We start from the raw sequence: 72089 nt of genomic DNA, 5'->3' as shown, positions 1-72089 counted from the left end.
GCAAAATAATTATTCCTGCACCTGACAGCAGGGACCCACCGGACGGGCAACTGTATTTCACAAAAAAAAAACGTTTCCCCTGACTGCTGGGACCTACCAGCTACATCTTCGCACGCAAGGAAGTGCGTCCTGGCAAAAAAAACCGATTCGCCCCCTGCTGGGACCCACCAGCTACATCTTCGCAGGCAAGGAAGTGCCTGACAGTCGGGACCCACCTGGTCAAAGCGTACGTAGCGTTGTCATTCTGGTCGCGAACGTGTACGTACATACTGGTCGATGTAGAGGCGCGCAGTGTCATAGTAGAGGCGTGCACGTAGCATGTACACGTACGTATAGCGGCCAGGGTGCAAGAAAGTAAATACGGCCACGTACGTACATACGGGCGGGGTCTCGAATGCCTACTCGCGCGTACGTACGGCCAGGGCTCGTGTACATGGCTGGGTCGGAACGGAGAAACTGCATCGTCTCGTGTTCTGGGGAGGCAACGGAATGCGTCGTGTTCATTGGGAGGCAATGGAACGCATGGGAGCCAACCGGCTTGGACAGAACAGCCGATGGAAACAAGGCCTGGCGTAGCGCAGACGGAGGAAACGACCCTGTGTTCGACCGGCCACGGTCAAACGGGATCCTGTTCATCGGGAGGGGTCTGGCGTACCGCAAAACAGAGGAAACGGACCTCCTACGGTTGAAATGGGGGTCCTGTTGATCGGGAGGGGTGTGGCGTACCACACAACGGAGGAAACAGACTTGTATTGGAGCGCTACAGTCGAAACGGGGGTCCTGTTCATCGGGAGGGGTGTGGCGTACCGCAAAACGGGACTCCACGGGATATTGTTCATCTCCACCGTCGACCCCCTCCAGCCTCCACGGGCTACTGTTCATCCACCGTCGACCTCCTCCAGCCTCCACCTGCGACTGTTCATCCATGGGCTCCTGTTCATCCAGCCTCCACCGCGCGCTACTCCACCGGCTGCTGTTCAACCAGCCCTCTCCACGGGCTACTGTTCAACTACCCCTCCACCGTCTACTGTTCGTCCAGCCCTCCACGGGGTGGTCCTGTTCATCCAGCCCTCCACGGGGTCCTGTTCATCAAGCCCCAACCGGCTCGATCGATCGGGGTCCTGTTCATCCAAAGGCAACACCACGGGGTCCTGTTCATCCACCCCCAGCGGGAACTGTTCATCCAACCCCCCAGCAACGCTCACTGTTCATTTAGAGGCAGCATCGATCGGCTTCAGTTAGCAGCAGTAGCGAAGGAATCGCTCGATCGGGTTCAGTTAACAACCATCGATCGCTCGGGTTCAGTAACGCGTAGCCTGTAGTGCAATCGCTCGGGTTCAGTAACGCGTAGCCTGCAGTGCAATCGCTCGGGTTCAGTTAGAGCCCAATGCCTCGCACCCACGCGCGTGCGTGTACGAGAGAAACGCGCATCGCTCGGCCCCGACTACGCACCGTAACCGGGAACACCTCGATATTTTCCTCGCCCTCGCTTCTACCACGGTTTTTTCCATCATGGACGGCCCAAAGAATGTCATGCAGCTGTGTCTCCGGCCCGCCCAGGACAAAAAGCCCATTTTCTGTCATGATTTTTTGTCATAGAAGTAGGAGCCCACCACATCTATGATAATACCGGGTTTTGTCACAATTATCATCATAGAAGTGTCATAAGTATGACAGAATTTTTTTTCGTTCGGCCCAAAATGTCACGGATGTGTCTTTTTTTTGTAGTGACGTGTATGAGTGTTAACTCTTTGAGAGTCTTGTTCAATTCTTTTTGGGTGTCCCTCGGGATAAAGTGGTTCCTGAGTCATTCTACCTCCTCTAGTCATTACTCTAACAACATGATCTTTTATATTATTGTTATTATTCATTTCATCTAGCAACTCTCTTTGAGAGTTAGCAACTTGTTCTAACTGGGTTTGAACCATAGAAGCCTGCTTCCCCACACCTCTAACATCATTTGAGATTCTAAATAAAAAGTCACTCAAGCGAGCAATCATATCAGAATTGTATTTCAATTGTGCATAACATTTGCATTGAAGTGATCTTGCTTTCTAATGTAATTTTCAAACTCATAAAGGCATTGGCTAGGGTGCATATTGTGAGGATTGTCCTTATCATTGAATTTCATTAGAGAATTTACCTCTACCACCTTAGGTGGTGGTGGCATGTCAAACCCATGTATTTCTTCAATGGGAGGTAAAAATTTGACATCCTTAGCTTTAATACCTCACTACTGCAAGATGCTGCTAACACGACACTACGATCAGAGACCCTTCGACGAAACTATGTGCGATGCAATAATCACAAATGTTGGTGTAAAAAACCATCAAAAAAGGTGCAAAACATTTGCGATGACGGATGCATCGAACACGGTTCAGATTTTAGTTGCGTGTCCGATGCAGGGCATACGGTCCAGTTCAATTAACTGTTTGCGATGAGGAGGAACAAAAGAAACGGGCAGCCAGATGAAGGTATGTGCGATATACATCATATAGTTCACTCAGATGAACTGTGTGTGATTATGCAACACAAAAGAAACGGTTAGCCAGATCAAGGTGTGTGTGTGATATACGGCATGCGGTTCACTCGGATGAACTGTTTGCGTTGAGACAAGAGAACATAAACGGTTCAACTTAACAAGATGTGTGTGATACACAGCAAACAGGTCTGTAATCGGAAATGTGCGCGAAGACCGATAACAACACAGACGATTGCTGCTAAGAAGCCGTGTGTGTTGTGAGCAAACGATTGCTGGTATACAATTATGAGTGACTGATGAAAACATAACCGATGGGTTCCATTGTTTAGTCTGTGTGCGATGTGATTTTCTTTGTCCGCACAACATCTACGCTCTCTCTACAGAGCATCAACATATATACTTAAAAAGATAGCATTGCATAACCAAATTAAGCATACAATTACACAAGTGACTACACACATAACATTTCCACACACCAAAGTAAGCACTCACATGCATACTAAACTAGGAGAAACGAGGATCTAATCATCTACTTATTGTTGCGACAATGCTTGCCATTGCTTTGCTTCCGACTGGATCCCTGGCCGTTTTGGGGAAGGAGGCACTTCCTCATGTCACCATCCGCCTGTACATGTCGTAGCTCGTGTATGCCTCCTTGGCCGGGTACACGACGTGAGCTTTATCGAGTTTCTCCATCCAGGCCGAGTGCCAGGCACGCTTATCCTTGTTGCTTGATTCCTTCATGTCTCTATAGTAGGGATCGATGATGGCCTCGGCGAGGTGAACCAGTGTGTCCTTCTCATGCTCCTTGCTGCCCCAGATCTTGTATTGGCCCTGGATGTCGACAAGATTCTGGCAGGCGATGCCTGAATTCTCGAGCGCCTTTTGAAAGTGCAACTAATCCTTGGCTGGTTTTGGTAATTCTTAACAACATATAGCTCATTGGACTAATATTCTTTCAAGATAATCATTTCAGAAAGTTCAATGATTGGCATGGCATGGACTAGAGATGTGGACCCCTCAAAATGCTAAGGATACATATTGGCTCAAGCTCAAGACTCTACATTTTCATTTTAGTGATCCAAGATCACATTGAGTCCATAGGAAAAGCCAATACTATTAAAAGGGGATGAGGTGTTGCTTAATGGCTTGCTTGCTCAAAATGCTTAGTGATATGCTCCAAAAACCCTCAACCACTTTCTCATATCCACATATGTCCCAAACCAAAAGTCAAACTCGGCCCCACCGATTTGATCTATCCGGCACCATCGAGTTCATTTGACATAGCCATAGCCAGAAACCCTAATCATTTGACATATCCGGCACCTCGGTCTCACTGAGATGGGATTGCAAACTCTCTGTTTCCCTTTGTAACGTTTGGTCTAACCGAGATGAGCGATCGGTCCCACCGAGTTCGCAATGCAAACTCTCTGTTTCCTTTTCGTAATGTTTCGGTCTCACCGAAATGAGCGATCGGTCCCACCGAGTTTGCCTGACCAACTCTTGGTTTGCCTATTACAGAAATCGGTCTCACCGAGATTACGTTATGTCCTAACCCTAATGAAATCGGTCCCACCGAGTTGACATGTCGGTCCCACCGAAAAGCCTAACGTTCACATTTTGAACTAAATCGGTCTGACCGAGTTTCAGTATTCGGTCCCACCGAGTTTGGTAAATTGTGTGTAACGGTTAGATTTTATGTGGAGGCTATATATACCCCTCCACCCTTCCTCCATTCGTGGAGAGAGCCATCAGAACGTGTCTACACTTCCAGCATTCATTTTCTGAGAGAGAACCACCTACTCATATGTTGAGACCAAGATATTCCAATCCAACCACAAGAATCTTGATCTCTAGCCTTCCCCAAGTTGCTTTCCACTCAAATCATCTTTCCACCAAATCCAAATCTGTGTGAGAGAGAGTTGAGTGTTGGGGAGACAATCATTTGAAGCACAAGAGCAAGGAGTTCATCATCAACACACCATCTATTAGCTTTTGGAGAGTGGTGTCTCCTAGATTGGTTAGGTGTTACTTGGGAGCCTCCGTCCAGATTGTGGAGTTGAACCAAGGAGTTTGTAAGGGCAAGGAGATCGCCTACTCATGAAGATCTACCCAAGTGAGGCAAGTCCTTCATGGGCGATGGCCATGGTGGGATAGACAAGGTTGCTTCTTCGTGGACCTTTCATGGGTGGAGCCCTCCGTGGACTCGCGCAACCGTTACCCTTCGTGGGTTGAAGTCTCCATCAACTTGGATGTATGACAACACCACCTATCGGAACCACGCCAAAAATCTCCGTGTCTCCAATTGCGTTTGCACACTCCAATCCCATCCCTTTACTTTCTTGCAAGTTGCATGCTTTACTTTCCGCTGCTCATATACTCTTGCCATGCCTGCTTGAAATGTATTGTGAATGTTTAAACTTGTGCTAAAACTCCACCTTAACTTGTAGAACTTAAAAACTGCTACTTTTCTTTGTTGAGGGTCTAATCACCCCCCTCTAAACACCTCTTCTCGATCCTACAATTGGTATCCGAGTATTGGTCTCCATTGCTTTGGTTTAATCACCATTGGAGGAAGATGGATGAGTCTACGTTGGGGAGTCTTAGACGTAGAGTGCCTATAGTTGATGGAGAGTTCTTTCATGAATGGAAAAATGAGATGCTTGAGATTTTCAATGAATATCACTTGAACAAGTACATTACTAGCCCTTGTGCACCCCTTGTTGATCCTTTGCATCCTACCCTTGATGAGTCTATTGACATGATCCGCAACCTTAGAACTGTCAATCTTATTACTAGAGGTTTGCCTAGATATTTGTTTGGTTGCTAGCCTACTCTTGATTGTGCCTACACTATATGGAGATTTCTTGAGGAATGATTTCCAAACTATTCCTTGCATAACTTAGATGAGATTCTTCACAAGTCTATTGCTTTGAGTAAGATGAATTCCAATGATCCTAAGTTTGGTGGTTGTCAGTATGAGCTTAGTGACCTTATGCGTGCCAAAGGAGATGTTGGAATCATTAGCAATATCATCTCCGAAGCCATTAGAATTCACAAAGATGAAGATTGTGATGATCATTTATCTAATGAATAACTCTCTCTAGGAATTGATCAATCACAAGACAATGCTGAACATGTATACTATGATGAGGATGATGATAGTGACTTTGATCTCGATGAGTCTACGAGACACTTTGGTCTTGTGGCTAATCTTCGCAGCTACATGGCTGGAGGAAAGGAATGGGTTCTTGATAGTGGATGTACCGATCACATGACCGGAGACAAGCATATGTTTCGTGAGCTTGCTGAAAACAACGACCCTTGAAAGTATGTCACCTTTGGTGATTACTCAATGGGTAAGGTGGTTGGCCTTGGTAAGGTGGCCATCTCACATGATAGCTCCATACAAAATGTTATGCTCGTTGAATCTCTTGGCTATAATTTACTTTCCATATCTAGACTTGCTGACTTCGGTTTCAATGTCCTATTTACTGAAGTAGATTGCCAAGTGTTTCGTAGAGATAATCATAAAATGGTGTTTACCGGTATACGTAGAGGTGATCTATACATTGTTGATTTCACTAAAAAGGCTCAACCTAGAACTTGCTTAATTGCTAAATCTTCTAAAGGTTGGTTGTGGCATAGAAGGTTAGGCCATGTGGGCATGCGAAATCTTGATAAGCTTATTAAAGGTGATCATATCCTTGGAGTAAAAGATGTTATATTTGACAAGGATAGATTGTGTAGTGCTTGTCAAGCAGGAAAAAAGTTGGAGGAACTCACCCTGTGAAGAACATCATGACCACAAGGAGACCGCTCGAGCTACTTCATATAGATCTCTTTGGTCCCAACGCCTATAAAAGTCTCGGTGGAAACTCATTTGGTCTAGTCATAGTCGATGATTTTTCAAGGTTTACGTGGGTGTTCTTTCCTGATGATAATCCGCAGGTCCAAAAGATCTTCAAGAACTTCTCTAGGAAGGCCCAAAATCAATTTGAAGTGAAGATCAAGAAGGTTCGCAACGATAACAGAACGGATTATGGCTCAAGCTCTCACACATACCGTGTCTACAACAATTTTACCCGAAAGGTTGAAGAAACGGTAGATGTGAAGTTTGATGAATCTAACGGCTCGCAAGTAGAGCAATTGCCAAATGATGTAGGAGACAAAGACCCTTCGGAAGCAATCCAAGATGGCTAGCACAAACTGGGATACAGATCGAAAAAGGCGCAGGCCTCCTGCCTGGGATCCTCCTAAACTACTCCTGGTCGTCGTCAGCGGCCTGCACGTAGTAGTAGGCACCTCTGGTGTAGTAGGAGTCGTCGTTGACGGTGGCGTCTGGCTCCTGGGCTCCAGCATCTGGTTGCGACAACCAAGAGGAAAGGAACGGGGGAAAAGAGGGAGAAAAGAAATCGTGAGTACTCATCCAAAGTACTCGCAAGCAAGGATCTACACTACATATGCATGGGTATCTGTGTAAAGGGGAAATATCGGTGGACTGAACTGCAGAATGCCAGAATAAGAGGGGGATAGCTAGTCCTATCGAAGACTATGCTTCTGGCAGCCTCCATCTTGCAGCATGTAGAAGAGAGTAGATGGTAAGTTCACCAAGTAGCATCGCATAGCATAATCCTACCCGGCGATCCTCTCCTCGTCGCCCTGTGTGAGAGCGATCACCGGGTTATATCTCGCACTTGGAAGGGTGTGTTTTATTAAGTATCCAGTTCTAGTTGTCATAAGGTCAAGGTACAACTCCGGGTCGTCCTGTTACCGAGGATCACGGCTATTCGAATAGATAAACTTCCTTGCAGGGGTGCACCACATTACCCAACATGCTCGATCCCCTTTGGCCGGACACACTTTCCTGGGTCATGCCCGGCCTTGGAAGATCAACACGTCGCAGCCCTACCTAGGCACTACAGAGAGGTCAACACACCGGTCTAAATCCTATGCGTGCAGGGGTCTGGGCCCATCGCCCATTGCACACCTGCACATTGCGTACGCGGACGGAAGCAGACCTAGCCCCCTTAATACAAGCGCAGGCTTATGGCCCAATCCGGCGCGCGCCGCTCAGTCGCTGACGTCAAGAAGGCTTCGGCTATTACCACGACGTCGAGTGCCCATAACTGTTCCCGTGTAGTTGGTTAGTGCGTATAGGCCAGTGGCCAGACTCAGATCAAATACTAAGATCTCGTTAAACGTGTTAATTGATGTAACCGCGAACGCCGACAAGGGCCAGGCCCACCTCTCACCTAGGTGGTCTCAACCTGCCCTATCGCTCCGCCACAAAGATCCACCCAGAGGGCCGTCGGGAAAAAGGTCCTTTCAGCCACCAATCCGTGAATCACTCGCGGGTACTGTACGAGCCGACCCGACTTTAGTCACCACATGTATCATATATTATGTATATAAGTATATACCCGTGATCAGCTCCCGAGTGATCACGGCCCGATAGTATAGCATGGTAGACGGACAAGATTGTAGGGCCACTGATGGAATACTAGCATCCTATACTAAGCATTTAGGATTGCAGGTAAAGGTAACAACAGTAGTAGCAAAGACATGCTATGCAGCAGAATAGGATGAACCGAAAGCAGTAACATGCTACACTACTCTAATGCAAGCAGTAGAGAGAAGGAATAGGCGATATCTGGTGATCAAGGGGGGGGGGGCTTGCCTGGAAGCTCAGCCGAGAAGGAGGGGTCGTCAACACCGTAGTCGTACTAGGTAGCAGCGGCGTTGGTCTCGGTGCCTAACGAGAGAAGAGGGGGAAGAAACAATAAATATAATGCAAACGTAAGCATGACGATGCATGACATGGCAATGAGCGGTACTAGGTGTGCCCTAACGCAGTAGTAGGTGATACCGACGAAGGGGGGAAACATCCGGGAAAGTAATCCCGGTGTTTCGCGTTTTCGGACAGATGAACCGGAGGGGAAAAGTTGCGTGTTTGCTATGCTAGGGATGTGTGGCGGACGAACAGGCTGCGTATTCGGATTCGTCTCATCGTTCTGAGCAACTTTCATGTACAAAGTATTTTCATCCGAGTTACGAATTATTTTATATTAATTTTTAAAGTTTTAAATCATTTTCTAAAATATTATTAATAAATTAATTCAAAATTAGCATTACTGCATCAGCATGATGTCATCATGACATCATCAGTCAACAGAGGTGTTGACTGGGTCAAACTGACATGTGGGGTCCGCATGTCAATGACTGATGAGGCTAATCAAGGTTTAATTAAGTTAACTAGTGACTAGGTTAATCTAATAATGTTTAATTAAGTTAATTGATTCTTTAATTAATTATTAATATTTTAATTATTATTTTTAATTCTTTTTTTTATAAAAACGTTCTGGGGCGGGCCCCTCTTGTCATAGGCCCCGAGGGGCCTTAGCGGGTTTCGGGCGCCAACGGGTGCGCGGGCGTAGGGGCGCAACCCGCCCGGTGCGGGACGAGGTTGCTGGTGACGGGGAGCCCGCCCAGGGAGGGCGCAGCCGTGGTCGCGGGCGCCGGCCGTCGGGATGGCGCGGGGCCGTGGGACATTGGTACGGCCACCGCGGGGCGGAAGCGGGGCGACGTTGCGGGGAGCCGAGGCGGCAGCAGCGGGTGGAGCAAGTAGCTGCGGCGGCAACTGCAGTGGAGCAAGGAGCAGTGGGATGGTGCGCGGCGCGAGCGGGCCGCGAAGAAGAGGGAGGCGGAGAGCGGCGCCAGCAGCTGCAAGGGCGCAGCCGTAGTAGCTGCAGCGAGCCGAGGCGGAGAAGAGGATGGCTAGCACGCAGTGACAGGCCGATGCAGAGCAGCGGCAGGGGTGCGCCTGTGCGCAGATGCGGCCGTCGCGGGGCTCAAGGGGGCAGTGCGCGAGCGAGCAGGGCGACGTGCGGATAGCTCGAGCAGGAGGCAGGCGGGCGCTGTGGCGAGCGTGGCCGGGTGATGCAGCGTGTGGCCAATGTGGTCGTGGCGACCGGGGGCGGGCGCGGTGGCGCCGCGGCAAGGCCACGACGACGTGTGGTCAGCCCATGGCGGGTGCGCGCGAGGAGCGGAGAGGAAGAGAGGCCGGGCTCGCTGGGCCGTAGGGAATGGGCAGTGGGGCGCGGGGAGGAGGTCGGGGACGACGTGCGACGGGGAGGCAGTCCAGCGGGGAGGTCCGTTCCGACAAGGCGACTCTGACAGGGTCCGGGTGGCGGCGGCGTGGTTCGTTCCCCGATCCAAATCTAGATCCGGGAGGGAGAGAGAGCGACGTGGGGGGATGAGTGGGAGGAGAGAGTGGGGTGGGGTGTCGATTAGGGTTTCGGGGCAGGGGGGTTATGGGGAGTGTGGGGTGGCCGGCTGGGCTAGCTGGGCCGGATGGCCCAGTGGGGGGGGTTTGCTTTTCTTTTCTTTTTTATCTTTGTTAGTTTTCTTTTTCTTTTGTTATTCTTTTCCTTTTTTCTATTTTATTTATTTTTGAGCATCTTAGCATTTTCTAAACATGTGTTTTCTTCACTATAATTACCTATGTAATATTTGGCACCATCCGAACATTTTATTTTTAATTTTTGAAAACTTTTGTTGTTTGCCATATTTTGAATTTGATTTTTGGACCGGTTTTTGAACTAACGAGAGATTACCAACAGTAATGGAGGTGACGTGGCATCATTAGCAGAGTTTCACTCTTGCTTAATTATCCGGGCGTTACAATTCTGCTCCACCACAAGAAATCTTGTCCCGAGATTTAGGAGGTAGAAGGAAACAGTGCGAGGTATTCATCATGCAGGCGATCCTCACGTTCCCAAGTGGCTTCGTCTTCAGAGTGATGCGACCACTGGACCTTGAGGAACTTGATCGCCTTCTGACGTGTGCGGCGTTCAGCTTGGTCGAGAATGCGGACCGGATGCTCTTTATAGGAGAGGTCCTGTTGCAATTCGAGCACTTCATGATCCACTTCTCGGTTTGGGTCCTTGAAGGAGCGGCGGAGTTGTGACATGTGGAACACATCGTGAACCTGAGAAATGTTTGGCAGAAGCTCCAGTTGATATGCCACTTTTCCACGCCTTTCCAGAATAGTGAATGGACCAATATAGCGAGGAGCTAGCTTGCCCTTGATCCCGAAGCGATGAGCACCCTTTATTGGTGTGACTCGAAGATAAGCCTTTTCGCCAGGTTGATAGACCATGTCTTTATGATGACGGTCATACTGACTCTTCTGACGCGACTGAGCAGTCTTGAGATTCTCGCGAATAATGCAGACTTGTTCTTCGGCATGTTGGATAATATCTGGACCGAAGAGTGGACGTTCCCAAGTATCTGACCAGTTCAGAGGGGTTCGGCACTTTCGTCCATATAATACTTCGAATGGGGCCATCTTGAGACTAGCTTGATAGCTATTGTTATAGGAGAACTCAGCATACGGGAGAGATTCCTCCCATTTCTTGCCAAAGGAAATAACACAAGCTCGAAGCATGTCTTCAAGAACTTGGTTGAAACGTTCAACTTGCCCTTGCGACTGAGGATGAAATGCAGTACTGAATGACAGATGAGTTCCCATAGCTTCTTGGAAACTTGCCTAGAATCTTGAAGTGAATAAGCTGCCACGGTCTGAGCTGATAACCAATGGAATACCATGGAGTGAAACAATCCTGGACATATAGAGAGTTGCCAGCTAACTAGCAGTGATCGTTTCTTTGACGGCCAGAAAGTGTGCAACTTTAGAAAGCCGGTCAATGACAACAAGCATAGCATCATTACCTTTCTGTGATTTGGGAAATCCAGTGACGAAGTCCATTTCAACATGGTCCCATTTCCATTCAGGAATAGAGATAGGTTGCAGAGTTCCAGCGGGCCTTTGATGTTTTGCTTTGATACGACGGCAAACATCACATTCAGCAACATAGCGAGCAATGTCTTGCTTCTTATTTGACCACCAGAATCTTTGACGAATGTCTTGGTACGTCTTGGTGCTATGAATAGACAACAGAGTTTCATGAGCTTCTTCCATAACTTCCTTAGTCATATCCAGGTTTTTCTCCTTACACCACCACTAGGCGGCCTTTGAAGTACAAAGTGCCATCATCGGCAACAGTGAATAATGAGGGCTTTCCTTCTGTGAGGTAGCATTTAATCTTCTCAACGTGAGAGTCATATCCCTGAATTCTCTTGATGGAGTCCAAGAGATCTGGTTCGACAGCCAGGGTATTGAGGGAATCCTGGGAAACAACATGGAGGTTCATCTTGCGAAAATCCTTAGGAGGGGGAGCGAGTGCACCCGGAGGAACAATATGGAGGTTCAGCTTTCTGAATTCATGAACAAGCGAGGGATGAACTTTGCGAACCTCGAGATGGTTGCAGTAAGATTTGTGGCTCAAGGCATCAGCCATTACATTAGCCTTGCCTGGTGTATAGGAAATACCCAAGTCAAAGTCTGCAACAGTCTCCATCCATCTCTGCTGACGGAGGTTCAGGTCTGGCTGAGTAAACAAATACTTCAGACTTTGGTGGTCGGTGAAGATCTCGCAATGATTACCAAGAAGGTAATGTCGCCACTGCTTCAGTGCATGAATGACAGCAGCAAGCTCGAGGTCGTGAACTGGGTAGTTCTCTTCGTGAGGGCGCAATTGACGAGAGGCATAAGCAATCACTATGCGCTCTTGCATTAGGACACAACCTAATCCTTAACGAGAAGCATCGTAGTAAATGATGAAGTCCTTCTTAGTATCAGGTGGAGCAAGCACTGGGGCAGAAGTCAACTTGTCTTTGAGTGCCTGGAAACTTTCCTAACATTTTTCTGTCCATTGGAACTTGACGCCCTTATGCAAGAGGTTAGTCAGCGGCCTGGCAATCTTGGAGAAGTTCTCGACGAATCGACGGCAATAGCTAGCGAGACCGAGAAAACTTTTGACTTGCTTGACATTCTTCGGAGGAGTCCATTCGAGAATAGCCTGGACTCGTTCAGGGTTGACGGCAATACCGTCCTTAGAGATGACATGCCCAAGATAGGTTACTTCGGGTAGCCAGAATTCACATTTGGAGAACTTGGCATATAGTTGATGCTCTCGTAGCTTTTCCAGCAGAAGACGAAGATGTTCAACATGTTCTTCTTTGTTCTTGGAAAATACCAGGATATCATCCAGATAAACCACGACGAACTTGTCGAGGTAATCCATGAATATATAGTTCATCAGACGAGAGAAGGTGGCTGGAGCATTGGTTAAGCCGAAAGACATGACGGTGTACTCGTATGAACCATATCGAGTCACGAAGGCGGTCTTTGGGATATCCTCTTCATGAACACGGATCTGGTGGTAACCCAACCTCAAGTCGAGTTTAGAGAACACTGATGAACCAGCCAGTTGATCATACAGATCATTGATTCGAGGGAGAGGATATTTATTTTGAATGGTAGCTTGGTTTATAGGACGGTAGTCTTGGACTAATTGGTTTGTCCCATCCTTCTTCTTGACAAAGAGAGAAGGTGCTCCCCAAGGAGAGGAACTTGGGCGAATGAAACCTTTGCGAAGAGATTTGTCGATTTCCTCCTTAAGCTTAATGAGTTCATGCGGCGGCATCTTGTAGGGTCGTTTGGCTATAGGAGTGGTGCCTGGTTTCAAGTCGATGATGAATTCGATAGCTCTAGCAGGGGGAATCCCTGGAAGTTCTTCAGGAAAGACATCGAGGAATTCGTGCACGACGGGAAGGTTTTCAATGCCCTCGAGTGGTGCAGCGTTCAATGCATTCAACGCATAAAGTCATGCCTCGGCATTTTGCACCAGATGAGCACGGTAACTAACTATTTCATCAGAAGGGTGTAGCAGATGGACGGTCTTAGTGGCGCAAACTATAGAAGCAGTATGCGATTTCAACCAATCCATCCCCAAAATGAGGTTGATGTTAGACGACTTTAGGATAATGGGAGATGCATAGAATTCCAGCCCTTCAATTTCCACGGGGACGTCGATGCCAACCATGGAGGTTTGACATTGTCCCACGGGTTTTTTTACCACTACCGAAGTGTTCATCTCCTCACATTTAACGTCGTGCTTGTATGCAAAATCTTCTAACATGAATGAATGCGATGCTCCTGAATCGAATAAAACAGATGCAGGTACTGAATTAACAAGAAGGGTACCCATCACAGTAGCAGGCTGGTCTTGAGCTTCATTCAAATCAACGTGGTTGGCATGAACACGACCATAAGACTTGGTATTGTTGTTGCGGGGCTGTTTGTTTCCACGACCAGTTGCGGGAAAGGCCAGTTGATTCTGATTCTGATTGCAGTCCCTGGCACGGTGACCTGGTTGACCACACTTGTAGCACAGACCATTATTGGGAGTGGGAACAGGAGCTTGGGGTGGTGGAGCTGGAAGTCTTGGCTGCCTAGATGGTGGAGGAGGCAGACGCGGTGCAGCATAGGACTGCCTTGGGGCAGGTGCGGTTGGCTGGTACATGCTGTTGGGAATCCATATCTTACGCTTCTGTGAGGGTGGGCCCGAAGATGAGCCTGTGTCACGTCACCTCCGTTACTGTTGACGGGTGGTGTACAACTCGTGGCGAAGAGCTCGGTTAGCTCGATCTAGCCCATCAGCATGCAGAACCAGGTTCTGATGGTAGAAGGGCTCGCGAGTGACAGTGGACTAGGCAGCAGTGTAGTATCCCTCCGCACCAACATCGGATGCGATAGCAATGTGCCTGAAAGGGGAATTGTCCAACGCCCGACACTCTCCACGAAGACGTGTTAGAGCAGCATAAGCAGCATCGTGGACTGCCATATCGATGGTCACTCCAACACCATGAGCAGTGTGCAGCATAGTAGTGGAGTCATACTCCCGAGAGTAGAGGTGGACGATGGCACGATACTGGTCCTGGTTAAAGTCCTGGTACTCCTCGTAGACGGTGTACTCAGGGTGCCAGCGATAACCCAGATAGGTCATCATCTCAGCTAGCACAGCAGGTGATCCCGAGGCACCAATGGCCGTCGTGTGGCGCACGACCTGCCTCATGGGTTCCATCTGAAAGCAAAGATGTTTCAAAGGAGTCAAATGACAGTGTGGGTATTGTTCAAAATACTATTCTAAGGAATAACTATGGCTTATCCAACTTTGGGGTGAATGTGGTCATGAGATCCTAATGTTAGAGTTAGTAAATTTGTTCAACCCGAGTAGAAGAGAGTTCAGAGTCCAGGAGTAAAGGTCGAGGAGTAAAAGATCCTAATACTACCCAAATGGCGATGTGGGCCCGTAAGACACACAACCATGTTAGTAAAAGTTTTGTAATGTCTAGACTCGACTTCGGCCAAGGAGTGTGGAAGGGGGATTCCTACAGGCAGTCGGCTCTAATACCAACTTGTGACGCCCCCGATTCAATCGTACACTAATCATGCACGCAAACATGTACTATCAAGATCAGGGACTCACGGGAAGATATCACAACACAACTCTAAAAACACAAATAAGTCATACAAGCATCATAATACAAGCCAGGGGCCCCGAGGGCTCGAATACAAGTGCTTGATCATAGACGAGTCAGCAGAAGCAACCATATCTGAGTACAGACACAAGTTAAACAAGTTGCCATAAGATGGCTAGCACAAACTGGGATACAGATCAAAAGAGGCGCAAGCCTCCTGCCTGGGATCGTCCTAAACTACTCCTGGTCGTCGTCAGCGGCCTGCACGCAGTAGTAGGCACCTCCGGTGTAGTAGGAGTCGTCGTTGACGGTGGCGTCTGGCTCCTGGGCTCCAGCATCTGGTTGCGACAACCGAGAGGAAAGGAAAGGGAGAAAAGCAACCGTGAGTACTCATCCAAAGAACTCTCAAGTAAGGATCTACACTACATATGCATGGGTATCTGTGTAAAGGGACAATATCGGTGGACTGAACTACAGAATGCCAGAATAAGAGGGGGATAGCTAGTCCTGTCGAAGACTACGCTTCTGGCAGCCTCCATCTTGCATCATGTAGAAGAGAGTAGATGGTAAGTTCACCAAGTAGCATCGCATAGCATAATCCTACCCGGCGATCCTCTCCTCATCGCCCTGTGTGAGAGCGATCACCGGGTTATATCTAGCACTTGGAAGGGTGTGTTTTATTAAGTATCTGGTTCTAGTTGTCATAAGGTGAAGGTACAACTCCGGGTCGTCCTGTTACTGAGGATCACGGCTATTCGAATAGATAAACTTCCCTACAGGGGTGCACCACATTACCCAACACGCTCGATCCCCTTTGGCCGGACACACTTTCCTGGGACATGCCCGGCCTCGGAAGATCAACACGTCGCAGCCCTACCTAGGCACAACAGAGAGGTCAGCACGCCGGTCTAAATCCTATGTGCGCAGGGGTCTGGGACCATCGCCCATTGCACACCTGCATGTTGCGTACGCGGACAGAAGCAGACCTAGCCCCCTTAATACAAGCGCAGGCTTACGGTCCAATCCGGCGCGCGCCGCTAAGTCGCTGACCTCAAGAAGGCTTCGGCTGATACCACGACGTCGAGTGCCCATAACTGTTGCCGCATAGTTGGTTAGTGTGTATAGGCCAGTGGCCAGACTCAAATCAAATACCAAGATCTCGTTAAACGTGTTAATTGATGTAACCGCGAACGCCGACCAGGGCCAGGCCCACCTCTCACCTAGGTGGTCTCAACCTGCCCTATCGCTCCGCCACAAAGATCCACCCAGAGGGCCATCGGGACAAACGTCCTTTCAGCCCCCAATCCGTGAATCACTCGCGGGTACTCTACGAGCCGACCCGACTTTAGTCACCACATGTATCATATGTTATGTATATAAGTATATACCCGTGATCACCTCCCGAGTGATCACGCCCCGATAGTATAGCATGGCAGACGGACGAGAATGTAGGGCCACTGATGTAATACTAGCATCCTATACTAAGCATTTAGGATTGCAGGTAAAGGTAACAACAGTAGTAGCAAAGACAGGCTATGCAGCAGAATAGGATGAACCGAAAGCAGTAACATGCTACACTACTCTAATGCAAGCAGTAGAGAGAAGGAATAGGCGATATCTGGTGATCAAGGAGGGGGGGCTTGCATGGAAGCTCAGCCGAGAAGGAGGGGTCGTCAACACCGTAGTCGTACTGGGTAGCAGCGGCGTCGGTCTCGGTGTCTAACGAGAGAAGATGGGGAAGAAACAATAAATATAATGCAAACATAAGCATGATGATGCATGACATGGCAATGAGCGGTACTAGGTGTGCCCTAACGCAGTCGTAGGTGATACCGGCGAAGGGGGAAACATCCGGGAAAGTATTACCGGTGTTTCGCGTTTTCGGACAAATGAACCGGAGGGGAAAAGTTGCGTGTTCGCTATGCTAGGGATGTGTGGCGGATGAACGGGCTGCGTATTCGGATTCGTCTCGTCGTTTTGAGCAACTTTCATGTACAACGTATTTTCATCTGAGTTACAGATTATTTTATATTAATTTTTAAAGTTTTAAATCATTTTCTAAACTATTATTACTAAGTTTATTCGAAATTAGCATTACTGCATCAGCATGACGTCATCATGACATCAGCAGTCAATAGAGGTGTTGACTGGGTCAAACTGACATGTGGGGTCTGCATGTCAATGAGTGATCAGGCTAATCAAGGTTTAGTTAAGTTAACTAGTGACTAGGTTAATCTAATCATGATTAATTAATTTAATTATTGTTTTAATTATTATTTTTATAAAAATGTTCTGGGGCGGGGCCCTCTTGTCATGGGCCCCGAGGGGTCTTAGCGGGTTTCGGGTGCTAACGGGTGCGTGGGCGCAACCCGCCCAGCGCGGGGTGAGGTTGCCGGCGACGGGGAGCCCGCCCAGGGAGGGCGCAGCCGTGGTGGCGGGTGCCGACCGTCGGGATGGCGCGGGGCCGTGGGCAGTGGCAGGGCCACCGCGGGGCGGAAGTGGGGCGACGGCGCGGGGAGCCGAGGCGGCAGCAGCGGGTGGAGCAAGTAGCTGCGGCGGCAACTGCAGTGGAGCAAGGAGTAGTGGGATGGTGCGCGGCGCGAGTAGGCCGCGAAGCAGAGGGAGGCAGAGAGCGGCGCCAGTAGCGGCAAGGCCGCAACCACAGTAGCTGCAACGAGCCGAGGCGGAGAAGAGGATGGCTAGCAGGCGGTGACGGGCCGATGCAGAGTAGCGGCAGGGGCGCGCTTGTGCGCGGACGCGGCCGTCGCGGGGCTCAAGGGGGCAGTGCGCAAGCGAGTAGGGCGACGTGCGGTGAGGTCGAGCAGGAGGCAGGCGGGCGCTGTGGCGAGCGTGGTCGGGCGATGCAGCGCGTGGCCAATGTGGCCGTGCCGAGCGGGGGCGGGCGCGGTGGCGCCGCAGCAATGCCACAACGATGTGTGGTCGCAGCCCATGGCGGGTGCGCGCGAGGAGCAGAGACGAAGAGAGGCAGGGCTCACTCGGGCTGTAGGGAATGGGCAGTGGGGCACAGGGAGGAGGTCGGGGACGACGGGCGACGGGGAGGCAGTCCGGCGGGGAGGTCCGTTCCGAGGAGGCGGCTCTGACGGGGTCCGCGCGGCGGTGGCGTGGTTCGTTCCCCGATCCAGATCTGGATCGGGGAGGGAGAGAGAGCGACGTGGGGGGGGGGGATGAGTGGGAGGAGAGAGTGGGGTGGGGTATCGGTTAGGGTTTCGGGGCAGGGGGTTATGGGGAGTGTGGGGTGGCCGGCTGGGCCAGCGGGCTGGCCTGACTGCCAGCTGGGTCGGATGTCCCACTATGGGGGGGGGGGTTTGCTTTTCTTTTCTTTTTTTATCTTTGTTAGTTTTTTTTCTTTTGTTTTTATTCTTTTCCCTTTTTCTATTTTATTTATTTTTGAGCATCTTAGCATTTTCTAAACATGTGTTTTCTTCACTATAATTACCTATGTAATATTTGGCACCATCCGAACATTTTTGTTTTAATGTTTGAAAATTTTTATTGTTTGCCATATTTTGAATTTGACTTTTGGACCGGTTTTTGAACTAACGAGAGATTAGCAACAGTAACGGAGGTGACATGGCATCATTAGCAGAGTTTCACTGTAGCTTAATTATCCGAGCGTTACACTCACGACAAGGTGAACCAGGAGTTGACACGGAGGCATCCACAAGTGGGACACGCCAAGATGAAGAAATCGAGGAAGTACACCAAGATGAACCTCATCAATCTCCTTCTCCACCTCGACATGAGAACGACAACGTCAACAACGAAGAAGGCCAAGAGGAAGAACAATATGATGAAGAAGATATTCCACCTCGACCCAAACAAAAGCTCTCACGAGTTCGAGCAAGAGTTTCACGAGACCATCCCGTTGAACAAATCTTCAATGATATCCAAACCGGGAGAATCACTCGCTCTAAAACTCGTTTGGCTAATTTTTTTGAACACTATTCATTCATCTCTAGCATTGAACCTATGAAGGTTGAAGAAGCATTGGAAGATCCGGATTGGATAAATGCCATGCACGAAGATCTACACAACTTTGAGAGGAACCAAGTGTGGGCATTGGTCGAGAAGCCCGACAACAACCACAACATCATCGGTACCAATTGGGTGTTTCGCAACAAGCAAGACGAAGATGGACAAGTCATTTGCAACAAAGCACGTCACGTCGCCCAAGGCTACACTCAAGTCGAAGGTATGGACTATGGTGAGACATATGCCCCCGTTGCTAGACTTGAGTCTATCCGCATCTTACTTGCCTATGCTAATCACCATGATATTACCTTGTACCAAATGGACATTAAAAGTGCTTTTCTAAATGGTGAAATTGAGGAGGAAGTTTATGTTAAACAACCTCCTGGCTTTGTTAATCCTAAGAAACCCGACCATGTTTACAAACTTCACAAAGCTCTTTATGGTCTTAACCAAGCTCCTAGAGCGTGGTATAGATGCTTGACCAAGTTCCTTATTGAAAAAGGCTTTGAGATTGGAAAAATTGATTCCACTCTTTTTACTAAAAGGGTTAATGGTGAATTATTTGTGTGCCAAATTTATGTTGATGATATCATTTTTGGTTCGACTAACCCTGATTTTAGTGAAAAGTTTGGAAAGCTAATGTCGGAGAAGTTTGAGATGTCTATGATGAGTGAACTCAAGTTCTTTCTTGGTTTGCAAATAAAGCAAACTAAGGAGGGTACCTTTGTTTCCCAAACAAAGTATACCAAGGACTTATTCAAGAAGTTCAACATGCAAGAATGCAAAGGTATCAATACACCCATGCCTACTAGTGGACATCTTGACTTGACTAAGGATGGCAAATCAGTTGACCAAAAGGTTTACCGCTCTATGATTGGTTCATTGTTATATCTATGTGCCTCCCGTCCCGATATTATGCTAAGTGTGTGCATGTGTGCACGATATCAAGCGGCTCCTAAAGAATGTCATCTTAAGGCTGTGAAAAGGATAGTGAGGTACTTAATTCATACACCAAATTTGGCATTTGGTATCCTAAGAGGTCTTCTTTTGATCTTGTTGGCTACTCCGACCCGGACTATCCCGATGACAAGGTTGATAGAAAGCCCACTTCGGGTACTTGCCAATTTCTTAGTAGATCTCTTGTGTCTTGGCCCACCAAGAAACAAAACTCGGTATCCTTATCCACCGCCGAAGCGGAATACATTGCCGCCGGTTCATGTTGTGCTCAATTACTTTGGATGACCCAAAATCGTAACCATTGTGGGATCTATGTGAAACATGTTCCATTGCTTTGTGACAATGAGAGTGCTATTAAGATTGCTCACAATCCCGTGTAACATTCTTGAACTAAGCATATTAAAGTTCATCAACATTTCATTCGATATCATGTTGCTAAAGGGGACATTGATCTTAAGCATGTTTGTACCAATAAGAAATTGGCGGATATATTCACCAAACCGCTTGATGAGAAAGTATTTTGCCGTTTGAGAGGTGAATTGAACATCATTGATGCCTCAAACTTGGAGTAGAAACTCCATCTGGATACATGCAAGGCATGAGCCTTTGACTAATCCTTGATATTTCTCTTATGATGATGATCATATGTCTTGGATATATACTTGCACCCTTGCATGCTATCTAACCCTTGTAGGTGCTTGGATGAATCTAAATATATGAGATTGCAAATCACTCACATCTTGAGCAATCTCTACATCACCAAGTCTCTACAATATGGTGGTTGAAGACAAGGAAGCATGAAACCTTTCAACATATCCTTTGACAATTTCTTTATATCAAATTTCATTTGGTATCAAATTTCATGATTGTCATTTTGGATACACAAGTGCTCTTCCTTGCAAAACTAACCCATGTAGGTAGACGAACTCAAACTACAAGCGGTGCTCCCAACCATTGATGAGCTACATCAACCTTGAGCATCCTACACAAGTTCAACTACATGATCAAGTTCAACACCACCACCCAAGGTATGGCATTCCATCTTAGAGAAGCTTTACCCCAAGACATGGGTCAAAGCATCTCAACAAGATGTGAATACATCAAAATGCTTAAACGAAAAATGGTAACCCCATTTTGAGCTTAAACGATGAGTATGACCTACGATCAAGTGTTCTCACTTGACTCCTAAGTCAATATACTCTAACACAGGTGACTTTGTCGCCGACCAATTCTAGATGAAGTTCTCTAGTGTTTTTCTGAGTTCTTGCATTTGTCTCTTGCACGTTTGTTCCCCTTCTTTAATAAAAAAAAACTTAATCTAGATTTGTTTATTTTCTCTGTTATGTTCTGCATTCCCTGCATCCAATTCATTGCAGATCTTCCAGTTAATTCCTTACAAATCTTTGTGAGATCTTATTTGCCTAAGTGAGCTAAGATGACAATTGTTTTCTCTCTGTGTTGAACTCGGACTCACCAGTTTGTTTCTTTTGGCTAAACCGAACCTCCTCGGTGCCACCGAAGAAAACAACTCGGTGTTACCGATTTCAATGCTGAGAAGACACTTTGCCATTTGCATCATGCATACTTATTCCAGCTCCACTCAATGATTCTTGTCCTCTACCTGCGTCACATTCTACATGTTGCTTTGTAATGTGACTCAAGGACCAAACCTACTTGACTCATGCTCTAGAAGTTTCCTTCTTGGAAATTGATGTCAAAGGGGGAGAGAGAGATCACATCAAAGCTTAATCACATCAAAGGAAGAGAGAGACCCTATGAGAAGGAAAGATTTCTTAGTCTTCCTAGATGCCTGGTATTCAAAGAGGAGAAAAGTCACGTGTCTTTAAGAGGGGAAAAGACATGTATGTTTTATGATTGTTTTGCTTTGATTTTCTTTCACCCTATCTTCTCCCATTATCCAATATAAGATTCAGGGGGAGAAAGACATCTAAGGGAAGGAAATCTTTGAATTCATTGCATATCTTTACTCTGTGGGGACATGTCTATATATCCAATAGAGTACCTAGTACTCACTCACTACATGTCATACCAATCTTGGTACTCTTGTGGTCTGCTGTTTGCTTTGTTTAGTAGATGGTTTTGTGTTATCTAACCTTGTTTACTCAGGTTCATCACTTCCAAAGCCAGATCAAGACCACAAGTTAAGTATATGCATCACACTCATGTGCATGATGATCTATTGCTGATGTACATATTGTTTGCAAGAGGGACTCATGAACTTGAAGGTATATTTCCTGTATCTATATCACTTGCTCTTATGCATATAGCCAAGATACATGTGACTCATTGCTTGCTCTGTCATGCTTATGCATTCACATGCTCTTTATTCCATATTCACATGATTGCATACATTTAGGGGGAGCTCTTGCTTATCACATACTTCTCAAAGCGATGATGTATTTCATTCTTATTATCATTTGTCGAAGCTTTGATCTATATGTTGTCATCAATTACCAAAAAGGGGGAGATTGAAAGTGCAACTAATCCCTGGGTGGTTTTGGTAATTCTTAACAACATATAGCTCATTGGACTAATATTCTTTCAAGATAATCATTTCAGAAAGTTCAATGATTGGCATGGCATGGACTAGAGATGTGGACCCCTCAAAATGCTAAGGACACATATTGGCTCAAGCTCAAGACTCTACATTTTCATTTTAGTGATCCAAGATCACATTGAGTCCATAGGAAAAGCCAATACTATTAAAAGGGGATGAGGTGTTGCTTAATGGCTTGCTTGCTCAAAATGCTTAGTGATATGCTCCAAAAGCCCTCAACCACTTTCTCATATCCATATATGTCCCAAACCAAAAGTCAAACTCGGCCCCACCGATTTGATCTATCCGGCGCTGCCGAGTTCATTTGACATAGCCATAGCCAGAAACCCTAATCATTTCAGTCTCACCGATAGGGATCTCGGTCTCACCGAGATGGGATTGCAAACTCTCTATTTCCCTTTGTAACGTTTCGGTCTAACCGAGATGAGCGATCGGTCCCACCGAGTTCGCAATGCAAACTCTCTGTTTACTTTCCATAACATTTCTGTCTCACCGAAATGGGCGATCGGTCCCACTGAGTTTGCCTGACCAACTCTCGGTTTGCCTATTACAGAAATTTGTCTCACCAAGATTACGTTATGCCCTAGCCCTAATGAAATTGGTCCCACCGAGTTGACATGTCGGTCCCATCGAAAAGCCTAACGTTCACATTTTGAACTAAATCAGTCTGACCGAGTTTCAGTATTCGGTCCCACTAAGTTTGGTAAATTGTGTGTAACAGTTAGATTTTGTATGGAGGCTATATATACCCCTCCACTCTTCCTCCATTTGTGGAGAGAGCCATCAGAACGTGCCTACGCTTCCAGCATTCATTTTCTGAGAGAGAACCACCTACTCATGTGTTGAGACCAAGATATTCTAATCCAACCACAAGAATCTTGATCTCTAGCCTTCCCCAAGTTGCTTTCCACTCAAATGATGTTTCCACCAAATCCAAATCTGTGAGAGAGAGTTGAGTGTTGGGGAGACAATCATTTGAAGAGCAAGGATTTCATCATCAACACACCATCTATTAGCTTTTGGAGAGTGGTGTCTCCTAGATTGGTTAGGTGTTACTTGGGAGCCTCCGTCAAGATTGTGGAGTTGAACCAATGAGTTTGTAAGGGCAAGGAGATCGCCTACTTCGTGAAGATCTACCCAAGTGAGGCAAGTCCATTGTGGGCGATGGCCATGGTGGGATAGACAATGTTGCTTCTTCGTGGACCCTTCGTGGGTGGAGCCCTCCATGGACTCGTGCAACCGTTACCCTTCGTGGGTTGAAGTCTCCATCAACTTGGATGTATGACAACACCACCTATCGGAACCACGCCAAAAATCTCCGTGTCTCCAATTGCGTTTGCACATTCCAATCCCATCCCTTTACTTTCTTGCAAGTTGCATGCTTTACTTTTCGCTGCTCGTATACTCTTGCCATGCTTGCTTGAAATGCATTGTGAATGTTTAAACTTGTGCTAAAACTCCACCTTAACTTGAAGAGCGTAAAACTGCTACTTTTCTTTGTTGAGGGTCTAATCACCCCCCTCTAGACACCTCTTCTCGATCCTATACCTTTACATCGTTGGTGATGTCCACCGTAGTGAACATGTAGTGGGGGCCGTTGACGAACCTGGCGAAACGCTCACAAGGCCTTGTGGCCAGGTAGTAGTGGTAGACGAGGACGTGGTGGCGCACGCACATCTGGGCGACGACGACCTTGGGATGAGACCCGGCATGAGCATGGGTGTACTCGAGGTCGAACCCGACCACCTTGTACTTCTCCTCGGCAAGCAACAACACCATGATGTGGATGGAGTGCTCCACCCAGACCGGGTCGTTGGTGTAAACCATCGAGAGGTCCATGAACCTTCTGTGGGTGTCCACCACGGCACGCATGGTGAACTGTTGCTCATCGTCGGCAGGCGCTCGGAGCGCCATTGGAGCCGCGCGGGATACCCTCTAAGAATTTCTCGTGGTGGATGTGCTTCTTGCAATGGTGGGGCACGATCGGAAGGTTGAAGAGACACAAGGGTTAAATGGCCGCTGTAATAAATGGGGGCTGGCTGGCCTGTAATCGTCACGTCTTGTCACGGCGTTCATAGCGGAGGATTCTAGTGTAGGCTTGACAATACCGCACCGCACGCGTGGGCTCGAAGAGGTGCCAAATGTATCATCGGTGAGCCTGTTCCCGTGCTACCGCGCAGTTTACCGCGCAAGCTTCCCGCCCGGCTAGTTTGGCCACGCGTCGGCGAGAAGAGGGACAAATCATGGGCGTTTATTGGCAAAAAGCTTTGTAAAAACGAAGTGTGTGTAATGACTTCGGTCATAAGTTTACCCATGGGTGATGAGGTCAAAGTTACATAGAAGGGTCATGATGGACACTCGAGTGCGATAATTAATTCTGCGCTCTACAAGGCACACGGTGGAAGAAACCAACTGTGCAATAATGTTGAAGATCATAGTCGAGTTAGCTATACAGATTGTGTGATGTGAGATCGACAAGGTAAACAGATTCGAGAATGGTTAATAAAATCTAAGACCATTGCATATTAAGGTCAAAATAGTGCTACCAATATACGAGTCTCATACGATGCCATTTCAACGATTGTACCACAAAAGCTCGAAATATTACAGGGTTCAAATTCCAGAGTTATATGGCTCAAATTCGAAGATTACAAGGTTCATACTGATATTAGAAATAAAATTCAGCTCATCAGCTGCAAACGCTCGCGCTGATCCGCTGAACATGGATATCAGAGAGGTTCAAACTAATATTATCACTTCTAAGTCTGGTTTCAAAACATCACATTTTTTGCAAAGGGGTCAGCCACTGAGAAGTCATGTATGGGGTTGACACGATGACTTCTGATTACTCTTTCATCTAAAGTTCCAAAATGAAATTCAGCATATTTGGAGCCTATTCCATTCTGCCGCAGGCGCCGGCGCTGATCAACAAACCATTCATTTTTGCGAAATAAATTTAGGGCAAACCTCATTTCCTTCAGCACCCTTCCTCTAAGAACAAAGAACCTGGCGAACATAATCTCTGGTAAGGTCCCTCAGTAGGAGTTCAAAGTAATTTCTGAGAGAAGCAGATCTAGTCATTCGACGTGATTGTCATATTGTATCACATTATCCACCACTAGGCCTAATCTTATCTGCAAAAGAAGAAAACATGTTAGTGCCTACATGCAGTTTTGAACATTACTACAGGCCTATTTGGTTTGCAAGATTTGTAAAATGCATTAACATTGCATCTTCAATCTGACATGATTAACATGGGCATTTGATTACATTCTAGAAAAATGTAGCCTTCTTCACAAGAGGTTGGAGTGGATGAAAAGTTCCCTAAGAAAACTAGTACAGATGAATCCAAAGGAGAAATGCTTATTGATTGTAACCATATGGATCAAGCAACCAATATGGGCGGGACATGTATGTACTGAAATCCTCCAAAAGAATCCTTGAGAAATTATAGTACATTGTCAATGTAAACTTGGAAAAAGGTGTCACAAATTGAACTCCATTATGGTTAACGTTTAACAGGAAAGGAACATCACCTCGATATATAGCTTCTCCAGGCACGGAAAGCATCTCAGGAAACTGACAACTTACTCCAGGGTGGGGCCGATAGATGCTAGTGCCAAGACCTTCACTGTGCGTAGTTTCGGGGTACAGCTTGTCGGAATCATTTTCTGAATGACAGACGAACAAACATCTTCAAAATTAGAAATAATATTAATTTGTAGAAGTAGAGGTAGAAGGCGGCTATTGTACCTGAATGGGTGTGGATCCAATAACAAGTTCAGAGTATTTGTCAGACGAGTAGCCCACCACTGTCAATTTCGGCACATAAATGACATTGATTCTTGTTGGACCTTCTTGATCAACTACAAGTAATCTCTCAAGTGCAGGTGTGTCCTCAATGACCATACCATGGTACACATCTTGTGATGTCTTCCTGCCACACCAACGACACACATAAATAGTCTGGAGAGTCATGGAGGTGATGTGGAAGGTACTCAACCCATTGATCGCCTGAAGACGAAGGTACTCGAGTGCAGTACAGCCACGGAGCAAGCGCTCCATCTCACCATTTGAGAGGCAGACGACGACGAGCTCGAGGTGTTTCAGTCATGGTAGAATAAGAGCGGACGCGTCATTAAGAGGGAGGGAATGGCAGTTCCTGAACTTGGCGACGCGCAGCGTGGGCGCGAGGCGGAGTGCGGACGTTGGCAGCAACCACATATGCCCATCATCAAAAGTGAGCTCCTCGAGCTGATCTAGGGCGGGGGATCAGAACCAGTCGTCAAGCTTGGCTCAGTCCTTGCCGTTGGAACGGAACTTGCCCATTCTAAGGCCTCTGGTTGGGCCAAGGTGACTACCGAGGATCATGGATAATGCATCCAAGCTTTTGCGATAGCCATGGCAGAGCTCGTGGGTGTCGATGAGGTCGAGAGGGCTGGAGTTCCATAGGGGGCACCACCGCCAGGAAAGGACGGTTTTCCGCGCCCCATATTTGATTGGGAGGAGGGAGATGATGACTGTCAACATATCATCGGGGAGGCTGCTGATGAAGTCTAGGCCTGCTGGAGTCGCTTGCGGTTCTAGCTTGCCCCGCCTCCGCTTGTTGGCAGACCCGTTCTCCACCTCTGGAGTCTCCTTGTCAGTAGCGCTTTCTGATAGATATGGGAGTACAGGGAATATTTAGTTAAAACATGGCAATAGAAAAGTGTATTGGTAACTAGAAGTTATTAGGTAGGAATATAGTAAGAAAATGGAATAATAGTTGGTTGCTTAAATACTACACAATTCATTTGATATTGCTGGGTAAGTCAACATGTGGATAGTTGAAAAGAAAACTTACTTCGAACAAAGTCTGGACGGATGATATCGTGGGGGAAGTTACCATATATCTCATGACCAGGCCCTTTTATGTGCAGTGCAATTCTAGTGCCAGCTTTCAGTTCATAAAACTTAGAAATTTCTTTCCAAAAGCCAGTGCCAAAATAGGAGTCACCACGTTCATCAAGTCTTACAGTAGAAACGATTGTAAATCCATGGTTTGTGTGCAGTATGACATCTCCATGCAGTCTTGATTTATGTAAAGGGAAAGATTGTGCACTACAGATTCTGTTGCATAGCAAGGGACACGCTGTAGAAAATGGTAGGATTGTTAAAGAAAATATGATAACATGAAAATATGGCCTAAATTGAAAGAACTGTACAACAGTCGAAATCGAAGGACAAAAATCTATAATTAAACAGATAGGGTAAACATGATGTCATGGAAATATGAGAGTAATCGAAAGAACAATACATCATTAATTTTCCTAATATAGAAAGAAGAGGGGAAAATCCCCTTTGACATATATGGTGCATGTGGCACCTTTTATCCAAATGTAGTAATATTTAGAATATGTTCAGGAAAGTAGGCCATGCCAGCCGATTTAGGGTGAGTTTGAACATACTGCGCGCATCCTCAAGTCATCTGGTACGGTGAGATGGAATGTCTGGCGGAGGTCACAAGGTCCTGATGTGTCCGCGCACTGTACACTCTATGAACGGAAGAAAACCCTCAAATGAACTCGAATAAAAATGAATTCACGATGATTTTGGCCTGGAGATTAAAGGAGGCAGATGAACTGGGATAAGAGATGAGATAATATCTCATTAAATTAGTTAACTTGTTGTCAATGAGAAAGGACCCTCAGTACAACATATTCCCCAACCGAGCGGAGCTGGGTCGATCACGAGCAGCGTTGAGAAAGTCGATGGTGATAGGTGGCGGGAAGCGGAAATGGCGAAATGCAGTGGGCTTTACCGGCAGCCTGGCGGCGGCGGCAGGCGTCGAGCTAAGTGGTTACCGCCGCGATAGGCAGTGCCATGCATAGATGTGGAGGAGCTTGTGCAGGTGTGAATGGGGACCGGAGGGGGTGGCATGCGGGTGAGGGTTTTTGTGACATGGGGATGGCGAGTTTTTTTATTTCAAATTGGTCATTGTTGGCTCCCTTCCCGCTCAATATTTGGGGAGAGGACCAGGGCCTCTATAAATAGGACTAGCCACCACCATAGACGGGGACGGATCACTCAGATCATCCTCAACCACACAAGTTCACCAGGCACAAGAACACCCCGCCTCAGGAGGCTGTTCTTCCCCTTGTACTATTCATCCTCAGCCCAAGAGGCAATCCACCACCACCACACTGGAGTAGGGTATTACACCACAACGGTGGCCCGAACCAGTATAAATCTTGTGTCCCTTCTGTTGCGAGTTCGTGGAGTTAGCCCTTGAGATCTTAGAGAAGCTAGGACGTGGATCGGTAGGGGGAGATCTTTGTGCGCACCCCAGTGTTCGAACCTTGAGGGTTTTGCCGGAACCTGTGATCCGACAAGAACACTTAGATACGCGTCGTGAAGCTTGTGGTTGCAAAATGGGCATCGATAGCCGCCGTTCCAGGTCCTAATACGCCTGTTATGCATTCCCGCATAAAGCTACCTTAGGATTTGCCTCTTGTACCTCCTGTGGACATCTTCATCCTTGCTGTCCACATCGTCAGACAACACCTATACAAATAGTAAAACAAACTTGGCATCAAATCAATGATTACATGCCGTGAAGTAGGATTATGAATATTTATTTATACATATCCAGAGATTATGGTTCGATTTTTAAACACAGTCGTCTATGTACAGACCAATCTTGAAGAAAATAATGGCACAAACATATGTAGGTCATTCAAAATCAATTGTCAAGTCCTGGCTAGGAATTATTAGCACAAACACTAACCCTAGTCGGATTACTAGCAGAAATCATTTGCACAGATGAAACAACTAATCACTTATCACATGTACCATTCAAACAATCAATACACTACACGGATCTAACAAAACTTACTCAGATTTCATGGATTGGGAGAACATAACCATAGGATTTCTATTCCAAAAAGGGGAGGCAGGAGTAACCAGAGAAACCCTATGATCTATTTGACACATAAATGGGTATAGATGAGTAACCAGCTGTCCGTCGTCGTCGGAGTCGTCGCCGGAGTGGTCGTCGGAGTCATCGCCGGGGTCATCACCAGAGTCGATGTGGAACTCCGCCTCCGGCTGTGGAAGCTCGACGCCGTCGACGACGTCAGGGTGCAGCGATAACTCGCCGGCGGTGACGGCAACCTCTATCTCCATCTCTACGTCGTGCTCCGGTGCTTTAGCAGCCCCGGCGTCGCCACTCCCTCCGATGGGGCGCCTCAGCGGCATCCTCATACACTGACGGCTTTGAGGACTAAGAGCGGCGTCGAGGATGCAAGCGGAGAGAGAGGATTGTGTGTGTGGCGAAGATGGGGAGTGTGGCCGCTCGGGCGCACCATTAATATGGAGTAGTGGGAGTTGTGGGAGAGAGGCGAGCGGTGGTCAAACCGATGGCTCACCTCCCGGTGAGCCTGCGCACCGAACTGCTGGCATGCCTACCAAAGTTTCACACAGCTACTCGCACGCCTCCCAATGACACTGCGCAGCGAGCACGCCTCCGTCAATTCACACACCTGCACGCACGCCTCCCGGTCTGCCTGCGTGGCGGACTGCTCGCATGCGTCCCATCAACTCACGCCTGCTCGCACGGCACACGGGTCGCGCGGCGGCACGTATATTGTTTTTCTATTTGGATGACTAATGCTGCCGCTTTATTGCTTAACCGAAGCATGGCACATATCCATTTTTGGTCTAACGCTCATGGTTCGAATAAATAATCCGTTTGGGATATTGGTTCCCAATTATTAATAATCTCCCGTTTGTAATTAGATAAAGATTACATCAAAACTAGTCTCATATTTGACAAAAAAAGTACAATGCCACTTTGTATTGGTGTCCATATGACAACACGATAAGTTTCCTGAACTTCAAATAAGTTTTGGATGTACTAGAATTTAAAAATCAAGATTCTCAATGTTTGAAATTTATTGCACAGGGAGTAAACATGCACCCAGTGAGACACATGTGTTTTTGCAATCCATTTAGGTGCACTATCACGTGTGCATGTAGCTCTAATTTGATTTTTGCACATTATACCCATAGAAAATTAATCAATTAATGTACTAAAACATCTTAATGATCTCTATTTTTTCCGAAATTAAAATGTCCCTCCTTTGGTAACATATGTTCACTGCGGGATAATTAATTTAACATGCATCGTAGTTGCGGTGGATTCGTGGTGTGTGTGTCTGGGGGTGGCGGGTGGCTCGCAGTACACTACGAGTTGTGAGCCACCGTGTGGGTTGGCCGTTTTGTTAGGCAGGCCGGTGCCACATCAGAGTCGTGAATTCTTTATTTAAAACATTACACTACCCTTTCAGACATACATGTTTTGGCCACATGCAGTCGATGGTTGTCCTACACGACACTCGATACTCGCGTGTGACGGTTTCTGTGGGCCCGCGAGGTCGTCGTCCATCACTTTGAAAAACAGACGGCAGTGAGGTTAATTTGACCAGCAAGGTAGAATCTTTTTTTGTGTTATGGTGGTATATAGTACGCGTCGAAGAGGTGGGAGGGGACTAGCATATATACTATACGTACGCGTCCGTGAACAAGTGCACCTCACTCAGTGTCGGGACTTTTCGGTTTCCGAGGCACGTGCCACATCAAAATTGTGAAATTGGCTATTCAAACATCACACAACACCTCTTTGGGCCACATGCATGCACGCGGTGGTTATCCTAGCTAGGACACTCACGTGTGACGCTTCCATCTGTGGGCCCATGAGGCCATCGTCGATGCATGCATGCATCACTTTGACCTACATCGGGAGAGGTTAATTAATTTCACCATCGATGAGGATTCTTTTGGGTTGTACATATTACGGTAGGAGCATATAGTATGCGTCGAAGAGGTGGGAAGGGGACCATCATATGTAGTACGCTTCATGAACCTCGCTCTGTGTGGGTGCATGGTTTACGGTTTTGGAGGCATGTGGCACATCAAAGTTGTGCATTTTGGGTATTCAACATATATATGTTTGGACCACATGCAAAGCGATGGTGGTTGTCCTCTCGCACCCACTTAAGCGGTTATCAGCGATATCGATGCTTTCCATCTGTGGGCCCGCTTGGTCCATCACTACTTTTTGCCTGACAACGAGAGAGGTTAATTTGACTTAGGAGGGGATTATTTTTTTCTTGTAATACGGTATATATAGGTCACGCTCTGGGATGCCATGCGAGATATAGTTTGAGCACACACACATGCATGTGTACGCATGAATTCCTCCCATCGAGTCGAAGTGGCTAGTACAAGGACACGTCATGAACCGATCTCGCTCTATGTGGGGAGTGTACAATTTTCGACGCACGCACCACATCAATGTTGTGAAATGGTATTCATATCACCTTCATTCATATGCATGTAGTGGTTGCCTTCGAACGGTACACTCCCTCGCGTGGTTACCAGCGACAAGCCTATATATTCGTGGGCCCACGTGGACATCCATGATCACCTTGACCGACAACAAGATAGGTTACCATGGCGGATTCTTCATTTGGTTCATGTTATCGTAGTATAGGTCATGGTGAGATTCAGACCTAACTAAGTTTGAGTGCATATACTATGCACGCATGCATGCATGAATCCCCCTCGTTGGCTTGAAGTGTGGTGTAACATACATATGCATCGTCAACCTAACCCTCACTCAGTGTGGGGATTTCTAGTTCGAAATCATGGTGCCACATCAAAGTTGTTCCATTATGTACTAAAAACACACCTCTCCATACATATGTTTGGGCCACACGCATGCAGTGGTTGTCTTTAGGAACTAGCTGCTTGCGTGATTATTGGCGAGCTAGCCCATCTCCGGGGTCGCATGGACGGCCATCACTTTGACCAACAACAACAGAGAGGTTGTATGACTAAGGTGGATTATTCTTGGTCTGTTTTACGATCCATCTTGGTGAGATATGCCTCTCTGGCCCGCCGATTGAAATTGTGTGTGTGTGTGGGGGGGGGGTGCTACTTCACACTTTGCTAGGTGAACCTCGGTTGGGGGGCATGCATTCATAGCTTAGGATTCCCTTCATGCCGACACGAGGGGGGCTGCTAGCTACTTCCCACTTTGCTAGGTGAACCTCGGTTGGGGGGCATGCATTCATAGCTTAGGATTCCCTTCGTGCCGACACGAGGGAGGGGGGGCCTGCTAGCTACTTCGCACTTTGCTAGGTGAACCTCGGTTGGGGGGGGCATGCATTCATAGCTTAGGATTCCCTTCGCGCCGACACAAGGGGGGTGGGGCAAGCAATGCCGTGCGCTTCGCGAGATAGGTGCCACATCGAAGTTGCATTTGGTATTTGAAAATCAAACCACCCTTTTCATACATAAATTTGGTCCACATGCAAGTGTGTTCGTGTTCTGACCCTCTCCCGCGTCATTTTTCGCCAAATTTATGAACATTAGACAAGTCGGATGACGCAACAGACACGGTTCACTCAAAATAACCGTGTGCATTGGGCTCCACGAGGCTTCCCCTCTCAAAAATATCTACCCGCCTGCAGCTTTTTTCTATTTGATAACACACGATTATTGTGTTTCGACCGTGTGTGCTGTTTCTTGTTCCCAATCCCGCCTGCATCCCTTGAAAATATCTGCCCACCTCGAGGGTTTTTCTATTTCATAACACACGGTTGTTATCTCCGGACCATGTGCGATGCACCATCATCAAAATTTTCAACATCCCCAGCATTTTACTCCTGCGTTTGACTCCCGAGTAGTAAAATTTTCAGTACCCGCGTCATTTCCTCAATCACCCCCCTCCACACACACACACACACACACACCAAAACCTCCTCGGGTGTGCGCGCACACACACACCCCCTCCCTCGCTCGAAACCCTAGCAAGGTCCCCGCCGCTGCAAGGCCTGCATTTTCAACATCTGCCAGTTTGCCCGTGCAGCTTACCCACCGATCTCCATACCCAGGGCGCCCTGAGTTTCTTAGATGACGCCTGCCAAACACCCCCTTTCCTATAGATCCCCATCCCCACCCCCATTTCCCCACTCCAGAGCGTCGCAGCCTAAGCCCGGCTACGCTTCCCATGGAGCTCGAGGAGCGACTGGCCCAAAAGAGGTGTATCGCGGTCTCTTCGCCTGACATCACCGAGGAAGCTGACGACCATTACTGGCGGCAGGCACTCAAGCAGCGGTCTAGAGTATGCGGGCATGTCTCGGCCGCCGGCTACGACATCGAGGTCATCGACGACGACGGCTTGAGGCGGGCTATGTCACAGGTTAAGTGGCCCACCCCCAACCCCTTGGGTTCAACCGCCGTCGATCTCATCCATGGCCCCGCGGCTGATCTCCTCAGGCTCACTGTCAACAATTTGCCATCCTACATCGCCATCGAGTCCCTTTTGTCATTTATGAAGGACACGTTCTGCGATGCTAGCTTGGGATCCACAACTTCCAAGTCAGACCTCATCGACGGCGACCACGAGGAGGGCACCCTCTCCGGCTCTTCCAAGGGGGAAGAGCCCATCTGCTCTTCCAAGGGGAAAGCGCCCGTCTGCGACATCAGTGAGGGCACCCTACAGTCGTGCTCTTCCAAGGGGAAGGAGCCCATCTGCGACAACATGGAGCGCATCCAGGGTCCATGCTATTCCCACGAGAACGAGCCCATCTGTGACAAGTGAGGAAACCCGTGATTTGTTTTGCCATGCCTCTTCACAGGGGGAAACCCATGATTTGTTTTGTCAAGTCCCTTTTGTAGTGTAGTGAGAATATGTCCAGTTTTAATTGCTATATCTGGTTGTTTGCAGTATGCCTTGTTTATTTCAGTTGTTCACAATGTGATGCTCTATATGTGCAATTATTTACTGTGCAGTACATTTCATCAATCCAGTTTTAAACATACCGATAGGAATGCATGTATTTGCTTGCTGTTAAGCCTGTTATAGCTAGCATATGCCTCTTTTAAAGTTTTCTGATTGTTCGGTTGTTTGTAGTTAGCATATATCCAGTTCCAAATGCTATCTTTGGTTGTTCGTAGTATGCCTTGTTTATTCCAGTTATTCACAACGTGATGTTCTATATGTGCAAGTATGAACCGTGCAGTTCAATTTCATCAGTACCAGTTTAAACAATACCACTATGAATGACTACATTTGGTTGCTCAATCTTGTAGTTAACATGCCTTTCCATTTTTATTTAACAATAACCAGTGTACTTAGACCGGCACAATACCAGTTTGAATGACTATGTTTGCTTGTTGTTAAATGTTAGGCCTGTTGCATTTAACACACCTTTCCGCTTGTTTTGCTTTACTAGCGTGCTTAAACCTGCACAGTGAAGCTATCTTTTGGAGATTATTTTGTCTGCCATGGATAATTTTGGTTGATGTTTAGCCTGTTGTGCTTAACATGCTTCTCGATGTACCTACACAAGACAATTTTGGGAACGACTTCTGTTTTCCATCGAGGTCAGTTTCATCCATGAATTATATATGCTCACTGTCCAGGATATCGGTAGCCGGTACCATATAGGTCGGGGGCTGACAAGGGACTAATTGGTGAATCGGACTTTTCACTGAATATATCTGCAACCCATTTATCGTTAGGTTAACTAGGGCCATATGTAATATATCTGAGGCCACATAGCAACATGCATTGTACTTAATGTCTAAATATGCAATCCTAGGCTACATAGCAACAAGGAAGAGTGTTACATTAATGTTCTGATGATGTCTAGATATACGTAGAAGAGCAGGAGCAACAACAACAGCAACAACACAGCCCTGTTTGGATACTCAACTTAACTAGAGGTTAGAGGTAGTTTCTAGCTCATGACTAACCCTGAACTAACTCCATCCAAAGAGTTGTTTGGATGGCAGGGTTAGATTGACAATAAATGCACTAGGAGAACTAGCTCCAATTAACACCTCTTGGGTTGGATAGTTTTTTTGGGTGGGTTATAGATGCAACACTACAAAAAAAAATACACTTCCGTGATGATACGTGTTTGTCACAGTAGGTCACGTTTTCTTTCATGCATGTACATCCATGACAAATTTATGACAGAATCAAGATAGTCATACCTGTGCTGTCGTAGAAGTGTTCCATGACATTACCAAAATTATCATCACGGAAGCGTCCACTTCCATGACGATAAATCGCGCGTCACAGAAGTGCTTTCGTCAAGGGAGACCGACACGTGGCATCCACCGTAACGGAACGCCGTTAAGCTATCAGGTCCGGTTTTGGATCCGATAACCCGTTAACATCCCCGACCAATGGGGATTTTCCACGTGTAAAATCATCATTGGCTGGAGTAAACATGTCTCGGCTCACCGTTGGGACAGATGTCATCCACTCATTGGACCCAAAGCGCCTATGATACGCCATCATGTGGCACGGCCCAATAGAGGCCCATTCCTGTGAAAAGGCTGGCCCGTTTGACTTGGTCAAAAGGTGGCGGGCCGGCCCATGGCAAGCCTGTTAACGGCTTGTTCGCATATAGCCCATTTACAGCCCGCTATCCCAGGGCCCGTTTACGGCCTATCCGAATTAGGCCCAGTAGCATCATCTGGGCCGTCCAATATAATTCCAGCCTGTTTTAACTTCTGGCCCATGTATGGCCCATGACGTCTTTCGGCCCATATGAGGCCCTTAGTAACCCTCGGCTCCTTAACGGCCCGTGGTAAAACTGGCCCGTAATGAATAGTGTATCACTTTTTACCCATTAACGACCCATTATTCCGTTGGGCCGTTTCCAGCCCATGATATCTTTCGGCCTTCTCAGGACCCATTTATTCTTGGGCTCATTTCCAGCATTCGGTTACTTACGGCCCGTTACTGTCATTTTCTGCTTGTGGGCCAAATTCAGCCTGTGGTTATAGTCGGCCCGTTTGTGGCCCGTTAATACGTTGGGGCGTTTTCATGTCGAAAAAACCCATAGGGCTGTTTTCATAGAGTTATCAAATACGGCCAATAAACGACCCGTTATTGTCCTCGAATAGTACGGCCCATGATTGGCGAAATGACGATACGCCCCGTAGAAGGCCCGTGGATCCTACGGCCCGTAAAAGACCCATGGATCGTACGGCCCGTAGAAGGCCCATGGATCCTACAGCCCGTATAGAAGGCCGATGGATCCTACGGCCCGTAGAAGGCCCATGGATCATACGGCCCGCAGGAGGCCCATGGTTACAACAGTCCGTGTGTTGCCATGATTAATTTGGCCTAGTTTCCAAAAATAGGTTATTGTGGCCACTAGAAAAACACAGAAAAAGAACTGCAGTGACTACAAGCAAACAACTAAACAAGACAATAAGGAAATAAATAAGCAAGCAATTAATGCTAGCCTATTACCGCTATTACACATATTACATCCACTGGGCATCAAAGTTCGCCACCAGTGCAAATATAGGGAACAAAGCAGCATATTACATACACTGGCCGTCAAAATTGGCCACCACTGCAAATAAACGCGGCAGCAAAACAAGAGCATAACTGAAAACTTCAGAAGAGCTCAAGAAACGTGGTATCCACCATGCTGGCAATAAGCTTAGAAAGCTTATTAGCTTTGTCCTATTTGGTGCTAAAATCCTCCAACGCTTGCTGTTGCAGCAAAAAGTATGCATCTGAATGCTCCAGGGACTTCCGCTGTCCTTCCGCTTCTTGTCGCAGCACAACTGATCGATGTCTTTCAGCTTGTAGTTGAGACTCAAGAAACCAAACTGATTCAGACAGTGAGTTTGAATAGCTTGTGCAAGTGGTAGTGGCCAGTAACTCCAACACTAAACCAAGACAGGACTTTGGGGTTGTCTCACTGTCTTCGAGATAGTCTTCCTTAGCTGTTTTATCAGCTTTGTTGGAGACCAACAAGGATGTGTCACTATCCTGAAACTTATCTGCATTACTTCCTTTACCATTGCTTAATAAGGCACTCTTCCCCAATATTCTGTCAGCATTCTAAAAGAAGAAACAACCAGACACATAACATTTTAGCATGTACTAGTATATGAAACTCATTTCAGTGAACCAGTTCATGAGTAAGGTGGACATGATTAAACTACCAAGTCTTCTATTGCCAAGTACTAGTACATAATAAAAGCATCAAACAAACATATATCTATGTCCTATGGTCACTGCATTGTCTTGCCAAATCAAAATAGAGACACGTTTCAAATCATATCAGTTCAAGACAAAGCAGCAGTGAAAGAATACAAAGCGTGGGAAACTACACGGCACAACAAGATTTCAGATGGGTGCCACGGGTCTACATGTACAACAACACTATTGGCTCTGTTGTGATGCTAGTAATGTGCATGATATGAGAAGTCAACTGTATACACAATTGAAATTGAAATCAACAGAGCTATTGATAAGAGCAAGCCTGTTAAAGAAACATGCGTGAACATGCCTGCTGTGCCATTGCAGTTTCGATTGGATCCTTCAATTTAAAAATAAGTTTGTATGAGTAAATACAGTGATACAAGAGGAAAGCAGTATGCACGATAGCAATCATAGTTAAAAAAGGCGCGCCTAAGCGAGCGCTTAAGCGCGTCTAGGCTCTAGGCGTTGGCGAAACGCATTGCGCATAACTACGCTTAATCTGTGCATAACTACGCATAAGCATGCGCTTTGGTCAGTAAAGCGCAATGCGGTGGCAAAACGCACAATTAACGCCTAGCGCTTTTTTGAACTATGATAGCAATGGAATCTTAAATTAGAACAATTGTTCTTCAGGTTTAGGCACTTGTTCTACATGAACAGAGTACAGTAAGACGCAAGAATATAGTACTTAAAAATAGAAAATGAGCTCATAGACCTTACCACATTCTTGGTTTGGGACCAGTACAGAACAAGGCATTCCCGGTCATCGTCCAGTAAATGTGTCTCAGGAGAACGTAAGGGAATTTGATGAGTTTCTTTGCTGGTGAAGTATGTTTTCTTCAGGTAATTCCGATACTGCCACCAAGCATTCTTGAAGATAGCAGAGGTATTAGCACAGGTTACCTCATCCTGAGTTTCCAAATCGGTCCTTCTCTATAGAGAAAAATGGGAAATTTTGCTGTATTATAACCATCATGGAGGTAGGATGTATGGGACAAAGCAAAGTAATTGCCATGAATAACATTACTTACACATAACTCCTGGACAAACACCTGCAACTGGCATTTTCCTTCATCTTCAGTATAATATTTCCAAAATGGGAAGATACACACATACGATTTAACAACATCAAATGCGATAGATGCTGAACTACGACTAGCTGGTTGTGCTTCCTCCACAGGAATAGGCGTACTAACTGGTGGAGTTGGGGTTCCCCGTGGTAGTACTGGCCCTTTGGGCACTGGAGCTGCCTTACTAACTTCTCTTGTTTGGGAGCTCTGTGGTGGAGATGGTGCTGTGTCAACAGGAACTGGGTTACTATCTGCTGGGGTTGGGGTTAGATTGGGTGAAGCTGGTTCTCTGTCCATCGCAGTAGGGGTACAATCTGCGAGAGTTTGGGTTATGTGTGGTAGGGTGATACGTCTCCAACGTATCTATAATTTTTTATTGTTCCATGCTATATTATATTCTATTTTGAACATTAATGGGCTTTATTATACACTTTTGTATTATTTTTGGGACTAACCTATTAACCGGAGGCCCAACCCAGAATTGCTATTTTTTGCCTATTTCAGAGTTTCGCAGAAAAAGAATATCAAACGGAGTCCAAACGGAATGCAACCTTCGGGAACGTGATTTTCGGAACGAACGTGATCCAGAGGACTTGGACCCTATGTCAAGACATCAACCAGGAAGGCATGAGGTAGGGGGCGCGCTTACCCCCCTGGGCGCGCCCTGCACCCTCATGGGCCCCACGTTGCTCCACCGACGTACTTCTTCCTCCCATATATAACTACGTACCCCCAAACTACCAGATACAGAGCCAAAAACCTAATTCCACCGCCGCAACCTTCTGTACCCGTGAGATCCCATCTTGTGGCCTTTTCCGGAGCTCCGCCAGAGGGGGCATCGATCACGGAGGGCTTCTACATCAACACCATAGCCTCTCCGATGATGTGTGAGTACTTTACCTCAGACCTTCAGGTCCGTAGTTATTAGCTAGATGGCTTCTTCTCTCTCTTTGGATCTCAATACAAAGTTCTCCACGATTCTCATGGAGATCTATTCGATGTAATCTTCTTTTGCGGTGTGTTTGTTGAGACCGATGAATTGTGGGTTTATGATCAAGTTTATCTATGAACAATATTTGAATCTTCTCTGAATTCTTTTATGTATGATTGGTTATCTTTGCAAGTCTCTTCGAATTATCAGTTTGGTTTGGCCTACTAGATTGATCTTTCTTGCAATGGGAGAAGTGCTTAGCCTTGGGTTCAATCATGCGGTGTCCTTTCCCAGTGACAGTAGGGGTAGCAAGGCACGTATTGTATTGTTTCCATCGAGGATAACAAGATGGGGTTTATATCATATTGCATGAGTTTATCCCTCTACATCATGTCATCTTACTTAAAGCGTTACTCTATTCTTATGAACTTAATACTCTAGATGCATGCTGGATAGCGGTCGATGTGTGGAGTAATAGTAGTAGATGCAGGCAGGAGTCGGTCTACTTGTCGCGGACGTGATGCCTATATACATGATCATACCTAGATATTCTCATAACTATGCTCAATTCTGTCAATTGCTCAATAGTAATTTGTTTACCCACCGTAATATTTATGCTCTCGAGAGAAGCCACTAGTGAAACCTATGGCCCCGGGTCTATTTTCCATCATATTTAATCTCCCGACAACAAGTTATTTCTAGTTCTGTTTTTATTTTGTTTTATTTACTTTGCATCTTTATCATAAAAATACCAAAAATATTATCTTATCATATCTATCAGATCTCACTCTCGTAAGTGACCGTGAAGGGATTGACAACTCCTTTATCGCATTGGTTACGAGGATTTATTTGTTTGTGTAGGTGCGAGGGACTCGTGCGTGGCCTCCTACTGGATTGATACCTTGGTTCTCAAAAATTGAGGGAAATACTTACGCTACTTTACTACATCACCCTTTCCTCTTCAAGGGAAAACTAACGCAGTGCTCAAGAGGTAGCAATAAGGATTTTTGGCGCCGTTGCCGGGGTGGTCTACGCAAAAGTCAACATACCAAGTACCCATCACAAACCCTTATCTCCCGCATTACATTATTTTCCATTTGCCTCTCGTTTTCCTCTCCCCCACTTCACCCTTGCCGTTTTATTCGCCCTCCCTTTTCCGTTCGCCTCTTTTTCGCTTGCTTCTTGTTTGCTCGTGTTACCATGTGCCTTCTTTTTGCTTGCATCTTCGCTTGCTAAAAGTTATGGATCCTCATCCACTTGCTAATCTCTTTAAGAGATCCAATTATGACCTATTGCTAGTGAGTTGAGTGCACTAGATTACCTTTATGAGGTTTTGCTTGAAATTCATGAATCTAAAAATTGTGATGAAGTGCTTTGGGAGATGGTGCTGTGTCAATAGGAACTGGGTTACTATCTGCTGGGGTTGGTGTTAGATTGGGTGAAGCTGGTTCTCTGTCCATCGCAGTAGGGGTACAATCTGAGAGAGTTTGGGTTATGTGTGGTAGGGTGATACGTCTCCAACGTATCTATAATTTTTGATTGTTCCATGCTATATTATATTCTGTTTTGAACATTAATGGGCTTTATTATACACTTTTATATTATTTTTGGGACTAACCTATTAACCGGAGGCCCAACCCAGAATTGCTATTTTTTGCTTTTTGGGAGGCAACCCAATTTTATTTTAGTATTTTGCTTTTTGCTCCTGTTTAGGAATAAATCCTTGATCTAGCCTCTGGTTAGATTAGTTTTTGTGTTTTAGTTAGTGTTTGTGCCAAGTTAAACCTATAGGATCTTCTTGGATGATAGTTAGTTGATCTTGCTGAAAATTCCAGAAACTTTCTGTTCACGAAAACAGTTGTTAAAAATCACCGGAACGTGATAAAATATTGATTCCAATTGCTGCTGATCAATAAACAAATTGTCTAGGTAGTCCTATTTTGGTAGATGTTTTTTGAGTGCCAGAAGTTTGCGTTAGTTACAGATTACTATAGACTGTTATGTTTTTGACAGATTCTATTTTTCGTGTGTTGTTTGCTTATTTTGATGAATCTATGGCTAATAAAATAGTTTATAAACCATAGAGAATTTGGAATAAAGTAGGTTTAACACCAATATAAATAAAGAATGAGTTCATTACAGTACCTTGAAGTGGTGTTTTGTTTTCTTTCGCTAACGGAGCTCACGAGATTTTCTGTTAAGTTTTGTGTTGTAAAGTTTTCAAGTTTTGGGTAAAAGATTTGATGGATTATGGAATAAGGAGTGGAAAGAGCCTAAGCTTGAGGATGCCCATGGCACCCCAAGATAATCTAAGGACACCAAAAAGCCAAAGCTTGCGGGGCATCCCCTCTTTCGTCTACTTCCATCGGTAACATTACTTGGGGCTATATTTTTATTCACCACATGATATGTGTTTTTCTTGGAGCGTCTTGTATTATTTGAGTCTTTGATTTTTAGTTTACCACAATCATCTTTGCTGTACACACCTTTTGAGAGAGACACACGTGATTCAGAATTTATTAGATTACTCTATACGCTTCACTTATATCTTTTGAGCTGTATAGTTTTTGCTCTAGTGCTTCACTTATATCTTTTAGAGCATGGCGGTGGTTTTGTTTTATTGAAACTATTATTCTCTCATGCTTCACTTATATTATTTTGAGAGTCTTAAACAGCATGGTAATTTGCTTAAATTGGGAATTGATCCTAATATGTTAGGTATTCAAGACTAGTAAAAAACTTTCTTATGAGTGTGGTGAATGCTAAGAGAAGTTTGATGCTTGATGATTGTTTTGAGATATGGAGGTAGTGATATTAAAGTTGTGCTAGTTGAGTAGTTGTGAATTTGAGAAATACTTGTGTTGAAGTTTGCAAGTCCCGTAGCATGCACGTATGGTAAATGTTATGTAACAAATTTGAAACATGAGGTGTTTTTTGATTGTCCTCCTTATGAGTGGCGGTCGGGGATGAGCGATGGTCTTTTCCTACCAATCTATCCCCCTAGGAGCATGCGTGTAGTGCTTGGTTTTTGATGACTTGTAGATTTTTGCAATAAGTATGTGAGTTCTTTATGACTAATGTTGAGTTCATGGATTGTACGCACTCTTACCCTTCCATCATTGCTAGCCTCTTCGGTACCGTGCATTGCCCTTTCTCACATTGAGAGTTGGTGCAAACTTCGCCGGTGCATCCAAACCCCGTGATATGATACGCTCTTTCACACATAAACCTCCTTATATCCTCCTCAAAACAGCCACCATACCTGCCTATTATGGCATTTCCATAGCCATTCTGAGATATATTGCCATGCAACTTTCCACCATTCCGTTTATCATGACACGTTCATCATTGTCATATTGCTTTGCATGATCATGTAGTTGACATCGTATTTGTGGCAAAGCCGCCGTTCATAATTTTTTCATTCATGTCACTCTTGTTTCATTGCTATCCCGGTATACCGCCGGAGGCATTCATATAGAGTCATACTTTGTTCTAGTATCGAGTTGTAATCATTGAGTTGTAAATAAATAGAAGTGTGATGATCATCATTCATAGAGCATTGTCCCCAATAAAAAAATAGAGAAAGGCCAAAAAAAGAGAAAATAAAAAGGGACAATGCTACTATCCTTTTTTCCACACTTGTGCTTCAAAGTAGCACCATGATCTTCATGATAGAGAGTCTCTTGTTTTGTCACTTTCATATACTAGTGGGAATTTTTCATTATAGAACTTGTCTTGTATATTCCAACAATGGGCTTCCTCAAATGCCCTAGGTCTTCGTGAGCAAGCAAGTTGGATGCACAACCACTTAGTTTCTTTTTTGAGCTTTCATACATTTATAGCTCTAGTGCATCCGTTGCATGCAAATCCCTACTCCTTGCATTAACATCAATCGATGGGCATCTCCATAGCTCATTGATTAGCCGCGTTGATGTGAGACTTTCTCCTTTTTTGTCTTCTCCACATAACCCCCATCATTATATTCTATTCCACCCATAAAGCTATATCCATGGCTCACGCTCATGTATTGCGCGAAGGTTGAAAAAGTTTGAGATTACTAAAGTATGAAACAATTGCTTGGCTTGTCATCGGGGTTGTGCATGATGAGAGCATTCTTGTGTGACGAAAATGGAGCATGACTAAACTATATGATTTTGTAGGGATGCACTTTCTTTGGCCATGTTATTTTGAGAGGACATAATTGCTTAGTTAGTATGCTTGAAGTATTATTATTTTTATGTCAATATTAAACTTTTATCTTGAATCTTTCGGATCTGAATATTCATACCACAATTAAGAGAATTACATTGAAATTATGCCAACTAGCATTCCACATCAAAAATTCTGTTTTTATCATTTACCTACTCGAGGACGAGCAGGAATTAAGCTTGGGGATGCTTGATACGTCTCCAACGTATCTATAATTTTTGATTGTTCCATGCTATATTATATTCTGTTTTGAACATTAATGGGCTTTATTATACACTTTTATATTATTTTTGGGACTAACCTATTAACCGGAGGCCCAGCCCAGAATTGCCGTTTTTTGCCTATTTCAGAGTTTCGCAGAAAAAGAATATCAAACGGAGTCCAAACGGAATGAAACCTTCGGGAACGTGATTTTCGGAATGAACGTCATCCAAAGGACTTGGACCCTACGTCAAGACATCAACGAGGAAGGCACGAGGTAGGGGGCGTGCCTACCCCCTGGGCGCGCCCTCCACCCTCGTGGGCCCCACGTTGCTCCACCGACGTACTTCGTCCTCCTATATATACCTACGTACCCCCAAACTACCAGATACGGAGCCAAAAACCTAATTCCACCGCCGCAACCTTCTGTACCCGTGAGATCCCATCTTGGGGCCTTTTCCGGAGCTCCGCCGGAGGGGGCATCGATCACGGAGGGATTCTACATCAACACTACAGTGTCACGCCCAATATGCGATACTATCCTAAAGAGACTCGAAGGCCCCACCAAGGATAGAACCGCATATTGAAACACTTTTGCAAGGTGGATATCATTACATCAACATTACATAATATTTGGGGATACATACAAGGCATACAAGTGCCGCAATAATACATCAATATATCATACATGAGATCAACATCCGACTACGGATGAAACATAAACAGAAACTCAAACGACATCCACCCTGCTAGCCCAAGCTGCTGACCTGGAACCTATCCCCTGATCGAAGAAGAAGCAGAAGAAGAACTCCAAAACAAGTAAACATCGCTCTCGCGTCATGGTCATCGCAAAACCTGTACCTGCAACTGGTGGTGTAGTAATCTGTGAGCCACGAGGACTCAGCAATCCCATTACCATGGGTATCAAGACTAGCAAAGCTTAATGGGAAAGGAAAGGTTAAGGTGGTGAGGTTGCAACAGCGTCTAAGCAAAGTATGGTGGCTAACTTACGCAAATGAGAGCGAGAAGAGAAGCAAAGGAACGGTCGTGAAACTAGCAATGATCAAGAAGTGATCCTGAACTCCTACTTACGTCAAACATAACCCAGAAACTGTGTTCACTTTCGGGACTCCGCCGAGAAGAGACCATCACGGCTACACACGCGGTTGATGCGTTTTAGTTAAGGTCAAGTGTCAAGTTCTCTACAACCGGATATTAACAAATTCCCATCTGCCACATAACCGCGGGCACGGCTTTCAAAAGATAAAACCCTGCAGGGGTGTCCCAACTTAGCCCATTATAAGCTCTCACGGTCAACGAAGGATAATCCTTCTCCCAGGAAGACCCGATCAGTCTCGGAATCCCGGTTACAAGACATTTCGACAATGGTAAAACAAAACCAGCAAGACCGCCCGATGCGCCGACATCCCGATAGGAGCTGCACATATCTCGTTCTCAGGGAAACACCGGATGAACACTACGTACAACTAAAACCAGACCTCAAGTTTCCCCGAGGTGGCGCTGCAAGTGGCTCTAGTTTGGACCAACACTCCGAGGAGCACTGGCCCCGGGGGGGGGGGGGTAAAATAAGATGACCCTCGAGAGAGCGACTCCCTAGGGAAAAGAAATAGGCTGAGCAAATGGTAAAACCAATGTTGAGCCTTGCTGGAAGAGTTTTATTCAAGGCGAACTGTCAAGGGGGTCCCATAAATCACCCAACCGTGTGAGGAACGCAAAATCCGGGAACATAACACCGGTATGACGGAAACTAGGGCGGCAAGAGTGGAACAAAACACCACTCATAAAGCCGAGCCTTCCACCCTTTACCAAATATATAGATGCATTAATAATATAAGAGATATTGTGATATCCCAACATAAACATAATCCAACATGGAGCAATCTTCATCTTCACCTGCAGCTAGCAACGCTATAAGAGGGGCTGAGCAAAGCGGTAACATAGCCAAACAATGGTTTGCTAGGAAGGGTGACAAAGGTTAGAGGTTCATGGCAAAATGGGAGGCTTGAGGAACAAGTGAATAGGTAGCGCAACAAAGCGATAAAACGAAGCAACTAGCATAGCAATGATAGTAATGAGATCCAAGGTGACGGTCATCTTGCCTGAAATCCCGCTAGGAAGAAGAACGAGTCCATGAAGAAGATGAAGCCACGAAGACGAACGAATCCTCACGATCGCAACGACACGGGAACTATCGAGAAGAAGCACACAACAAGGTAAACACACCACACAAGAACAAGGCATGATGCTCAACCAAGAATGATGCATGACAAAGCTATATGGAGCTACTCATGACAAGAGAGGATGCATACAAGAACAACACATCAAGGCAAGTTTAAATGAGGCCGGAAACAACATATAACAAATCCGGTAAGACCTCATATGCAAATTTCGAAATTGGTCCAGAACTGAACAAGCATTAAGTTGAAGTTGTTAAATAGCAAGTTAAGGAGCACCAAGATGATCTACACGAAATTCTAGGCAAGTTACATATAAAGTTCATTAGATTCGGAGCTACGACCTAGAAGATATGAGCAAAACAAGTTAAACATGGCATTGATGCAAAAAGGCATACAAACATCAAGCAAACACCTCGAAACAAGGATGCAACATGATAATATGGAACTACATACAATTCTAAGCAAGTTTCATATAGACCATGCTCAAAACGGAGCTACGGTGCAACACATACACTCCAAACAAGTCATGGCAACAATCTGTCCAAAACAGCAACTATGAAGCTAGCAAGAATCAAAACAATATGCTACAGCAACTCAACATGAAAACAAAAGGCATGGACATGATATAAAGGTAAAGCACAACAAAACATGAGCACTGAGCTATCTCCATAAATCACTAGAACAAGCTCAAAAGGACATGGCAAGATTGCAAAAAAATAACAGATTCACAGACTTAGCAGAAATTACTGGCATAACAGAAACAGCATCAGGTAGCAATGTTCAGAGCAAGATATCAACATGATACAGGAACTAAACAAGGCAAAACAAGGCATGGCATGAATCTACTCAAAGCATTTAACAAATGTCCCTTACTGACCATAAGCCAAAAAGAACCAGAAGATATTATGGCAAGCATGTAAACATGGCAAGTATCGTTATCAGGTTTCAGACTTTGCAGAAAACAGAGCATGGCAGAAACTATAATATGAAGGCATCTTGGTGAGCTTGATGCACTCACCACAAAGCAATGCATGACAAAACAAGCATACCTACAGCAAGATGGCATGTTTATGAAGCTATCCATGGCAAGAACAAAAGCATAGCATGAAGGGAACAACTACAATAAGCTTGGCAAAATTGCATATCATGTTAAGAATCTGCCAGAAATATTTTATAGCAAAAGTAGAGCAAGATTGAGTCATGCTAGGGAACTCCATAATTCAAACAAGGGCAGGAATGGAGCAATTACAACTATATCTACAAAACATCCTTAATGAACATCTCCAAAATATCCATGGATCTCTCTGTAGCATCAAGTTTACATGGAAACAAAATAACAGCAGACAAGGACTTAGAGAAATCACTAAGTCCCTGAAATCAGAAACATTACGGGACCTACTTTGCATGCTTGTGCTAGTCACCACAGATATCACAAAAATACATGGACTACACCACTGGCAAGATGGCATGGCACTTCAAAACACATGTAGAGCTCATGCCCATAAGATGCACAGATTAAATGATACAAAAATGACAAATCACCAAGTTCTGATAACAGACAGCATATAACAGCAACTAGCACTGTTGCAACGATGATTTGGGCATCAAGATGGACTCAAATGAACATGGTGCAATGGAACAAAACGTAGAGCATCATGAGATGAAAATTTTGACATATTACACGCGCGAAACGGAGATATATGCATGAAGTTATGATGCAGAGAACATGTCATGATACTGTGAAAAACATATGACTTAGAAATAATCGGGGTCTCAGGAAAAAGTCAACGCAGGGGGGGGGATCCCAGATCCGATCGGCGCGAGCTCTCGAGCTCGCCGGAGCTCCGGCCGAGGGAGGAGGAGGAGGAGGACGGGGCCGGTCGGGCGAGGAGGAAGGAGGACGGGCCCGCCGGCGAGGGTGCGGGCGGCGGGAGCGGGACGGCGCGGGGCGGCGGAGGCGGCGGCGGCGATGGAGGCGGGACCGGGTGGCGGGCGGCGGCGCTGGACGGGTGGCGGCGCGGGCGCGGCGGGCGCCTCGGGCCCGGTCGCGGTCGGGGCGGGCCTGGCCCGGGCCTGGGTGGGCCGGCGGCGGAGGGAGCGCGCGGGGCGGCGCGCGGGACAGGTGGCGAGGCTGGATTGGCCCGGAGCGGCGGCGGTGGACGTCCGGCGGTGGACGTCCGGCGGCGGACGGACATGTCTGGCGCGGGGAGGGGAGGATTTTTAGGGTTTGGACACGGGATTTCGGGGGGAGAGGCAAATATATAGGCAGAGGGAGCTAGGAGAGTCCAAACGAGGTGCGGTTTTCGCCCACGCGATCGCGATTGAACGACCGAGAGCATGGCGGAGACTTAGAGGTGTTTTGGGGCTGTTTGAAAGGGGTTTTTGCTGCAATACCAAAACGGACTTCGCGGATGCCCGGTTAACCGTTGGAGTACCAAACGACCTCCAAATGGAACGAAACTTGACCGGTGGTCTACCGGTAGTATACCAAGGCCACTTGACAAGACTCGGTCCATTCCGAGAAAGTTCAACACCCGCACACGAAAAGAAACAAGAGGGGGCGCCGGGTGACAACGGAGTGCCGGATTGCAAAACGGACAACGGGGAAAATGCTCGGATGCGAGAGACGAACACGTATGCAAATGCGATGCACATGATGACATGATATGAAATGTAGATGATGACATGGCAAAATGCAACACGCAAGCAAATGACATGGCAACGACAGCGAATAACTGGCAGACACCTGGCGCATCGGATTCGGGGCGTTACAACACTCCTCCACTAACAAGAGATCTCGTCCCGAGATCTTAGGACCGAGACGGAAGGGAAAAAGGGGATGAGGTGAAATAAGAACAAAAGAGAGAGGATGAACAAAGTCAAGAACACTCGAGTAGGAAAAAGGAATGTTGAATGAGACAAGAAGCAAAAGCTCAAGGAATAAGCCTGAATTCGAAACCACTCCGGTTGGGAGAAGACAGAAAAAGGAATAAGAATGCAAGAGGAAATCAAAGAGTCGAGAGCACTCGAGAAGAAAAGGAACGACGAGAATGACGAGAATCGAATGCTCACGGAATCAGATAGACTCTGAAGCCACTTCGGTTAGAACGAGATAAGAAACCAATAAGACTGAAAGGATTTAGACAGCACGAGCACGAGAAATGGGATGATACTTGACTTGAGGAACAACACAAAATCTCCGGGAGACTTGAAAGAGTGGAATGAGAAGAACGGGGAAGAAAATGACAACTTGTGCCACGAATGACATAGAAAGCAACCTTAGGAGAAAGGATTGAACGGAGTTGTTGAGGAAATCAACCATGAAAGAAATAAGCTTGTTGTGGACTTATAGGTAACAACTCAAGATCAAAAGGTGATAACCGGCCACAAACGGAATTGATTGGATAGCTGAGAAGAACGGAGAAAAGCAAAACTCCACTTCAAAAGAATACGGAGAATTTAATTGCACTTCGAGAAGCAAGAAGGAAAGGTACTTGAGCTCCTTCGATAAGAATCTTGATGAACACTTGAGAAATGAATTAAATCATGACGAACCACCGTGAAGAACTCCGGTACCAAAAGGACGACGAGATAAAATTGAATGATGAAAGAATAAGATTTGAGCTTTGCGATGATTCCGATGGGGGTTCCGACGAAATGGCTGAGGAAATTTGAACTCCGGGAAAGAAAAGATGAAAAACACTTGGAACTAGAATTTATTCATCAAGAACAAACTCCGACGAAGGGGATTAATCACTTTGAGGAAATAAGAATAAGATTTATTGTATGCTTATCCTTCATCAAATAAATCAATGCTAGCAATGGATTTCGCATACTACTTATTCTCGTTGAAAAGATTAAGGGGAAGATATGGCGCAAAACTTGCGAAAGTCTTCATGAACCACCGGTAGGGTTTGGAAAGAACGAATTTAATTGATATGATAACAACGAAAGGAATCTTGAACGAGCCACCGTAGGAATTCAAAACTGACTGACGAAGGAGAATGACTCACCGGGAAAAATAAGGAAAAGCACGAATATACATGAGGGAATCAAGATGCAATAGAAAGAAGAGATCGCGAGCTGATTGAAGCATACTTGAACGCAGCACAGGAAGAATATGTAAATGAACGAAGGGGCACGGATATATAATAAATGGAGAACGAATCTGAAAACTTAGAACGAAGAAATATTCTGAAATGGAGGCCTCCGGATAATTGAGATGGAAAATAACTCCTGAAATACTCCGGATGGATGAAAAGAATTACACGACTAGAAACAATTGGATAGGCTAACATCGAGCTAGCACCGCGAATCTCCGGGAGAGCGGACAAGATTTAGAGGAAAACTCTACTTCGGTCTTCAAATATTGGGAATGACGGCGAGAGATAACACCAAAATTGTAGAGATACTCCGGAAGAATGAAAAGAGGAAAAAGGTTGACCCGATCATGAAAGAATTTGAAATTGATCTTGGAAAAACGTCTGACTGATGAAATACATAGTTACGTCAAACTTCGAAAAGAATTTGAGAATAGCTCCGGAAAAATTAGAAGAGCCAGGTAAGATCCTGGGAAAAGACCTGTGGGTTAGGGCCCACTGAAGAGAAATCACCGTTGAAGAAGGATTGTTGGTCGGATAGACGATGCACCGGAACAATTGAAATATTTGAATGAGGTGTCAACCTCGAATTAATTCGAACACAGACGAATCTCCTGAGATGTCTTCATCACTCTGGAACGATTAAATGACGATAGGGGAACGAGCAACGGGACACATTTGAGCCGAGGAAAAATATAATCACTACCGAAAAATTGGAATTGAATCCACCGGAGAAGAAAAGAGATGAAAAATGTCGGACGAGGCAAAAATTCACCGGTAGAAATAATTGAGGAAAGACTGAAGAAGCTCCGCACGAATGAAATTGATGCTCGAAAGAGACTCAAGCTCCGGGAATAAAAGGGTGGGAGGGTGGGAAAAAACAACGGCAACTTGGAAGGGGAATTCGACGAATAACTTTGAAGAGAAAAGCACCAGTTGAAATAATTGAGGAGAGAATGCAAAGATTTCGCACGAGTAGAATGGATACTCGATTACAGACTCTGGTTCTGAGAAGAAGAAGGGTGGGTGGGTGGGAAAAACAAGGACACTTCGGACAGGGAAACAACATCGGAAGAGAAATAACTGAGGACTAATCTCGCAAAAGATGACGAGGATTGAAAACACTCGAAGAGAAATGCGCCGGATAGAAAAAAGGATGGACAACAAACGAAAACTAACCACGTGATCCTAAAAAAAATTTGAAGGGGAAGAGGAATAGTTCAAAACACCTACGTCAAGATTTCTCACCAGAGCAACGAAGGGGCAGAGGAGTAAAAAGAATTCCTACTCTCCGATATAACTAGACTCCGAATTTTTTTTCTTCTAGACTCAACAACGGCCAAACTACATGATCAATCAAGGGGGGGCACCTAGGGTCGGTCGAGGCTCTGATACCAACTTGTCATCGTTTCAATATGCGGTTCTATCCTTGGTGGGGCCTTCGAGTCTCTTTAGGATAGTATCGCATATTGGGCGTGACATACAGCCTCTCCGATGATGTGTGAGTAGTTTACCTCAGACCTTCGGGTCCATAGTTATTAGCTAGATGGATTCTTCTCTCTCTTTGGATCTCAATACAAAGTTCTCCACGATTCTCGTGGAGATCTATTCGATGTAATCTTCTTTTGCGGTGTGTTTCTTGAGACCGATGAATTGTGGGTTTATGATCAAGTTTATCTATGAATAATATGTGAATCTTCTCTGAATTCTTTTATGTATGATTGGTTATCTTTGCAAGTCTCTTCGAATTATCAGTTTGGTTTGGCCTACTAGATTGATCTTTCTTGCAATGGGAGAAGTGCTTAGCTTTGGGTTCAATCATGCGGTGTCTTTTCCCAGTGACAGTAGGGGCAGCAAGGCACATATTGTACTGTTGCCATCGAGGATAGCAAGATGGGGTTTATATCATATTGCATGAGTTTATCCCTCTACATCATGTCATCTGACTTAAAGCATTACTCTATTCTTATGAACTTAATACTCTAGATGCATGCTGGATAGCGGTCGATGTGTGGAGTAATAGTAGTAGATGCAGGCAGGAGTCGGTCTACTTGTCGCGGACGTGATGCCTATATACATGATTATACCTAGATATTCTCATAACTATGCTCAATTCTGTCAATTGCTCAACAGTAATTTTTTACCGACCATAATACTTATGCTCTCGAGAGAAGCCACTAGTGAAACCTATGGCCCCCGGGTCTATTTTCCATCATATTTAATCTCCCGACAACAAGTTATTTCTAGTGCTGTTTTTATTTTGTTTTCTTTACTTTGCATCTTTATCATAAAAATACCAAAAATATTATCTTATCATATCTATCATATCTCACTCTTGTAAGTGACCGTGAAGGGATTGACAACCCCTTTATCGCGTTGGTTGCAAGGATTTATTTGTTTGTGTAGGTGCGAGGGACTCGTGCGTGGCCTCCTACTGGATTGATACATTGGTTCTAAAAAACTGTGGGAAATACTTACGCTACTTTACTGCATCACCCTTTCCTCTTCAAGGGAAAACCAACACAGTGCTCAAGAGGTAGCATAGGGCTGGTTCTCGTGCATGTACAACCGGGTGCTATCTCCACCAAGAGGTAGCACTGTTTTATTTGAAGACCCTGTTTTTAGTCCGCTAGATGCTGGCATCACCCGCTCCAATTCAAATGGCCGATAAACCGGAAACATAGTTGAATGTATAGACATTGTATGAGAGACAGATGCAATAGATAGTGTGGAAAAAGAGGGCATGAAATAGTTGACATGTATATTGTTTAACTAAAACGGATAGCATGACATAATTTCACATATATGATGACTATCTAAACTAGATAGCATAGCATAACATAATTCAAAGATATGATGTATAACTAAACAGGATCGCATGACATAATTCACCTACATGTTATCTAAGTAATCAGGATCGCATCATTTAATTCACATATGTGATTTATATGCTAAACAGAGGGCATTAGATATGATGTCTGCACTAAGAACATGGTGTTGAATATTGTGTATATGATGTCTAATCTATGCAATGCAAGACACCATATGCATGATATGAGCAGTATAACCATGCCAAGTTAGAGCATACACCTCGGTGGGGGAATAGGACTGGTCATCTGTCTCTGAATCCATCTCTGAGGAGCTATCGGGACCTAACAAGAGATCTGCTTTGATAGGTAGCACTGTCTGCTTTGAAGGCCTTGTTTTCACTCCAGATTTTTCAATCTCCCACCCAAATGGTTGATTCACAGGAAGAGTAGTTTAATGTACAAACATTGTCGACAAATGGAAATGTAATGAAGAAAAGGATGGGCAAGATATCATTCAAATATATGATGCCTGGTTAAACAGGATGGCGTTGCACATTTCACGTATATTATGGCTGGCTAAAAGACATGAGACTGCACAATTCCCATATATGATATAGAAACTAAACAGGTGGCATTACAGAACATGTCTAAACTAAGCAGATGACATATATGATGTCAAAAGTAGGCACTGCAAGGCAACATATGCATGATATGACTAACATCATCATGCCAAGGTAGAGCAAACACCTTGGGTGGTAAAAAGGAGTGGTCAGCGGCGTCTGAATCCGCCTTAGAACAGATATCTTCCTCTGGATTACAATCTGGAGAGGGGTGGGGAGGGTTTGCCATTGAACACACCATGGAGCGATGTTTGCATGACATTGTATTGCCGCGCAAAACTCTTCTCTTTTTCTCTACATGTTCAGCATGACTGTGTACAATATCTGACATGCATACGAAAAAATATGGTGAGATTATATAAGGAGAGCATGCAGAAATTTAGAGTGATGGTAACAACCAGTGGATGGATCCAAAAATAATGATAGCAGGCTGATGATTGCTTTAATTTAATAAAAAGACATATGATGATTGCTTTACTATTTGTTTCCCACCCAAGATTTACTGTGGAATCTGAATGTTATTGTCGAAACTGAACGCAATGGTAGCAGAGAGGCACTTGACATGTAGTTTAGGGAGGGCCTGCAGTTCATCTTCAACCTGCACCTCCCTGAGCCGCCAGCCACCACCGGCCCCAACGCCCCCTCGCCGCCCCGAAACAACCCCCCACCGCCGGTCCGCCGCCGCCCCGGCTAGCCCTATAGGCCCCCCGCCCCCACCCCGAACCCTAAGATAAATAGTGGGGTACCTCTCCGGCGACCCCTGTCCCCGCTGCGGGTGGTTCTTCCTTAACTCCGGCGAGCCCCCCCCACCCCCTGAAAATCGACTGACCCAAAAGTCGATTCAGTTGACTGAAGTGTAGCTAAATCGGAGCAGAGCAGCAGCACGATAGAGGGGGAGAGCAGCAGCACGAGCGAGGGGGAGAGCAGCAGCACGAGCGAGGGGGAGAGCAGCAGCAGCAGCAGTGCGAGCGAGCGAGCAAGAGCCGGAGCAGCAGCAGCTGGGCGAGTGAGCGATCGAGCGATAGCCGGAGCAGCAGCAGCAGCGCGAGCGAGCGAGCGAGAGCCGGAGCAGCAGCAGCTGGGCGAGCGAGCGATCGAGTGAGAGCCGGAGCAGCAGCAGCGCGAGCGAGCGAGCGAGAGCTGGAGCAGCAGCAGCAGATCCGGCTGGTATGGCCGCCGCCGCCGAAGGGGCCTCGCACTGGGGGAGAGCCGCCGTGGAGATGTCGCCCGCGGCGCCGGCTTCAAGGTAGCCACTCCATGGGGGTGCGGGATGGAGCACCGTCGGAGGTCGAGCTAAGGAGAATGTGCGATGCGATGAGTGTACAACCTCTTTGGTGGCGCCGAGTAGGCCTTGGCTTCGTCCGAGGAGTCGGTGAGGATGCTGTGGTTCCAGTGGAGCAGGTTAAGGCGGCGCTGTGGGGATGGAGCAGCCGCGATAGACGAGGTGATCGTCGGAGCAGCTCCTTGGAGGTGGAGGACGGGGCGGCTGAACCGGCGGGACGACGAGATGGACGACGGATCCTCATCCGGGGAGGTGGACGAGGGGCGTCGAGCTGTTGAGGTGGACGACATCGTCGGGGAAGAGGCTCCGGCTGGGCAGCGGTGAGGTGGCGGACGGAGGAGGATGGGGTTTCGCGGCTGGAGCGGAGAGGTTATGGCGGCTTGGGATTTCGAATGGCAAAAAGGAGGTGATGGGAGGGGGTGGACCATGACTTAGGGACGCGCTTGTCCAAAATGTAGGGTGTGTTACAAAAGTACCCCACACGAATTTGAACTAGTAGCCTTTTCGGCTCAGGGTTAGAAGGGGGATTTCACGTGTCAGGATTTGACAGCTGGAGGGAGATTTCGCGCGTGTTGTAATTTCGGGATAGCAAGGCGCGGGTTGTGAAGGCGCCAGTTTTGGGAGCATGATATCTGAATTTTCGGGATATAACAAGGCGCGGGTTGAATTTTAGGGACAAGCCTAACGTGTAATATTGTACTTGTACGTACCAAATCAATTCGCACTTCCCTCAACCAAAAAGAAAACGAAAAAATAAAACTATTCACACCACACAAAGAAAGAGTCTTGCCCCGTTTTACTATAAAAATGCTATTTAAAGCTTCAACCATCATTCGTGTATTACCTTAATAACACACCACATGATTACTATAGAGATAGATATGAACTATGTGTACTACATGAACTCGAATTCTATTTTTTGAATACACTTGATGTTGATTCCAAATAATAGTACATTTGATGTACTAACTATATATTCATAATCTAAACCATGTTCCATACGTGTACACTGTGTTTATCACACATAGTATAGTGCCCCACCCCCTACATTATGACAAGTATTTAGACCTGAGCTGCAAAAGCCACATATTAGCCCAAATTATGATCAATGTTCTATATGTTATATGTAGTACTAGCAAGATGCCCATGCGTTCCACAGAACATCAACATGATCAAGGGGAGGCCTAATTTGCAAATATGGAGAGGTGTGTGGGTATCTTTTTTCAAAATTGCCATAGTTTCCTTCCTATCCGTCAGATATAAATCGGACGGCCTATATTGCAGGATGGCACCATCATCAACAACTCCATTTTTTATAAGAGTAGAGATAAAATATATTATATGTAGTATAACATGTTCATAACCACACCATGTGTATCTCCGTTATATATATTCACACATGCATCGGTTTAAAACACTATGATAAATTCTTCAAATATCCGAATTCGCTTTTTATAATGAAGTATGATCTCTATTCGTCTTTTACACCCACACAATCCTCTTATCTTCGTAGATAGCTAGTGCTAACTTTCTCTCGTGCATGCAGACGCCCGCATCCCTCTCACACTCCCGCATCATTCTATAGCTCCATCGTGCAAATTCGTCTTTTCACTTTAGGTAGTTCACCCACGGTGTGTGTAGGCCCCCCCAGCTCCTTCTTTACGGCACACATCGATCAATATGCCTCTCTAGCCAGGTGTGCCTAACACAAACACAAGCTTCCCCTCTTCTCTTATCACCGTCCATGCCTCACTCCCACCACTCTTTTCATCAATCTCGTACTCGCACACTCCTTCCCCCTCGATATAGTACGACTCTCGCAAGACCTCCTAGATGCATCCCTCTCTCTATCCTTCTCCCCGTGCCTCATTTGCTTCTTACACACACATGCCTGTATACCGATCGATCTCCCAACATATACCTAGGTCGACTTTAACTATCCCCCCATCGATCGACGTACCTCACAAGTTATGTCTCTCCTTTCTCTGACAAAGGACGATTGATTTTCCTATGTAGTTATGTCTGCTTACCACAGCCATATCTTTCCCCCCTCATCATTCGTGCATGCCTCCTGACCCGTCTCTCACACGCACGTGCACAGACAGGCAGCCATCCCCTCTCTTATTGATATTGCAGGCGTGCCCTCCGATTGTCTAGCAAGCCTATCCCACCATTTGTTAGAAGCAACTCCACTACCACCCCCTCCAACACTCTAGCTCTGTATGTCTCCCAACCTTATTCCTCTCCTACACATATGCATGGATGCCGATCGATCTCCCTTAATACATGAGGTAGATCGATCTCCCTTAATACATGAGGTAGGCCTCTCTCCTCCTCCACACATATACCAGCCATTGTACCTCTATAGTTAATTAGGCCTCCCTCCCCCCCACCACACACCGATAGTCGAGCGCTGTAGGTAGGTATCCATGCCACAGAGACAAACCGCACCTGTCCCCTCTCTTGTTCTAGTAGGCCAGCCACTCTATATATTTGGCGTGGGCACACACAAATTCGATGGCACTCTTTATCGACCGTGCGCGCACACACACACATCATCCCTCTCTTCAATTCTATGGACACCTCAAGTCGATGATACCTCCACTCTCTTCTTGTGGATCGCCCCCTCTATATATATGATATATCCAGGACTCTATTTCACACACATTGCATATGTTACATTTTTTGATTGACCCCCCCTAAAAAAAACTCTCACGAACCCACACACTAGATCTCTCTACGTTTGTATCTCTCTCACACAACCCCACGTAGGTGGTGTACGTGTACAAGAAGAGAATATGTGCACCGTGCATGTACTCACGCTTCGTGCCCAGCCACACCCACGCGGGTACACGGTGGAGCTCATTTCTATACGAAATGGCAGCCCACGTGCTAATTTGAACGCGTGTAGTGGTTGTTTACCTACGGAGGTCGTGTACCACGCGTGCACGACACAAGGTTCGACTTGATGCGTTGGCGCGTTATTTTGAAATAAAGTTATATCGCTCAATGGCACGTACACAGAATATAAAATGATTTTTATGGATAAAAAGGTAGTCCGCTCCACTATATACAATGGAGCCTCCCTGCCTGGTTTATCTCTCTTCAGAGTATCTCACACAAGGCTGCGGTGGCCTCTCTCTCTCTCTCTCTCTCTCTCTCACCATTGGTCACTGATCCGGCCGCATCCCGTCCGCTGGTGGAAAGGGAGGACGTGCATCGTTTCTCCGTTCAACGGCGCCGAGGCAGCACGTCCCGATCTACGGTACACGTCGTTCTCACTGACCAAGCTCCGGCGCGGTAGGGCCTACGCCACCTGCTCGCTGCCGTAGTATGGGCAGATTCCGCCCGCCACCGCTCACCTAGTTACATCCCGACGACCTCCAGGTATCCCCTCCGGCCTTGCTCCACTGCCCGTCTTCCCAGGTCGCTGCATGTGGATCTTCCATAGTGCTTTGCACAAAACGTAGCTCGTCCGGCGTACTTTCCATATTGCAATCTCGTCCTCACACCATTTTAGACAAACACAACCGTGTTGTTATCTTCCCTTAGGACAAGGAATATGCTTCTTTTTGTCGTCGCAACTGTCATCAACAATATTTGTCTTTTCACAAATTTCACATGTGCATATTTTAGAGTGTAGATTCACTCATTTTGCTTCGTATGTGTACTCCCTCCGTTCCTAAATATTTGTCTTTCTAGAGATTTCAACAAGTGACTACATACGGAGAAAAATGAGCGAATCTACACTCTAAAATATGTCTATATACATCCGTATGTAGTAGTCCATTTGAATCTCTAAAAAGACAAATATTTGAGTAGTCACTCATTCAAATCTCTAGAAAGACAAATACTCCGGAGTATATTTAAAAACCGAGGGGGTAGTGCACAGCCGCATGGGAGACTCAGACCGGTCCTTACGCCACATTAATAGTCAGTAATGAGCAGTCAAATCATAATCCCCACCTTTCCCACTGTAAGTTGCTCGGAAGAAGCAACCATCAATACGCTCTTCTTTGAATCCGCTCATACTACTCCATCCGTCACTGTTTATAGAGCGCCCTTCAGAAAAAGAGAAAATCTCTGGGACCAAGGCGACTAGCAATCGGCCTGAAAAATAGCATTGGTAGTTATAGCACGACGTCTATTACTAGAGGACATAATGCGTACACACATGCATGCAGTGCTTCCACCCCGGGTACACACATGCATGCACTTACTCCACTCCGTAGTACTACATCGAGAGAAAATTGCGGTTACCATGCCCTAATTAATTGAGCATTAAACCAAACGCGTCTAAAGTATCTCTGGTGGTGGAAATGCATTGAGAGAAATGCATCATAATGAAGCGCGCCATGTAAACTGTGACGGAGGGAGGAGTAGTATGAAGGTGCAAAACCAAGTACGCGTATGGCCAGTCGGTCAACGCACCTCCTCTTGACATATCACTGACATGTGGGACTGGAGTGTGAGGAAACCGATCTCAATTGACGGCAAAATGGCCAACCCGCCGTTCCTTGAGAGAGACGAGGAGCGAGAACACACAGACGGGCTCGCACGGAGGCCAAGATATATTCGAGCATGGTTGATCGATATCATCATTACATGTTGGGCTGCCGTTTTCCGCCCTTCTCCGGAATAAATGTGTACTTTATCAAAGATTAAGAAAAATAAGAGTACAGAGGCTCCACCATGCGGTTCTAGTAGTAGTACTACTCGTACTACTAAACCTTGCGCTTCGCTCTTCGCCTCTTCGTGAAGTCGAACAATGATGGTACTCCGCATGTTCGGTACTACAGTGTATGCCTCCGGCAATCCGACAACAAATGAACTGATGCATGTCCACCACCTGGGCGAGGGTACGTTGCATTAGTCAAAAGGCGTAAGCGAGCTTCACCTTGTCCTGCAAGCTTCTCCTCGTTCTGCGAGTTGACGGGACACACCAACAAGTAGTGCTAGTCCATACTCCCTCCTTTTCGGTTAATATGGCTTAATCTTTTTGCGGGTAAATGAGAGAGCTTTATTCATATATAAGCATTCTTAGGACGATCAGCCAAGACACTGGTCACTAGGAAGCGAGGTACCCCGCAAAAAAAGAAGTAGGAAGCGAGGTGTTTCATCAAGCCAGCTCTCGGCCACATTCAAAGTGCAGCAAGCACGGTTCGCACAAAGATGCGCCGCAAGGTTTGCTGACCTGTTTACATGCTGAATAACAAAAAAAGAGGAAATATTACCGAGCGCTCCTATTTGTAATAGGATATGAGCCAGAATTAAGCGAGAATTGTGGCGAGTGTTCCATGCAATCAACTTCCATTATCACATGCGAGAACCCTCGAAGAGAACCAAATGTGTTGAAGATTGCTTTATCACATTTTAAAAATATAATAAGAGTGCAGATGCTCCTCCATCCGGTTCCTAGTACTAGTATAGTACCTCTATAGACTATAGTAGTAGTACTAGTAAACTTTGCGCTTGGCTGTTCGCCTCTTCGGGAAGTGCAACAATAATAGTAGTATAGTGTATGCTTCTGGCAATCTGACACCGAATTAACTGTTGCACGTCCACCACCTGGGTGAAGGACAACTTGCATTAGTCAAAAGTTTCTCCTTGTCCTGCGAGCCACCGCGCGCAGGCTTCTCCCGTCCTGCAAGCTTCTCCTCATTCGGCAAGTTGACGGGACACAACAAAGTAATGCTAGTCCATACTGCCTCCTCTCCGGTTAATATGGCTTAATTTCAAACGAGATAAATACACGGTCTGTCACTATATATTTGTAAAAATACGGTCAGTGGACTTGATAATATGCTCATTGCGCTCAATATTTACATTTTCCGGTGTTTATATGGTCACTAGCTCACCCTGGCTGAGTATGTGTGTCCATGCACGTGTAGGTTGAGCACTTGAGTGTGACCGTGTGTGTTCCATCGTGTGCTCGGACATGCATGCATTAGGGCGTCGCGCGCGTTTTTGCGTCCATGTGTATGTGTGACTGTTGCATACACGTAGGGGGAGTACATGTAGGGGCCACTAAAGGAGCAGTCAAATCACACAGTAAATTAGTCGGAAGAAGCAACCATCATTTCACTCTTCAATGACACGTACACAATATAAAATGGTTGATATGGAGAGAAAAAGAAAACCACTATATATACACCAGCAGGAGCCTAAGCTACAAGCCTGCTTGCTTGGGTTGCTCTCTTCACAAGCATAGAACGACGGTGGCCACACCGCTGGTCACATATCCGACCTGATCCCGCAGCTGGGGGAAGGGAACAATGTTCTGCGTAGACGCGGTCGACATCGGCGAGGGAGAAAATCCACAGTCGGTGTGTTCCAATCGGGGGTCACCGCGGTATGGGCCGATGCCGCATCCCAACCGCCCTTCTAGAAATAGCCCGACGTCCATTTCGAAAATATTAGTGCATGTCAACAAAAATTATACTAGTATCGTTGTTCTGTTTCGAAAAAAGCATATAAGCTGTTACTTCTTACCCAAAGGATCTTTATATCCAACAGACACAAAATATCCATTCAACTGTTCGAAATTACTTTCACTTCTGATCTGATGTCGAGGTAATTGCTGCATCGCCACCAAAACCCACCATCTCTTAAGCTAAAGTAGACCGAGCTAACCCCTATATTAGCATATTACTAAGATAAACAGAAGACACTGTAGAATCATTTAGGACGTGAGCTTGTCAATCTGAATGTGGAGGGACACCAGCTTAGCCCCGGCCAGCAGCTTGGGCGGAACTGTGAAGAAGGTCAGCTCCTGCACGGCGACGTCGCCGGGATCCCTGCTGCTTGTCACCTCCATTTCTACCTTGACGACGTCGGTCCTACCTTTGGGCTCCCCCGGCGGGCCGTTCGCCCATAGCTTGGCCACGTAGTGCGGTAGTGGGGACGCCCCCGCTCTGATGTAGACGACCGACACGGCAATAGGCGCGCCAATGTCGAGCACGCCGCCGACCAAGAAAAATGCGCGGCCGTCCTCCTCCGCGAACTGCAAGAGCCGTGGCTCCAACAGTGGCACTTGCAGCTGGAGCGCCTTGCCGTACTGGATCCTGTGCACGGGCATGGGATGCACGGTGCTGATGTGGTGGGAGAGCACCGGCGGCGGGCATTCGTAGCCGCAGACGGGCACGGGGCATTTGCAGGGCGTGAGCGGACACACGCTCTGGTGATCGGCGAGCTTGTGGTAAGTGACGTAGAGCCCACAGCCTTCGTGCGGACACTCCACCCTCACCGAGGATAGGATGGCATCCACCGCCATGTTCCGCACGTCGAAGCCACCACCGCGCTTGCACTTCTGGCACTGCCGCTAGTTCCCGGGGTGCTCGACGCGGCAGTCCGCGCAAGCCAGGTGCCCTCCCTTGCACTGCACAAATCAATCGAACAACACATCAATCAAGAAACCTGCACCTTGCTCAATCAGCCGAACGGACGAGGTGTATTCGAACCTCATACACTGGAGGCTTCAAGGGGCGGAGGCACAAGGGGCAGTGGAGCAAGGTGAGGTCCATCGAGACCATAGAGAGCTCCATCGTCGGGTCCTGTTCCGTCTGCATGATCTTGCCCTCCTCGTGCACAACCATCTCTCGCTTTGTTAGGGCCGGGGCATTAAAAAGCTTTCCGTCACATATTCATACTACTTCAAGGTGCATTAAATCAACACATGCAAGTATCAAAAGTAGAGTCACAGCATGCATGCATGCATTGTAATTAATGCATCGGTAAACGCAAATTATTGAAATATATCGAGTGCAGTGCTTTCATGTGTCGCGTCAACTCGTACAAGACCGAGAAGTTTGATTACTACAACGCCCTCTCGCCTTAACCGCACCTGCCTTTGGCTGCATGACAGGTGGGCAACCGACCTGTTGGGCCCACCTGTCATGGACGCAAAGGCAGGAGTAGTAAGTCAATGAAGCTGCTGTCGGATATGGGGTTCCGGCAATACCCTTAAGGTTCGAACTCTGGGGTGCGCACGAAGTCTTTCCCTCCTGCCGATCCACGCCCTAGCTCTCTAAGATCTTGCGGACGAACTCAACGAACACACAACACAAAGAGACACGAGATTTTTACTGGTTCGGGCCACCGTTGTGGTGTAATACCCTACTCCAGTGTGGTGGTGGTGGATTGCCTCTTGGGCTGATGATGAACAGTACAAAGGGAAGAACAACCTCCTGAGGTTGAGGTGTTCTTGTGCTAGGGTAGGCTCTTGATCGGATCAGATCAAGTTAAGATGCCTCTACTGTGGTGGCTACTTCTATTTATATAGGCCCTGGTCCTCTCCCCAAATATTGAGTGGGAAGGGAGCCAACAACGACGGGCAAATTTGAAGGGGGATAGCTAGTACAAGCTATCCTGACAAAATTGGTCTTCGGCTGCCAAAGGCTCTGGTGGTGACGCCGTCTTGGGCTCCACGGTGACCTCCGTCTTGCCGTCCTTCTAGTCTTGGTCTCGTTGCACCGATATGGCAACCTTTGTCTGATGCCTCGGTACTCCTCGCCTGCGCTGGCCTCCTTCGAACCAAAGAGGAAACAAGGACGCTGCATGCGCTGGCGCCCGCCTGGTGTCGATCATCATGGCTCATGTCACGAAAGCCTCATCAGGTTTGCCCCGCCTTGATATCTCCGCTCCTCGTGAGCCTGCCTGGGGTGGCCGATCCTGAGGAGGTCTTGCATCATCCGCGTCGCGAGGCTTGGCCCCTCGCGAGGGTCTTGGATGCTTTGCTGATGAAGATGGGCCATACGGGCCTGCTAGCTTAGCCACGCCGTGGGCCGCAGGCAGGCAAGTCTGGGGACCCCCATTCCCAGAACGCCGATAGTAGCCACCAGGCCCAAGGTGCGCTCGGGCTTGGCTTCGCGGCGAAGCCAAGGGACAAGTACGGAGCGCCGCGGGCCCCAAAAGCCTGCGGCCTCGGTTGACATGTGGCGGTTGATTGGACGTGGGCGTCTCCGCTTCCCCACGAAGCCTTTGAATCCGCGTGGCTATGCGGCCCGCGCAACTTACATAGTTTTACCTGCGTCGTCTGCGCCTCGCTTCCCCAATCTCCCTGCTCCCTCGAGACTCTGTTTCTCTTCTCCAATCTGACCTGCCCTCCGCCCGCTTCGTTGCCATGTCACCCAAACAAGCAGATAAGGGAAAGAAGCCCTTGTCTCTAAGGGCTCCTCCGGCCGTCGAGCCGGCGCTAGGTCGATCCCGAGTTCTCAACGACGAGGCCATGAACAAGGTGCGTCCGATGCTTGCTTCCAGCTTCAACGAGTGTGGAGAGACGGTGGCTTGGCCTGTGTCTCGCACTCGCATGGCGCGGGCGGCCACTGAAATCCCAATCTTCATCGATGCCCGCTGGGCTGGCCTGATTCCTCCCTTCTCCGCCTTCTTCAACGCGGTGCTCGAGCATTATCAGATCCACATGCTGCATCTTGACCCTCAATCAGTGATACTTCTCGCCGTCTTTGCCTTCGTGTGTGAAGCCATGGTGGGCGTTGCCCCTTCTGTGGCCCTCTTCCGCCATTTCTTCTCATTGCATCTGATCGACCCTCAGCAAAGCTCGGGGTGCGTGAGCTTCCAGGCCGTGGCCGCGACGGCAGGCGCGGGGATTGACTTCAAGCTTCCTTCATCCACGAGCGAGTTCCGTACACGATGGGTGTTTGTTGACGCCGGCGTGCTCAGCCCCCTGCTCCAAGCTCCGGCGGGGCCTGCTGTTCCAAACTCCGGCTGGGGCCATCAGAAGCTCACGAGCCCCCGACTCGCTCCCGTCTGGTTCAGGTTGGGGAAGCTGAAGGAGCGAGGCGTGACCGCGCCTATGGTGGTGTAGGAATTCGTCAAACGCCGGGTTGCTCCGCTTCAGCGCCACTCCCGCCCGATGTGGACCTTGCTCAAGAGTCAGGCCTACATGAGGTTTCAGGAGTCTGGGCTCCCTCTCGGGACGCGGCAAACAGTGCTCAAGGTCCTGACGGGCGTCCCTTTGCCGGCCGAATTGCCTGGGAAGAATTGCTTGCTGTATCATTGCAAGAACAAGAATGAATTTGTAGAGAGCATGCCTCCCTTTGATGAGTGGGGGCTGCGACCGCTCGTCCTGGTGGGGCCCCGCGAAAATCCTGCCGTCGTGGCTCCCTTCCTCGCCGCCGGTGCCGAGCTCGCCCCGAGTGAGGGTGCAGGGGGGCGAGCTCCGACGGAGGCGGGTGGCCCAAGTGGCGAGGAGCACATGCCGTGTGTTGATCCTGGGGCGTCGTCTTCGGGAGTTCGCGATTCCTCTCATGAGGCGTCGGTTGCTGAGGTGGCGTAGCACGCGGTTCCCGAGGCCAAGGCCCCGGGTGCCTCGTGAGGTTGTGGTGAGATGGCGCCCGACTGTTCGCCGCAGCCGGGCACCCCTGAAGTGGTTCCTCCGAGCTCTTCCTCAGCCTCGCCCCGCGCTGGCCGCCATGTCCAGCGCTTCGGTCGGCTTTGCATGGACTTCGAGGAGCTCCAGAAGAGGAAAGGATCCCCGAGCGGCAACAACATCTTTGGGCCACTGAAACGAAGGAAGTACATCGCCATTGATGTGTAAGTACCGTATCGCTGTAGCTTCTTGTGTGCTGTTTCCATTTCCTGACGTCAGTTCTTCAGGGCTCCTTCCGTCGAGGCGGCTACACCTTCTGAGAAGCGGCCTCCTCCTTCCTCAACCCCCCCATCAGCCTTGAGCACCCCGGGTCCGCTTGCAGCCCTTGGAGCAGGGTTGTTTGAAGGAGCGCTCGTGCCTTCACGGCGCACTGAACCCGCGGCTTGGTCGCTCATCCCCCATGGTCTGGTGTGGAGCTTGGCGGGCGTGCCCAAATCCCCTCCTTTGGTCATGGACAGCAGCTGGTTGGCTCCGATCATTGGTTCCTCTACAAGCAGTGAGCCCGAATTGGCTTGGGCTCCTCGCAAGGACTGGTTGACATTTGGTGCAGCGCCAGCCCCCAGCCCCCTGTCGAGAGGTGGCGCGCCGCTTGATACCCCGCCCGCAGCCCCCGAGGTGGTGGACGAGGCGGGTTGTGCATTCGAGTTCGAGCGCGGGCGGAGCGTAGTCCGCCATGAGCTCTTCCAGGAGGCAATGGGCGCAATGAGCCGACTTGGTGAAGAGCTCGCGGGTGTTGACTCGTGCCTTGAGGCTGAGGGTCTTCGGCTGGTGGAGGAGCGGCGCAAGCTGGGGGTGGCTATCAACCTCGGCCGCTATCAGCGTGACCTTGAGAATGCGAAGGCCGAGGCGTCCCTCAAGGTTTCCCGTGAAGCCCGCTCGCGAGCTTTGGAAGAGGGTCGCGAGGCTACGGAGAAGTGCGCGTGGGAGCTCCAGGCTTGGAGTGCGTCCCTTGAGCAGCAGGTGGAGGCGTGCAGAGCCGCTCTTGCATTGCTGAGGGGGACATCCGCAGAGGAAGAGGAGGTCCGGAAGCGCGAGGAGGCGCTGGCCCTAGAAGCCGTGGAGCGCAGCCTCGAGCTCGAACAACTGGAGACGAGGGAGAGTCAAGTTGTTCAAGCAGAAGATGCCGTCGGGGCTCGCGAGGCCTGGGTCCAGGAGGAGGTCGACTGCCGGGTGGCCGAGGTTCGCGCAGACCTAGAGGGTAGGTACGACTTGAAGCTGAAGCTCGCGGGTGCAGACGATGCGGGCAGGGCCGCTGCCCTCAGGCCCAGGTTGGACGAGGCTGAGAGGCGTGCGGAGGCCACGGCCGCCGCCCTGGTTAGGGCGCAGGCAGACTTGGCCTCCGCCCGCGCCGAGCTGCTTTCTCTTCGGAAGCGGGTTGACGACGCTGAGGCCGTCACACAGCAAAACAGGGAGGAAGTGCTCCAACGACGAACACTGGAGCGCGAGCATGCCCCCATGCTTCAGGATCTCTGGAACAGGGCCAATACCGCCCTGGGCCATATTTGCGACGAGGATGCACCGGCCCCTCACTCGAATGACTTTGCCAGCCACCTGACCTTCTTCACCGAGGTGGTGACGCGCCTGGAGGCCAGATCTGACAGAGCTCGCCAGCTTGTGGAGGAGAGGGGTCGTGGCCTGCTTGAGCGCGCTTTCTCCCGTGTCTTCAGCCACCTTCTGAATGCCAACCCCAACTTTGATTTCGACGCCGCCATCGGCCCCGTACCCACGGCAGTCCGAGGCGACCTGGCGCGTTGGGTTGAGGACAATGTGGACGCGTTGGTCTGGGCCTTCACTTTGGAGGATGACGCGGTGGTGGTCATCGCAGACGAAGGCGACGTGGTTGACGACGGCAATGGGGGCATCGCCGAAGGCGGCGACGGTGTCGACGAAGATGATGACGACGCGAGTGACGCGTGCGAGATGTAGCGAGTGACATTTCTGGCTGATCCCATGTTCTCCTGTCATTTTACCCTGTACGCAAAACTCTGGCGTGGCCCTTGGAGAACATGTAAGAGCATTTTGAGAGGGGGAGCCCCTCATGTAAACAAGTTGCAGCCTTTACTATCCTATGCGATATTGAATATGTTCCCTCGTGAATCTAGGGGCGAGTTTTCCGTCGTGGTTTACCTTAGTCAGCGCCAGCTTCGAGCTGGGTCGCGAGGCGACGAGTTTCTGAGAATCCTGCGGAGCTTGTTGCCCCATCAGAAGGGGCCCCACAAAAGGTGAGCACCAGTTGCAGCGGTGGCACGCGCTTGGCGCGCGTGCGCTTCGTGCAGTCCCGCTCGCGAGGAGCTCGTGAGGGGAAGGCGACGGACATGAGTCCCAGACGAAACGAGATCCAGAAAGCAAGAAACTGCTCGAACGAGAAAAGGCACCCCCGCGCGCATCGATAAAAAATCAACTTCAACTTAAATCCAAATCCAGAAAGCAAGGCTACAGAAAAAGAGTTTCGAAACGAAAGACCGCGTCCGGCGCCTAGTCTAGTCTTCTGGTCTTCAAGTCTTCTCACCAGCGCGGAGCTAAGTGCTGCCACTAGGCGTGGGAAGGAGCCCCAGGGCCTGAGGCCGGCACCCCTGAGACTCCGGGGCGTGTACAGCCCCAACTCATTATTACGTGAGAGTGTCACGGGCGGCGAGCTTCATAGGCACCGGGCCTTCTTCACAGGTACCGGCCTTGCTTCATATCGCCAGACGAGGGCCCCACGTTGCGCCACCCTCGACCAGCTTTGAGCCGATCGGCAACTTGGACGACGCAAAGGGGGGAAATTGGATGCCAGCGGTGCCCTCGGCGACCACAGGTCCTCTGTCGGGGGAAGGGTCGTCGAAGCCTCCCCGGCAGAGGGCCTACCTCCGGGTGTCCCCTGGCTTCATGCGCCGTGGGGAGGGGCCTGGCTCCCGAGCCCTCTCCTGCAGCCCCCAACGCGATCCCCCTGCTGGCAGGATGGTCGCCGAGCTGGGGCCGCCGGCTGTTGTGGTGATCTGTTCCTCCTGCGACCCATGGTTAGCGTAAGCTTGCTTCTGAGGGATTAGGGGTACCCTGTAGTGGTCGTTGCACACGCGGTCGTGGTGGTTCCCCGGCGGCTCCTGGAAGGCTTCGACTCCTAGCGCCCCTTCTTCCCAACCTTCTCCAACGAACGAGCCGGGGTCGTCCTCCGGTGTGTACTCCTGGTGCATCATGCGGGCACGTAGGCCTCCGGGGCTGTTACTCCAAACACCTCGCCATAGTACCCCACACTCCATGTTGCCCGACCCAGCGTGGCATCCTGAGGATAGTAGCGCGGCATCTCGCCGGGACCATGGGGGGCGACGCTTGTGCCCGTGCTTGTCGCGGGCGGTATGGAGGCGGCGGAGCCCCCGACGCCGCCGGCCGAGCTGGTGTTGACGAAGCCCCCATGCGTGCCCGACGGCGCGTGGTTGCGGTGAGGCCCGCCATGAGGCCCCGTAACGGCCTGAGAAGGGAGCCGGTAGCAGAAAGGCGGCGCTCCCGAGGCCGCCGCGTCCAGCAGCTCGGCAACGCGTTCCAGCAGCGTGTCCCAGCTGCTCTCCATCAGCCGGCACCGCAGCAGCTCGCTTGCTACGGTGAGTGTTGCCCGCATGTTTGCCTGCTCTCATAGCGAGTGCGGCGCCATTACCGCAGCGTGGCTTGCTGCCCTTGCATCGGCTCATACCTGTCGTAGAGTGAGGGTGGACGACGCCTGGCTGCGCCGCCCGCGCCCCGCAGCGTTGGACGGCGCCCGGGCCGCCTGGGGCACGGGGTCGAGGTCTTCATGAGCAGGCGTCGTCCCCCGGGCCAGCCAGGCTGCCCAGCGGTCGGAGTCAGCTCTTGGGTCACCGGACATCTTGACCGTGGAGCGTCGGCAAGTCGATTGTCGAGGAAGAAGCTCCGGCGCACCCCTACCTGGCGCGCCAAATGTCGGATATGGGGTTCCGGCAATACCCTTCGAACTCTGGGGTGCGCGCGAAGTCTTTCCCTCCTGCCGATCCACACCCTAGCTCTCTAAGATCTTGCGGACGAACTCGATGAACTGACAACACAGAGAGACACGAGATTATACTGGTTCGGGCCACCATTGTGGTGTAATACCCTACTCCAGTGTGGTGGTGGTGGATTGCCTCTTGGGCTGATGATGAACAGTACAAAGGGAAGAACAGCCTCCTGAGGTTGAGGTGTTCTTGTGCTAGCGTAGACTCTCGATCGGATCATATCAAGTTAAGATGCCTCTACTGTGGTGGCTAGTTCTACTTATATAGGCCCTGGTCCTCTCCCCAAATATTGAGCGGGAAGGGAGCCAACAACGGCGGGAAAATTTGAAGGGGGCAGCTAGTACAAGCTATCCTGACAAAAGTGGTCTTCGCCTGCCAAAGGCTCTGGTGGTGACGCCGTCTTGGGCTCCACGGTGACCTCCATCTTGCCGTCCTTCTGGTCTTGGTCTCATTGCACCGATATGGCAACCTTTGCCTGATGCCTCGGTACTCCTCGCCTGCGCTGGCCTCCTTAGCACCAAAGAGGAAACAAGGACGCTGCGCGCGCTAGCGTCCGCCTGGTGTCGATCGTCATGGCTCACGTCACGAAAGCCTCATGAGGTTTGCCCCACCTTGATATCTCCGCTCCTCGTGAGACTGCCTGGGGTGGCCGCTTCTGAGGAGGTCTTGCGTCGTCCGCCTCGTGAGGCTTGGCCCCTCGCGAGGGTCTTGGATGCTTTGTTGATGAAGATGGGCCGTACGGGCCTGCTAGCTTAGCCACGCCGTGGGCCGCAGGGGGGCAAGTCTGGGGACCGCCGTTCCCAGAACGCCGACAACTGCGTCCCTCCCTCGCCCATGAGCATGGTGGCTGGCAGGACTAGGAGAAGCTCTCGTTCGCTACACGCTCTCCCTCCCGTATACGGTGGACATGCAACAGTTCAATCGATGTCAGTTGGCCAAAAGCATACTGTAGTACTCCTCCACTGCAGTAGTACTCCCGAAGCGGCGAAGAGCCAAGCGCAGCCCGGACGCTCATGTGGCAGTTTCATGTGTAGAGTAGTCTAGGATAGCGTGTACCGTGCCTGTAAGCTTAAAATCGTTGGGGTCGGCTCCATGCTATATTTTTTTGATTAAAATAATCTTCTGGCCCTACCTGTCATCCTGGTGATTCTAGTTTGCATGCTCATTTGGTCAAGACAGGAATATATATTTTAATAATTTAATTTGTGGTGGGGTGAATGTTAGAGGTTGCAGCGAATGGAGTATTGTACACTGCGGGTCTTTCAACCAAGTTTAGAGGCAACCATGTGGGGCCAGTGCTATGATGTGTCGCGTCAACTCGTACAAAGAGGAGAAGCTTGATTTTACTACTACACGCCTTCTCCCTCGCCCATGCGCGCGGTGGCTCGCAGACGAGGACAGGCTTTTCCTTATAGTACTACAACAAGCAATCCCTCCCGCTCGCGGTGGACGGACATGCAGCAGTGGATTCGATACTGTAGAAGCAGTAGTAGTAACATCATTGTTCGTCTTCTCGAAGAGGCGAAGAGCCAAGTGCAACCCAAACGTGGTAGTTGCGAACCTTGGAGCACGCATATAGCCAGGCTCTTGCATGAGACAAAATTGCTATGTGAGCCCACTATTGTAGTACTCCCTCCGTCCGGAAATACTTGTCATCAAAATGAATAAAACAGGATGTATCTAGATGTATATTAGTTCTAGATACATCTTTTTTATCCATTTTGATGACAAGTATTTTCGGACGGAGGGAGTACTTGCTAGTATAGCCCTGTAAACCAGAAAGGAGTATTTGCCTTTCTAGAGATTTCAACAAGTGACTAGACTACACCGAGACGGAGTACATATGGAGCAAAATGAGTGAATCTACACCATAAATAAATACGTAATTCTCTCATTTTCCTCTCGGCCTTGGTCACGGTGCACAATATTGAGTATACTAGTACTATCATCTTGAAATTTACGAAGTCACCATAGGCACCTCGTCGTCGACGGGAACGTCTCCTGACACGCGATAGACGCGAGCGGCAGTCGCCTCCATAGGTGCTTGAATGCCAAGGAGGGAGAGGGTAGCGGTTCCTGAGACGTTGAACGGTCAATGATGCATCCTCAAATTACTCTACATGCAGAGGGAATTAATTGGAGAAGCAGAATAGAGCCAGCACGATGTGAATGCAACAGAGTTTGGATTCTCATATAAAGGTGCCCCACCACTCCAATCCATCTACTCCTAGTCTCTGCGCAACACTGCTCGCTCCAATCCAAGACCAAGTGACCAGAAGCCAGAAGCACCTATGGAGGCGATGGACGCGAGCGGCAGTCGGTTATGCCAAATCATCCAAGGCGCCGGCCTGCGGCCCCGCACCGCACAGCGTTTCCAGACGGTGCTGGCGACCGCCAGCGTCGTAGCCCTCGCTGACGCTAGCTTCGCCTCTCGCATGGACGACATGATGGTAAACTCCATCCGCAAGTTCACCGCCATCAAGAAGCGCGCGGACGACCTTGCCGTACTGCTCCAGCCCGCGCGCCCAGGCTCCTCATTGCCTGCCACCCTCATCGTCCTCCATGGTGACGAACTCTTTCAAGCCCTGGTGGCCCTGCAGGTGCCGAAGGTCGCGACAGAGAATGTGCACCTCGAGGCCGCGCTCGTCGCGCAGCGCCTCGCCATGCAAGAAACCGTCGACCTGCACATCCACGTCTACGAGGAAATCGTCTACATAGGCCACTACAAGGCCAGCGAGGACAGAAAGACGTTGGCCTTCTTCCAGCGGCTGGAATCTTTAGACACCATTGTTCAGAAGCACGTCGACCTGGCCACGAAAGCCGCTGCTACATAG

This window comes from Triticum aestivum, chromosome 2D (assembly GCF_018294505.1).
Source record: "Triticum aestivum cultivar Chinese Spring chromosome 2D, IWGSC CS RefSeq v2.1, whole genome shotgun sequence".
Lineage (NCBI taxonomy): Eukaryota > Viridiplantae > Streptophyta > Magnoliopsida > Poales > Poaceae > Triticum > Triticum aestivum.
This window is presented reverse-complemented; position numbering follows the sequence as displayed.